This window comes from Miniopterus natalensis, chromosome 2 (genome assembly GCF_054644295.1).
Source record: "Miniopterus natalensis isolate mMinNat1 chromosome 2, mMinNat1.hap1, whole genome shotgun sequence".
NCBI lineage: Eukaryota > Metazoa > Chordata > Mammalia > Chiroptera > Miniopteridae > Miniopterus > Miniopterus natalensis.
In genome coordinates this window covers 35,422,476-35,483,423 of record NC_142082.1, presented here as the reverse complement: position 1 = coordinate 35,483,423, position 60,948 = coordinate 35,422,476, and the positions used below count along the sequence as shown (strand labels likewise).

Here is a 60,948-nt window from a genome sequence, read left to right as displayed (position 1 = left end):
TGTCCTCCTCTGCAAAGCGTCAACACTGGCTTCTACTCGCCTCCTCCCGTTTTTCTGTCTCTTTTCACTCACTCTTAAAGAGGTCTGGTTTGTTCTGTGCAAACAATCTGTCCGACTCAGGAATGCGCCACTGCCTCCGTTGCTGGGAAGCGTCCGTGCTGCCAGCTCGGAGCAGCTGTCTGTGGGAGCGAGGATTTAAGGCTCGTTCTTCCCCCTTTTCTTTCCTTCTCCTGCTCCCAGCCAGCTGTTCCCCGGAACTTCTTTCCGCCACCAACTCCGCCTCTATGAGCAAGTACTCCCTGGAGCACCAACTCCGTAACAGGGGTTGCCACGCTGCAGGCAGCGCGGTGAGGGAATTTCAAGATGTTTAAGGAAAGTTGAGACAAAGCAACAAGCCGGGCGCGCCAGGCAAGCGGGCCTGCTCCACCGCGCTCCAAGGGCGCTCTAGATCGGAACTTGGAATGGGAACCTGAGCGCTGGGACCTCTCTCCCAGCGGCTACCCAGCCGGCCAGCTGAAAACCTGGAAAGTGGATTTCCTCCACGCTCCCTCCCGGAAACTCGTCGGGGCGCTAGGCGGCTGCTCTCACTGAGCATGTGCAGGCGGCGTTGCGCATGCTCTGTCGAGGTCCGGTTCGGTTTCTGTTGCGGGATCGGCGGTGCCTCTCATCGCAACCGGAACAGTCCGTCGCGGGGCCGGCCTCCCTCTACTTGGGCCGCCTTGTCGTGGTCTCCGAGGCTCCCGGCCCCTCATTCCCCTTTCACCCCTTCGGCTCGTCTGTCCTTCTCCCGAAACAGCCATCATGAGCGCGAGGATGTCGGCGTCCCCTCCACTTGGGTGGCCGCGGTGGCTGCTGTTGCTACTTCTGCTGGGGGCGGCCCAGGGCCCGCGTCCGGGCGCCGCTTTCTACTTGCCCGGCCTGGCACCGGTCAACTTCTGCGAAGAAGACAAAAAGAGCGACGAGTGCAAGGTCGGTGAGACCTGGTGGACCTCCGGGTGCACTTTCGGAAGGGGACGCCTCCCTTTGCCCTGGAAGATGGGGTCCGAGGGGAAGGGGGCGTAGCAGTGGGTGGGGTCAGGTGTCTCCCGTAGCTCCGGGGCTGGCCCCGCTCTGGGTCCGAGGCTCTGGAATGGCCCTTGTGCGGGGTTAGGTTCTGGAGGACTCCGGGCCTCAGGCTCGTCTCCCGCCTGGCGGGCCAGGTTGCACCAGCAACTGTGTTCGGTTTTCCTGGAACAGGGACTGTGTGTACGGCGCTGTCCTGGAGTCGGATGCGTGCGACACGCCAGCGAGCGTCCCGTGAGTGAAAGTCATCGCTCACAGCGCTGTCACGCAGTCCGAGCAAGTGGACGACCAGGTCTTCCAGTAACTTTTTATTTCATTGCTTCCTGTTTCATTATAGGGCTTTGGTCATTGAACTTCACCTTTAACAGTTAGTTCGTTTGTGGGATATAACACCCTGAACCGCGTAAACTGCATTCATCAAGAGTTGCTGTGATGGTTGAATCAGTTAATTTCTATCTTTTAAGTGTAAAAAGAAAATTTTAATATACAAAAATATGTAAGGTCCTGCGATTTAGTTTTGCCGAGATTGTTTTAAACACTTAAAAGGAGCAGACGTCAGGAGAAACTGGCGTTTTCTTCTTCCAGCAAGTCTTGAAAACGTTAATCTCTTTTAAGGCGTTCACACTCAAGGTTTTCGGTTTAACTGCTAGCAAAAGAGACATAAGTAAAAGTAAACTCCTTTTAGATTATTTGACAAAGGCCATAATGATATACACAATTATTCTAAGTTGGTAAAACAACGTTTTGGGCTTGAGGATCTCTTTGAAACCATTAATAATTTTGACAATTCAAATCGTTTAGCAAGCTTTCACAGTCTGTAAATAGGTTTGTTTATTAAGTTTGATTTTATTTTTTTAAAAGCTGGTGTTTATTACTGCCAGCTTTACTGTAGCTGTTAATACTGAGCTTATTTTAGGGCATTAAAGAAACTATTAAATTTTTCATAGCATTTTACAGTTTCTGTTTAAAACTTGGATCTCTGAAAATGTCTCAGGATCTTTAAGGTTTACTCAAGTCAATAGTTAGCCCTTGAAACTAGCTCTCATACTTTGTAGCGTAAGAAGCGTTCTGACTGAAAGGATGTAGTGCTTCCAAGTGGAAGGGAAAGCTAGTCTCACAAGCAGACTGGCTTTTCCACTAAATATTTTAGTAACCAGCCTTTAGAACCTAGTATGTGGTAAATTTAAATTTAACAGCAATCGTGTACTGTATTCCTAGTGCCTCAGAGACAAAAAATGTATCTGTCTTCTAGGAACCTCAAAGTAAAGGGCATAAGTATTTCAACAGATTATAGAAATCTGATATGCTATTGAAGATATATGTCCAAGGTGCCCTACAACAGAAATGAGGAAACATCTGTGGATTGGAGTCTTCAGGGAAAGCTACAGAGAGGAAGTGACATTTGAGATGGACTTCAGAAAATGATTATGAGTGAAATTTACAGCTGGTCTGCCAGTTAGATGATTTTTGTTTTCTCAACAGGTCCTCTTTAAGTAGCTACTTCTTAGTTGACTTTTGGCTAATTTCAGAGAGTCCTTTTGGATTTTTAATTTTCAAAGGTATAGGGATAAAACAGGCAAGGCACATTTTACTGAAATGTTTGGGCTTCATCTTTGTTGCCAGCTGCTTTCAGATCTTGGTCAATGGAAACAACTCTTTGATGAGAAGAGAGATATACTTTTAGCAGTTTTTGTTTTTCCTACTATTTGACTAACTCTTATAGGGAGTTTGAAGTGAACCTTAATATTTCTTCTCTTAAACAGTTTAACATTTCATTAATTTATTCCTCATCCATTTCATATTTGTTAAGAACAGTCTTGTGTACACTATTCAGAAAAGCTGAAGGGACTTATTTTAAAAATTAGAAACGGGGCCCAGCTGGCAGGGCTCGGTGGTTCAGCATCAACCTAGGATCCAGGAGATCAAGGTTGGATTCCTGGTCAGGGCACATGCCCAGGTTGCAGGCTCCATCCCCAGCAGGGGGCGTGCAGGAGGCAGTGGATCAGTTACCCTCTCATCATTGATGTTTCTATTTCGCTCCCTCTCCCATCCTCTCTTTAAAATCAATAAAATAAAATAAAAATTTTTTAAATGTTGAAAAAGTCTATTTAAAAAAATTAGAAATGGGAGTAATTGTTTCCAGAAGATGCTGTTAGAGTAGGGAATCAGGAGTTGCATGAACTGGGCAGGTTATTGATAATTTGCATCAGTTTTTCCTGTAACAGGGATAATCATATTTCCTTATTATATATTTCCCTTGAAAGGTATTATACATTTCTTAGACGCTAGGTACAATATTTATCATAATTGTGATATAAAACATAAGTGTATAGATGAAACAGATATGGATATCTTCAACATAAATATAATTTATGTAGTCTTTTTTGGAAAAAATTAATTTTAGAGAAGAGAGACATCGATTTGTTGTTCCACTTATTTATGCATTCATTGGTTGATTTTGTATGTGCCATGACTGGGGCTCAAACCCTCAACATTGGTGTATTGGGACGATGCTCTAACCACCTAAGCTACTGGGCCAGGGCCTATGTAGCATAGTCTCTATATGTACTGTAAAGTTCATGTCCTGCATTTAGCTCACACTATACACACACACACACACAGAAAGAGAGAGAGAGAGACAATCAAAAGGATTTGGTCATTTTCACCTCTCAAACTATTTTATGTTCAGTTTAGAGGCAGAGAACCAGAAGTTCAGTGAACATGAAATTCTATTTATATTGCTCTGACTTCTGATTTATAATCTTTTTTTATTTTTTATATGTCTTTATTGATTTCAGAGAGAAGAAGGGAGAGGGAGAGAGAGAGAAAACATCGATGATGAGAGACTCATTGATCGGCTGCCTCCTGCATGCTCCCTGCTGGGGATCAAGCCCACAACCTTGGCACGTGCCCTTACCTGGAATCAAACCTCAGTCTCCTGGATCATAGGTTGATGCTCAACTGCTGAGCCACGCCATCTTGGCCGGTTTATAATCTTTATTAGCATTCATAAATGGGTTACTTTTTTTCTTTTAGCTTGCCATCATTACATGCACGTACATATGAATAGTGCACATTGTTATTGGTTTTATTGACTATATAGTATTTCATTCTATTATGTACTATGGTTTGCTTAACCATTTCTTGCTCGCAGAGCATTTAGATTGGTCCCAATTTTTCTCTATTATAAACAGCTTTGCTAGAATGTATTTAGTAGGAATTACTTGCATATTCCCAAATATAAAATTACTAGGTTAAAAGCAAGAAACACTTTTATAGCTCTATTAATGTTACAAGGGTTCTTTTAAGAAAGATAGGTTTGACTTACAGTGCCATTAGCTAAATGATTTCGTGTCTCCACAGTATTTTAAAATTTTTATATATCAACTAAATAGCTTTGTGATGGTACCTAAAACACTTTTAATTGAATTTATTGGGGTGATATTGATTAATTATATATGTTTCAGGTGTACATTTATATAATACATCAACTATATATTATATTGTGTTTACCACTCCAAGTTAAGTCTCCTTCCATTACCACTTATCTTCTCAAACCCTCTTCTACCTCCTCCTACCCCCTTTTCCTCAGGTAATCACCATGCTATTGTCTGTGTCTATGAGTTGTTTGGGTTTTTTGGTGTGTGTTTGTTTGTTTGTTTTTGCTTAATCCTTTCACTTTTTTTTCACCCAGCCTCCAACTCCCCTCTCCTCTGACAGCTTTTAGTCTGTTCTCTATTTATGAGTCTGTTTCTGATTTGTTAGTTTATTTTGTTTATGAGATTCCACATGTGAGTGAAATCATATGGTAGTACTTGTCTTTCTCTGACTGACATTTCACTTAGCATTACTTTCATTGCTATTGAGGTTTCTCTGTCTTATGTTTTTTATTTGCCTTATTTTGTCAGTTTTTGAAACCAGAGTAATAAAGTTTTGAACTATGGTATTTCTTTCCTCTAGAATCCATTTTACTTTATTAAATCAGGGAACAATAAGTTGACTGCAGTAAGTAGAATAAAGCTCTGATCAGAAGTGAACAAATCTTCACAGGATAAAATGTGCAGTTCTAATCGACTTGTAAAAGTTTTGGCTATTTCAGTTAGCTGCCACATGCTGTTCAGCTTTAGAGTGAGTCTTCAATGTGCTCAGTGGTATTCTGATAGCTGAAGATTAGTGAGCAATTCATTGTTGCTGCTTTTAACTTTCAAGTAATTATTGATTTGTCAACATGAATTCAGACCTAACAACTAAACTCACCAAACATCTGTCACTCTTTCACTATTTGATGTACAGTCATGTTCTTAGAGGAAAGATTAAGCTGTTTTTTCCTGACCAGTAAGAAAAAATGACCAAATATACTCACTAGTAGCTTTTTAAAGGGGGTATGTTTAGCCCTGGCCAGGTGGCTCAGTTGATTGGAGTGTCGTCCCATACACCGAAAGGCGGTTAGTTTGTTCAATTCCTGGTCAGGGCACATATCTAGGTTGCAAGTTTGATCCTGGTCAGGGTGCAGTACCAGGGGAAACCCAATCTATGTTTCTCTCTCTCTCCCTCCCTCTCTCCCTCTCCCCCTCTCTCCCTCTCTCTCTCCCTCCCTCTCTCTCTCTCCCTCTCCCTCCCTCTCTCTCTCCCTCTCCCTCCCTCTCTCTCTCTCTCTCTCTCTCTCCCTCTCCCTCTCCCTCCCTCCCCTTTTCTCTCTATGAGTACCGTGCCCTAACTGATTGTGCCACTGGAGCTCCCTTTCCTTTCTCTCTAAAAATCAGTAAAAACATATCCTGATTTGAGGATTAAAAAAAGGTTAAGAGCCCTGGCTGTGGCTCAGTTGGTTGGGCGCCGTCTCCTGCACCTAAAGGTTGCTGATTTTGATTCCTGGTCCAGGCACATGCCAGGGTTGCAGGCTTGATCCCTGGTAGGGGGCATGCAGGAGGCAGCTGATCGATGTTTCTCTTTCTCCCTTCCTCTTTCTCTAGAATCAGTGAAAAACATATTCTCGGGTAAAGGGAGATTAAAATAATAATAACAATGTGTTGCTGTCTTTGGCTCTCCACAAAGGGAAGCTCCTCCAAAGATTTATTCTTGAACACCTGAAACAAAACCATAGACGTGCTCCACATCCCACATCTCAACATAATCACACAGACACAAGTAAGTCTAGAGACTGGTCCGTGTTATCAGCCTTAGAGCCCAGTTCCTATTCTTCTTTGCAATTTTATATCAGTGTCCACTCAGTAAGTGTCGTAGTTAATTGTAGCGACTATGAGTGTGCTCTACAAGGAGATTCTCTGTTGCCGTTAAAATTAAGTATCCATGAAAGACTTTGAAGGAAATTTGTGAAATTTTTTTTCTTTGCTCTTGTTATTCTCAACTGTCAAACCTACTGATTGCCCTTTGCTAATAATAATAATGATTAAGATGACACTTGTATTAACCTGACACACAATTGTAATACAAGTATAAAAACAACACTTGTATTATAATTGTTGTGATTTTTAGATGGGGAAACTGAAGCTGGGTAAGACATAGTAACCCTCTCAAGAATACATAGGTAGGTCACATAACTGCTGGTCAGATAACTCAAAGTTCATGAATACCCATTTGTGTGTTCCACCATTTTTATTGTCTGATTTAAGATTTTTCTTCTTCAGAATTTTTGCCACTGTAAATACTTCAGTATTTAACAGTGGAAATTTTTATAGTTTTTCTTTTTTGTAGCTCTGCCTTGGGATCTCAAACCCTTTTGTCACTAGTCATTTGCTTTGATCCTTGTACGAAGTCAAATTTCTTCACTGAGATTTCTTTCTGTGTTGAAAACTAATTGTAGGTGTGGGGTGGGACAGATGTGATGACAGTGAGGTAAGATTATAAAAGCAGAAACAAAGGAACAAAGAAATAGGGGGGGAAATGCAGTCCTGTGGCATGGCCCCGTGTGCCTTAAGGCAGTAATATAGAGTGTAGTTGTGACCAAAGCTGGGATCAGATGTAAAATGGACAGATTAGGACTAGAAATAAAATTGTACATTTGGAAGGAGATGGACTTAGAACTCTAAATTAAATCAAACTATTTCCATTATAAAGTTTTTATGGCGTAAGTTTTTCTTTAGAATTTATAGTCTTAATTTAGGACTTATCCGTGTCTTCCTCAAAACGTTTAATGTTGTAACAACTTTTCATGCTTGTAATAACTCAGTTTGGGACATTTTGAAAGCAGGATTGTGAAGTAACTAAGTAACCCTTAAGGTTCTTTCAAGTTATGTTAGTAATATTTTGGAGTTGGCCCTCTAGTTAAGGCAGATTTCCAGAAGGAGATGCACTTAACTTTTGGATGAGGAATAAAGAAGTTTAGAGAGGAAAGTGACCTTAAAATTCATCAAATATTGTCCTCTCGTAGCACATTGCTATTTTAGTAATAAAATTAAATCCCATAGAGATGTAGTGTGTGCCCCAAGAATATAAAAATAGCTTTGTCACTTTTACTTTCTCAGATGTATGCCTTGTTTCCCCATCTGGATTATAAATTCTTTGAAAGCAAGTATTGATGTATTTGTATTATATCACTCACAATGTCTGGTACAGGACATGGTATTGAATAAATGTGCTGATTGAATTTCTTCTGGTTTCTCAGGATTTGTTGTTGTTAATATTCTTTAGTTTTCACATACATTGCAAATTCTACAATTTCCCCCTATTTAATACTTTTGAAGTCAACTTTCCTGCTTAAACATTTTTCCACTGTAAAGTGTACTCTTTCACCTTATTTCTTACTGCTTTGATTTGGCTTCTGTTGTTTCATAGTAAGACTAAAAGCCTGCTCTCAACTTTAAAGCCTTTTCTATTTTCAACTCTTTTTTTTTTTTTTTAATATGTCATTATTGATTTCAGAGCGGGGGGGGGGGAGAGAGAGAAACATCAATGATGAGAGACTCATTGATCAGCTGCCTTCTGCATGCCCCCTACTGGGGATCGAGCCCGCAACCCGAGCATGTGCCCTGACTGGGAATCAAACCAGGATCTCCTGGATTATAGGTTGATGCTCAACTGCTGAGCCACACCATCCAGGCTTTCCAACTCTTAATTGTGACAATTTTTCAAAATTCAGGAAAGTTGAAAGAATAGTATGATGATCATCTGTATATTCACCTAGCCCCTAGAATTAACAGTTTATATTTTTCCGTATTTGTGTATGTGTGTTTTTTGTGTGTGTTTTTTAAATCTTCACCCGAGGATATGTTTTCTTTTTTTATTTATTTGTAGAGAGAGAGAGGAAAGAAGAGAGGGAGAGAGAAACGTTGATGTGAGAAACATTGATCTGTTGTCTTTTGTATATGCCCCGATCTGGAATTGAACCCACAACCTTTTGGTGTACAGGATGATGCTCTAACCATCTGAGCCACCGGGCCAGGGCTGAATTTATATTTTTTTAGGGATGAATGTCATGATGTCTGTAGTGTACTTTTGCCCTTCATCGAAACCACATAAACTCATTAGTATCTCATTTCCTTTCTCCTTTCTCAATTTTTAACATTTGCTATATTGCCATATTACGAGGATCCCATCCTTATTACTTTTGAAATTTTCTTGTTTCACTATAAGGATCAATATTTAAAACAGAGTATTGTAAATGTGGCATATTTACAGATGTTGTAAATTGCTCTATTTTATGTTAAAGTTATTATTACTTTTAATTTACATCTCTTAGCATGTTTTAAGTGAGATGATAATTCTTAAATTTTCATATTTAAAAAGGAAGGATGAATGAAACTGCTACAAAAATAGCCCAGCCCTGCCAGGGTGGCTCAGCGGTTGAGCATCGACCTAGGATCCAGGAGATCGGGGTTCGATTCCCGGGCAGGGCACATGCCCAGGTTGTGGGCTGCAGCCGATCAATGACTCTCTCATCATTGATGTTTCTCTCTCTCTCTCTTCCTCTCCTTTCCTCTCTCTGAAATCAATAAAGATATATTTAAAAATAAAATAAAATCTGAACAGATTTAAAAAAAAAAAAAAAATAGCCCAGATGAACTGAATATCCAAGGTGTGTTTTGATTAGTTCACTGAACAACAAAAATAGGTCCATAATTTAGTGGTGATATCTATGATACACTAACTTTCCTATAAGAATAAGTGTGGAAAAGTGTCAAAAGAGACAAGAAGTCAGAAAAGTAGAGGACTGAGAGCAGCAGAAATTAAAAGTGGTAATAGCAACAGTTGAGTTTACTTTCTTTGAGGCAGCAGTCCAGTTTTTGAACTTAATTTCTTTTCTTAACGTAGAGCAAGTAATCCCTAGTTCAGAAGGTTATGAGCATTGTGCTTGATAATTATCTTCCTCTTCCCTAGACTTAGAGCAGAGAAGAGGGTATGAATAGGCATAAACAGTAGATCGGGAAGCAGACTGTCTCAGTGCTCTTCAATGGAAAGAGAAGAGGGAGGGCCTCTCACGGAAACCCTCAGGCTATCCTAATGCTGGTTCAGATTCAGTAGTGTCTATTTTCTCTAAAATAATAGGTAACAGCTATGCTTATTAGTCATTTAACTTTCAGTTGTTGCATACCAACTATGGACCAGCTTCTGTGTTGTTTCTGTTTTATTATTACCTAATTCATTCCTCACATTCAAAATTATTACTTGCTTAAGAGCTCATGTTTATTAAGAGTAGACTTAGGATTTGCAATGAACCTAGCAGTCTGATGCAGTGCTGCCTCCAAACTGAAGTCGTGGTTCCTATTTATGTGCTGTGTGTTATAATTAGTTTTGTTCTTAGGTGAAAGTTTCATGAGAAAAATTGTTTTTTGGATTTTGCTATTTTGGAAAATTTGGGGACAGCCCTTGATGGCTTGTGGACATCCTTATAAATCACAAAGCAAAGCTAAAACATATGCTTGCTGGGCATTAGCACCTTTGTTATTAGGAGTCGAACTCAAAGCTATTCACCAGATCAGGAAAAGTTGACAGATAAGGTCAATTTAATGGGGATTTAATATTACATAAAATGCCAAGAAGATGGCTAAAAACTAATAACGTACAAATAAGAAAATAGGGAGGGAAAGGGTGTATGGGTCTTTGGGCTATAGACTAAAATGGAGTAAGTGTGGTAGTAATCAGTTAAAATGATTCTAAGTTATATAAACAAGAGACTAGCATGGTTTCTGGAAGAGAAATTTTCCTGACTTGTAGAGTTATTCAAAGACTTGCAGTAGACTTATTTGCAGGAGGCCAGTGAGTTTGATTTCTGAAGTTTTGGCAGATTTTTTTTTTTTTCTTAAAGATTAAATTGGAATTTAAAGTGGTGTGGGTTAGCTTATGGGCAGAGTGGGGTAGAGAATAAATCTATGGGGAAAACAGACTTCCAGGACAGGTGCTTGAGGCTAATTTGGATCTTAAATTTAGCAGAGAATGAACTTAAAATGTTTCATAGATTAAGCTCCTGTGTGTAACCCAAAATAAAAGGAATGTATTTCCTGGCGCTCTCTTAAAGTTATATGAAGGAACAAAAATTGATGTTAATTTGGTCATGAATAAGTTAAGAAAGTATATTTGGAGAAAACAACAATTACATTTTTAGATGATGTGCTCTAAGGTATCAGTTATAGAACATAGGAAAGAGATGAAAAATATCATTGAAGAATTATGCTTTTGGCCAGAAAAGCTAATGAAAAGTAACAATGTCATTCTATATGCCTATGTGAAACTTTAATGCCTAGCCCTTGAATTTTGCCTGTAATTCTCAATCACATACTTTTTAAGAAGGGTATGCGGGTAGGGCAAGGTCCCAAGAAAAACAACTGGCATGATCAAGGAGACAGATGATTCAAAAGATTAAGACCTTTCCATTTTGAAAGATTTAGGCTTAGAGATATGAGAGAAGTCAGAAAATGAGAATAGGGTTTTTCTGTGTCTTAGAATCCTGTAGCGTGAAGAAGTACCTTGAAACTTCAGAGAGAACATCATAGGCTAAGCAGAATTCTTGCCTCATCCATTGGGTAGAAATGGAAGAAACTTTTACCCTAAATTTATATGCCCTTGAACAGTGTTCTAAAATTTTTCACATAACATGAGTTCTTTGAACCCAGTGCCCTGTTTTAGGTTCTCTAAGATGTGAATTTAAAGAACATTGAAAAGTACCTAGAAAACCAAGGGCAAGAATGGACTAGGAGTCCAATCCAGCTTGCTGCCTGATTTTGTAGGGTCCTTGAACTAAGAAAATCAAATTTCTGTGCCCATAAATAGAGTTTTATTGGGCTACAGCCATTCTTATTCACTTATGTACCATTTATGGGTGCTTTTGCACTGCAATAGCAGAGACTGTGAGTCCTGCAAAGCCTGAAATATTTACTCCCCAGCCCTTTAAGAAAAAGTTTGCCAATCCCTGGGATAGACTAACATTAGAGTTATTTTTCTAGGTAAAGAAAAGACTGTAGTGACTAAATTGTTAAGTGTATGAAGAGATACTAAGCAGTATTTTATACTTTTCTGTTACTATACTAATACTATATCATTAGCCTCCTGTGACTTTTAAATGTAATTAAAATTAAATTTTAAATTCAATCCTTCAGCCACTTTAACCACATTTTAAGTAACCAATAGCCTTGTGTATCTAGGGGCTATTATATTTGACAGTGCACATATTTCCTTCATTGCTTAAAGTTCTGTTGGACGTTACTACATAATAGTAAACATTTACATAGTACTTTGTGCCAGGGGCTGTTCTTGAATCTTCCCAAAGAACTCTTGAAACAGGGATTAGTATTACCTCCATTCTACAAATGAGAAAACTGAGGCACAGGGAAGTAAACTTGTCCAGATCACACAGCTAGTAAATGGCAGTCAGGATTTGAACCCAGGCAGCCTGGCTCAAAGTCCCTGTTCTTGACTCACTTTGTACTGTACAAAATTGAGAATAAGGAATATGCTTAATAGTAGCACAAGGGGTTTAGCTTATGTGGTGAAAATGTGGTTCGCCAGATTTTGAAACTCAAAACATAGAAAGTTGTGTAGAATTATAATAGCTACATTCTTTTCTATAGAGAAATATAGAGATGTGAACTGGATTAGCTTATTAGAGACCTTTCAGTCATCATTAAAATATATGAAATAGAGCTTTTGGATTCTGATGTATCTTCAAAGCAGTGAAAATTATAATTAGTGAACATTATTTTGTCAGTAAGCTATCAACTGGAATTTTACCTTCACAACAGTTAATATATTTGTGTGTTCAGGCATGTTATAGTGCTTATCTTTTTAGCTAAAATGACCAGATGTAGTCCTGAATATTTTATGCAAAGAGACACATTTTCTTTGTGTGTTTGAGATAGTGTTGCCATTGAGTTATTTCATTTGAGTAGAAGTTTAGGGGTTGCATATGACACTGTGTTCAGTACTGTATATAAAGGCTAATGTTTTGTCTTCCATCTTACAACATGAATATTGAATGAGCATTTTAGTGAATAAGCAGTACAGTTTAGGCATTCCCAATTCTGAATATCATAAAATTTATTTGGTTTTATTTATCTATGAAGTACTTTAGAAGTGTTAACTCATCAATACCCCATATGAGGTAAATACTGTTACCCCTGTTTTGTAGATAAGAGAACTGAAACACCCATGAGGAAACAGATTGTTAAATAACTTGACCAAAGTCACACAAGTAGAATTTGAACCCAGGCAAACTGGCCCAAGTCTGTACACTTCTTTCCTGTTATGTTTTGTGGCTTTTCCCATGGCAGTGTTATTATTTGCTTGTTGTACATCAATATATTTTCTTGCTTTGGGATATTAAGTATAGAGGATGGCTGACAGCACTAGTGAATGAGATGAAAGTGACAAATGTGGCTTTATGCTATTCCAGGGAGCCTCATAATCACGGACTCCAGAGGCAGCCATAGCGGATTAACTCTGTAAAAGTAACTTGTCCCTAGTAAACAGCTCCTATTTAATTTTTTTTGTTTATCACACAAATTACTTACTGGCCTCTTCTACTAAAGAATTCTGTCATGAATAGCAGTGAGCCCCTACTGAGAGAGTGTGCGTGTGTTTTGGGTTCTGTGGAAGAAAGAACCTGAAATACACCTTGGAGAAATTTGGAGAGCTTCAGTAGGAAGATGTAGCTTTAAATTAGCCCATATTTTCTAGGAAGCTTATACTGCTTTTCTTTCCCTCCCCCATTGTTGAACTTGATCTTGTCTTGTAAATTTCTTTGCTGTTATTACCATGTAGTTCAGCATTCTGAAATTGATCAAAGCAGCCCCAAAGTTATGCTATGTAGTCATTGTCCATCTCCTGTTTGTTTAAGAGTACTCAAGTGCATGGGATTCTATTGTTACTCTAGGTGATCTAGAAATTTCTTACCTACTTAGAAGCATGTCTTGATTGCAATGAGAATGTTTTAAAAAATCACTTAAAAAATAAAAATTTTGTGTGTGCTGCAGAATGAAATACTAAGTTTGCAAACCAGGTTTTTAAAAACATCTATATTGATGTGGTGAATGATTTAATTAAAATATCTTATTTAATTTTATAGAAATTTTAGAACTTAAAAAGCATTTAGAAAATATTGGAGACATTTGCATCTCTAAAAATTATTTTGATGTAATTTAAATGTATATAAATCTCACTTAATGAATGGTTTTATAAAATAATTGTTTAAAGTGGGTTGGATATCATAATAATTCACATTTCAAGCATGTCAAATTTTTTTAAAATCCTAAGCATTACTTAAGTTTTGATCTTCAGTTGTTTATATTCTAATTATGTGTTTCCTTGTTTTCAGGCTGAAATAGAGCTATTCGTGAACAGGCTTGACTCAGTGGAATCTGTTCTTCCTTATGAATATACGGCGTAAGTTTTTAGCTTGGTTTTTATATAAAATTTTATGCGATTCATCAGAATTTTGTGCATTTAGAATTTTATTTTCTCCAAAATTATGGATAAATTTACATGCTTTTAAAAATTTACAGGGCCTGAAAACATTTTTAAATGGGTAGTCTTTATTATTAAGATGTAAAATGTGATCTTTTTATGTCCCTTTGCAATACAATAGAAGCACCAACTAAAACAATGGATTTCCTTTTTCATCTGACTGGACCAAAAGCCATTTTGTTTCCTTTAATTTTTTTTTTTTTTTTGAATATATCTTTATTGATTTCAGAGAGAGGAAGGGAGAGGGAGAGAGAGAGAGATAGAAACATCAATGATGAGGGAGTCATTGATCGGCTGCCTAGCCCGCAACCCGGGCATGCGCCCTGGCCGGGAATCGAACCCCGATCGCCTGGATCCTAGGTCGACGCTCAACCGCTGAGCCATGCCCGGCCGGGCACCTTTAAATTTTTTAATAATAACCCTCCCACACACATTTTTTAAAATGTTTTAATTTATTGTTGAAAGTATTACAGATGTCCCCCCGTTTGAACCCCCCACCCCAGGCTTTCACCACACTATTGTCTGTGTCCATGGTTATGCATATATGCATATAAGTTCTTAGGTTAATCTCTCCCCACCCACCCACCCCTGCCTTCCCTCTGAGATTCGTCAGTCTGTTCCATGCTTCTGCGTCTCTAGATCTATTTTGTTCATCTGTTTATTTTGTTTATTAGAATCCACACAGAGTAAGAGCATGGGATACTTGTCTTTCTCTGACTGGCATATTTCACTTAGCATAATACTCGCCAGGTCCCATAATGCTGTCTCAAAGGGTAAGGAATCCTTTTTTATAGCTGCATAGTATTCCATGGGTGTAAATGTTTGAGAAGATGCTTGATATGATTTCAGTCTTCTTGAACTTGTAGAGACTACTTTTTCTGTCCTAACATGTGGTCTGTCTTTGAGAATGTCCCATGTGCACTTGACAAGAATGTATATTATGCAGCTTTGGGGTGAAATGTTCTGTAAATGTCAATTAAATCCATCTGATCTAGTGTGTCATTAAGAATCACTGTTTCCTTATTGATTTTTTTGTCTGGAAGATCTGTCTAGTAAAGTCAGTGGAATGTTAATTCCCCTACTATGACTGTATTCCTGTTGATCTCTCCTTTAAAGTCCTCGAGAAGTTTTTTTTTTCTTCAAGCCTATGTGAGTCTTTTGTTGTGAGGTGGGACTCTTGTAGACAGCATATATTTAGGTCATGTTTTCTTATGCATTCAGCTACCATATGCCTATTGATTGGAGCATTTAATCCATTTACATTTAAGGTTATTGATAGGTACATATCTATTGCCATATTATTTCTTTATGCCTGTGTTTCTCTTTCTCTCTTATTTCAACTTCTTAAGAGAGCAGCCCCTTTAACATTTCTTGCAATGCTGGTTTGGTGGTGATAAACTCCTTTAGCCTTTTTTTGTCTGGGAAGCTCTTTATTTCACCATCTGTTTTCAATGATAGCCTTGCTGGATAAAGTATTGTAGGTTTCAGATCTTTGCTTTTCATTACTTTGAATACTTTATTCCGTTCCCTTCTGGCCTGTAGAGTTTCTGATGAGAAGTCAGCTGACAGCTTTATGGGAGCTCCTTTGTAGGTAACAGATTGCTTTTCTCTTGCTGCCTTTAATATTCTCTCTTTGTCTTGAATTTTTGTCATTCAAGTTAAGATGTGTCTGGGCGTGGGCCTCTTTGGGTTCTTCTTGCTTGGGACTGTCTGTGCCTCCTGAACTTGTGGCTTTTTCCTTCACCAGGTTAGGGAAGTTTTCTGCCATTATTTCTTCAAACAGGTTCTCTAACTTTTGCTTACTTTCTACATCTTCTGGCACTCCTATGATGCAAATATTGTTATGTTTCCTGTTGTTCCATAGCTCCCTTAAACTGTCCTTTTTTAAAATTGTTTTTTCTTTTTGGTTGTCTGAGTTTTTTTTCTACAGTGTATTCTAATTCACTGATCCAATCCTCAGCTTCCTGTAATCTGCTGTTTATTCCTTACAATGTATTTTATATTTCTACTGTGTCATTCTTAATTTCCTTCATAGTTTCCATATCTTTTCTCATGATGTTGAGCATCCTTATGATCAGTATTCTGAACTCTATATCTTATAGATTGCTATCTCTATTTCATTTATCTCTTTTTCTGAAGAATTCTCTTATTCTTTCACTTGAGGCTTGTTTTTTGGTCTCCCCATTTTGCATGCCCTTTTGAATTTGTTTCTAAGTGTTAGGTAGATCTGCTAGGACTCTCCATATTTTGGATGATCTCTGGTGCAGGCCAATGCCAGACACTGTTTGTGGCTTGCCTGTTTGAAGCTTTCCGCAATCCACAGCTTGTGGCTCCCTCTGCTGGGGCTGAATGTGTTTGGAAAGGACCAAGATGTGCACCAGGGTCTGCTTTCCCAAGCTCGGGTCCAGAAGCAAATTAGGCAAAGATAAAGCACCCAGAAGCTGATTGTTATTCACAGTCTCTTAATGAGCCTCAGGCTGTAGAAACTCCACAGGGTGGGGCAAGAAGTTTTCCAACAGGGTTGGGCAGTTATTCCCCCATTACTTAAAAGCTGCCTGGATAGTAAAAGACTACCAGACAAAGATGTCCCTTGCTGTATGGAGGAATGACTAAGCACACGAGTCCAGACGGGTGCCCTCCGAGCTCTATCTTCACAGCCCGCAATCCTGGGTTCATTTCACTCTGTTCTAATCCACTCCTCCTTCTCTCTGCTGGAGCCCGAGGTGAGTGGCTGCACATGAAACTTTGTGCATTGGCCCTTTAAGAGGGTGTCTGCATTTCCAGCCAACACTCCCTGGCAGACAGAAACCTCACTGCTTTTCACAGCTAAATGTTATGTGGGCACGTTTCTCAGTTCTGGTGCTCTGGGCTGGGGAGCCCAGCTTGGGGTTTAGACCCCAGAGTTCTCAGTGCACCCCCCCACAGCTGAGATATCCCTCCAGAACTTCAGCTGCTCCCTGTGGAAGCCCAGCCAGCCCTCTTCCGCCTCTGCACTTTCTGCCCGTCTCTATGCGGTCTCCACTTTATGTCCTTGGTTATAAGGGTTCTCTCCAGCTAGTCTTCAGTTGGTTATTCAGGATGGTTTTTCTATATTTTAGTTGTAATTCCAGTTTGGTCCTGGGAGAGTGTCAGTGTAGCTTTCACTTAATCTGCCTCCATCTTGGAATCCTCCAACCCCCACACATTTTTAAACAAAATCCTTATGTGCCATATAATCAGCCCCCAGAAATAATTACTTTAATTCTGCCCCTCCACCTTTTTTCTCTTCCACATTCTAATTTACATAACCACATTTACACATTTTTAAACAAAATAGATTCATACTATTATACTTGATTTGCACCTTGGTTTTCTTACTGAATCTGTTGTGGGCATCTTTTCATGTTAATACAACAGCTACCTCAGTCTTTTTAGTAGCTGTTTATTATTCCTTTGTAGAAATTGTATATAGTTCATGTATGATTTGTTTAACTAATTCTCTTTTTGACCATTTCGTTATTTCCATTTTATTTATGTTATAAAAATGCTGCATAATATCCTTTATTCATTTGACTATTGTATACCCTATTGGGTATAAAACATAGTTCTTAAATTTTAGTTGGCTTCTAAATTTTTCTAGTATCTAAGAATTTTTGAAAAAAACGTGTGTTTACTCTAAGAAAAGTGCACACTCAAAAAAGTAAGACTATCCTATAAGAATCCATATGCTTAAATATGTATGAGAAGAGAGTACAAAATTCATGAATAGATCAACCATAACATATATTAAACTATTGGAGACTTGAATGCTTTTTCTAGTTTTTGTTTGTTTTATTATATAAACAATCATCTCTCCTTAAATCTTTGTGGCTATTCCTGGGAAAACTCAATGGATCTCTTACATCCAGTAGATGGAGAGTCTTCATTTGAGGCCTACCCAGTCCCAGTTTTTTACCACCTGAGATTCATCTTCCTCTTAGGAATCTAATTAATCTGTAGCTATCATTATGCTGGTCTCAAATTCTCTATATTATTTCAGTGTGAACACAGAACCATCTCTTAATTTTTTAATAGCAAAGCTGAAAGTTGTCTGTAATGTTTAAACAAAATTTTATTAAAATATGGTTAGTAATACAAAGGAATTACAACACAGAGAGACACTTACAGCTTATTCCATTCCCAGAGGATCTGTTTAGCCAAGCTTCTCATGTCTGGGACATGTTGGTCAGTATATCAGCATGAGACAGAAACCTAGGAAAAATTGACACATCTTCCTGAAATGTAAATATTTAGATTAGAAAGTTATAACAAAAGGAGGTAAGTTACATAAAATTCACTTGAAGAATAAGGATGTAAATCATTTTATCATTGGAATAAAAATAAATTATCATGTATCAGTTATAAAAATTCCATAATTTACTTCTCATTATAAGTATTATTTAAAAATCAAAGCATTCTAAGGTATAATTTTCTGATGTTTTGGGGGGGTTTTGTTTGTTTGGAACTTGAGTATGAATATATTTCTTACTCATCTGTTGGAGGTGCTATAATGATCAGTACCTAATCTTTATTGTTTTCTTTTATGTTCAAAAACCTAAATATTCTTTTCCTCAGGTTTGATTTTTGCCAAGCATCTGAAGGAAAACGCCCATCTGAAAATCTTGGTCAGGTATTATTTGGGGAAAGAATTGAACCTTCACCATATAAGGTTTGTATTTAGTGTTAAATGTTATTTAGTTGCAGTTTTTTTCCCTTACAGAAAATTCTGAGATAACTTGGCTGTCATAGCTAAAGAGGAATTCATTTTTCTTTTGCATCACAGAATAGTTTCTCAAAGTCACAGTTTAGAAGGATCCCTCCCCTTCTCACGATACGTCATGGATAAGTTCATTTAACAAACACACATACAACCAGTATTATAAATGATAAGGTGGTAGCCCAAAGGACTGTGCTCAGACCCCTTGCCTCACCCTACAGAGGGACCTGGAACCCAGGCTTCAGTCATGAAAAGTTGCCCAGCTGCTCTACATTTCCTTCCATTCTTTGTGCGTGGTGTCCATAGACTTTCTCTGTTAGCAAATACAACACTACTTTGACTCCTTCATTGGGTTTTTGGGAAGCTAACCTTTCTATTTTTACCACTGAAAGTATATTTGGAACATCTTTTATATATTTTTAGGACATCAGCTAAACCAATCTAAGCACAATAAGATAATCTTTTTAATATATGTACTTCATCATCACCCCAAATTATTCCACCCTTTAAAAAGGAACCTGTAAGGTTTACATAAGGTTAAAAATATTAAATAATTGCACAAATATTGCTGTGCTTAGAGAAGTACAATGCCTCCAGAGTGAAACTCTCCCCTGATAGATGGCAGCAGTGGGCCACATTTGAAACATTCATTTTTCAACACATGCACAGAAACTGGTTTAGGGATTTTAATAAATGATGTACAAAAGGATGGACTACTTAGAAGTAAAACATATGCAGGTGTTTTTTTTTACCTCCTGTAATGAAGTTCAAATTTATTAAAAGGTACACAATTAGGGATTATATATAGTTAGTTTAGTAAATTACAGCCTTTAGAATACCAGGAAATATATATATTTTTAAATTAAGACACAAAAAGGTCTTGATAAAATAAACATACATTATGTAATATTTTGTGAATATCGTTTTTACATACATGAAATAAATCCTAGACTCCAAAATTGGAGGAATTTTTAGTTTTTAAACTTTGGTTTAAAAAGTTACCAATTTTTGTTTCAATGTTATTATTTTATTTCAATTTTATTATTAAATAAGATCCTGAAAATTGACAAATTGTTTCAAATGTGAGTAAAAAAAATCATGTTTACCCTGATTTTAGATATACAAATTTCACTTGTAACATTCACAGTCCATGTTATCCTCTGCTAAATCTCCATTACCTGGCTGTAGGGGGCACTTAACAAATATCCACCAAATGAATATAGGGACATAAACACTTTGTCTGCTTTGTACTAGAAAGCCTTCAAATTCATAATTTCTAAAACATTGTCAGGAGACATTACTGTGGAGAGACTGATCTTCCATTTTGTTCTCCATGTAGGTTTTATTGTTTAGTTGTTTTTTGCCTTCTAGGACTCATTTACATTTAGAAGGTGAGTTGATTGACATGACCAAAAATAAAAGCTCTTACTTATCAAAAGAAAAATTGATGATAAATTTTTATTTATTTTTATTTTTTTAATTAAAAATTTTTTATTGAATTTATTGGAGTGATATTGGTTAGATGGTAAGTTTTTAGAGAAAAGAGTTAGATTGACTTTAAACCTGATTGAGCTACGACAAATTTAAAAATGTTTGTTATAAATATTAATGCACTTAAGTAATTAACGAGACCAATATTTTTACTCTAATTATGATATAGGTGTGACGGAATTGGATATTTTTACTTAATTTGCTTTCCACTTTATTTTAATACAGTTTACATTTAACAAGAAGGAGACTTGTAAACTTGTTTGTACAAAATCATACAATACAGAGAAAGCTGAAGACAAACAAAAGTTAGAATTCTTGAAAAAAAGCATGCTACTGAATTATCAACATCACTGGTAAGACATGGAGATTTTGGATTTTTTACTTTTTCCTTTTCAAGATAAAGCCTTTTTCACTAAATGTATAAATTACTTCATTGACTATAAACTATAGCAAATTAATTGATTTCCTATTTTTATTATTAGTATTAGCATGAAGTAGTGACTTTCTTGCAAGAGGATTGCTGAGGTTGACAGCTTGAAGTATTATCTTGTAATTGTGCTTAGATCACGTTAATATCTGGTACTTGTTTTGGAACATAGAGCACTTTCATTCATATATAGTTAACAAGAACATATTTATGCTTTGGGGAAAGTACCTGAATCAATCTTCTAGAAAAATACTGTTATTTTATACTTGTACACCATGAAAAAGATGGTTAGAAGACAAAATTTAACTTTTGTTTGATGTTTGATAAATAGCATCTTCAAATAAAATACTTCTATTTTGTGTAACCTGTTTTTTATTTTATAAACATGATGCAACATTAACAAGGTTTTTACCAGTTTGTGTTGCAATCGAAAAGCATTTAAAAAGCATTTCTGCTTCCAAAGTAGCATTTACTTATTATACAGTATGCAGACTCTCAAAATCCAACTTTTCAAATATAATCATGGTTATTCTTCTAGGTGTTTTCCAACAAATGTCTGTATTATTATATGTGGGTTCATGGTTTACATGTTTTGCCTCTTCTAAAAAGTATAAGGTGCTGGAGGTGGTGAACTGATGACTATCTTCATGTCCTTCCTCTTGAATGTTTGTCTTATCAGTATCTCAGATTGAACCATTTGCCCACACCCAGGTTGGTTGGGAACCATTGATCTCAGTTTGGACATGACCAGATCCGGTGGCTCAAATAATATGGTGGGAGCCACGTATTCCCTCTTGGCCCCTCAGTTCTTTTCCCTCCTCTTAATACAAAAAAGTCATAGGGAGGGGCAATCTTGGGTCACATGTCTATTCATATACTAGTCTGTGATTAGGGCGATTCACTCTGATTAACCAGACCTGGGTAGTATACACCTAAACCATACAGAAATTAGTTTCTCATAGCAGAGCTCTGTTAGAAGGAAGAAAATTTGTACATTGTGCTAGTGTCAGACTCTTTCTCATGTGACCTTTAGTGCAAACAGGAACTTAAAAGTCTCTTCTGTCTCCTTTTTTTTTTTTTGGCTTCTGGTAAACCAAGAGCTTTTTTCCTCTAAGCTACTGTGAGAATATTACTTAGTAGTTGAATTGATGTAATTTGGGTACGTTGGTTTATTTATAAGTAATTGAAATTTCCCTTAGTGTTTTTTTCTTTACTTCAAATTATTCTTTACAACCTTCAAAATCTGATTTAAGGCTCAGTGCGTACATTTACATATTAGCCCCATTCACCTCTGTTTTCTCTGACAGCTGTTCATTTGTTGATCAAATGAAAAAATGACCCTTAAGGCCGACAGGTGATTTTTAACTGTCTCTTCTATCCTCTGTTCTTAGAATACTGTAGATAGTCTTGCTCCTAGAGGTAATAGAAGTAGCTCTTCAGTAACTTCCTCACAGTAATGTACTTAGAAATATTTTAAACTAACTAATGATCCATTTAACATAGGTACTATTTTGATGTTGGGATGCTTAATAACAAAAAGAATAAATAATTTAAAATAGTTTACAAAGTTAGAAAGCATTTGTTAGCACAGTTTATTAAACAATTTGTGATAGGTATATCAGTTGCAAACCTGGAAAAATGTTGATGAATAATGATTTCATAGTTGAATCTGAAAAGTTTATCATTTCAAGTCTGAATCCATTAACAAAAAAAAATCTAAGCTGCATCTGGTAATTTAGGCGGTGGGCTTTAGGCCTTAAATCAGTTCATTACACACTTGGAAAATGTTGATTCACTTTGATTAATTGTTTGAACTGTAAGTTGAGTATATTTCTGTCCTTGACTTATTTTTGAAAGTTCATACTATGTAACTTGATTTTGAGCATAGGTGACAGAGTTGACACATAAAAAAGCAAGAACCTTTAAAGATCTGAAAGGCCTTAAAAAAGTATAGTGTTCTATTATGGAATTTTATTGTGAATGCAGTATGTCTTATTAACCTTTACACTGAGACATTTTGGGGAGAGCGTAATCATTGTCTAAATTATAAAGCAATAAATACATGCCTGTGAAAAAACATAAGCAGTTTAGAAAAATATTAAATAAAAAGTAAGAGTCTTCTGCCACCCTCAGTTTCTTTAATTATGTTCCCCAGAGGTAGCACTATTATTTCTTATGTATGTTTCTAGGTTTTCTATACATATGAAGGTATATGAAGGGGTGTGTACATTTTAAAAATAACACAACCAAAATATTGTATACATTATTTTGCAACTTGCTAATTTTCACTTAAGAAAATAGGGGCATTTTTCCATGTAAAACACCTCTGTGGATCTACAGCTACCTCATTCTTTTCATAGTATATAGCATTCCATAGCATGAATGAACTATTATTTTTCCCCATAACATTTTTTGTTTGTTTGCTTTTTTAAATATGTTTTTACTGATTTCAGAGAGAGGAAGGGAAAGAGAGAAAGAGAAAGATCGATGGTGAGAGTCATTGATCAGCTGTCTTCTGCATGCCCCCTACTGGGGATTGAGCCCCCAACTCGGGCATGTGCCCAGACTTGGAATTGAACTTTGATCTCCTGGTTCATGGGTTGACGCTGAACCACTGAGCCACGCCAGCTGGGCTCCCCATAACATTTTGAATGATTAAAATGACTGAATATTAGTTAATATACCAACTTACTCTCATTTTAGAGAATAGTCAGTTAATTAACAATAGCTAATTTTCTTGTCTATGTTTTATTCTTATTTGGGACTTTAGAACATAAGTTGAGGAACTTCTTGGCTTATTCTGTCAGTACCTAAGTTAATTCTTAATTCAAGACTGACTAGTGTTTTGATACCAACATCAGACATTTGAACTCCTTTCAACTATACTCTCCATTGTTTGTGATTATACTTCTTGCCTAAATTTCCAAAACTTTATCACATTTTATTTATAAAAGTATAATTCTTTAATTCGTTATTAGAGTACTTAAATTTTCTTAGTATCATAGAACCCTTGGACTGTAGCTTCTTGGACAGAATGGAGTCTTTGAAGATTTTTTGTCTAGTGAATTTCGATCCTGGATCCCACCAAGCTAACAAAGGGGAATGATGTGCTATTTTTAATAATTCAGAATCCTAATGGATAATGTAAATTTACTCATGTAAAAACTACTTAGATGCCAACTTTCTTTATTTTTGTCTGCAAATTTTTTAGTGTATTTTAGCAGTATGGTTATTCTAGTCTTCTCAGAAATTCTGGGAATTTAATTAATATATTAGGAAAATGAATTAATAAATGAAGCTTGATTGATAAAAGTGTTTCGAATGGAACCCATGTAGGGTAGAGGGAAATAATGGAAAGGAGTCTTTAATGGTAAAAAAATTGGGACCAATCGTTCAATCTTTATCCTTTTGAGTTTTCTCTCTATTAGTCTTTTTTGCTATATGAGATTGAAAATATGATATTAATATTTTTTGTTTATAAATTCAAATAACTACTCCCTAACTTAGCAAGCAAGGCAGTAATTGAGAATTATATTCTTTAATTTTTCTTACATTTATTTCCAAGGTTTTGTTGTTGTTTTTTAATGCTTCCTATTACCAGGAAAAGGTTTATTGTGTCATTAGATAAACGATAAATTTAAGATGTTTGCTTTATAAAAAACCTAAATTGCCACTTAATTTCTCATTATGTTACTAGCACTATAATTTTTATGTAGTACATTCTCTGATATGCTAGCTTAAAGATATTTTATTTAGTATGTTGCTAGTATATGTTCATTGATTGAACTTCATCCTCTAAAAAATTAAAGCAATTAACTCATTCTTTTGATCTCCAGAAAATCTGAATTATTTATATTATATAGCATTGCTTTCAAGCTTCTAATATTTTATAGGTGTTGTTTCATGGAAACCACTAGCCTAATGGTTATAATAATAAGCAACTTAATAGTATAGGTGATTCTAAAACTTGGTACATTGGGTACTATTAAATAGCATTTAAACGTGATGAGACATGTTTTATTAGGTCATTAATGTTCACCTTGGGGGATATAAAATCATAATTTTACTTCCCAAGGCATACATTAATTAACAAATAAAACATGCCCTGGAGTGTTGTCTTATGACTGTAATACACCTTGTATATTTTTAGTAATTTTTTTTATTTGTATCCTACAGTGTGCTCTGGGCATAGGGGACCTCATGCCCTGACTTTAATGTAGTTGGTTAGACAGTGCTACAGAACTTTATTCTTTACTTTTATCCTTTTTGTTTAAAAAGTTCTTTTTTCGCTAAAGAACTTGAAAGATCTATTTCTCTAGCTTTATCACAGCATTTCTTTTAGATATAAGTTGGATTTACACAGTTTTAATAGATAATACTATAATTTTCACTTTCCACCTGGCCCTTAAGTTGAATATTTTCCCATATCTTGCAATTAGATTCTTTTCCTTTTTATTGCATTGACTGAATAATAAAAGAAATTCTTCTATACTGTTCTACAAATTTTTCCTACGGAACTAGATATATTGCTTTGAACCCATTTAGAGCTTTTGAGTGTTCTGCTAAAAGTAAATTATACTTAGGTATCTAGATAATGATGTTGTTAAGTTAGCAATTGCAATTCATTAATTAAACTTCCTTTCCTACATACATTTATAGTTTCAGCTATAAAGGTTTTCTTCTTCACTACAGTGTATCAGATATTGGCATAATGCTATTACTTATGAAATACCACATTTTGTTAAAATTCTTTGAAGTTTTGACATCTTAAGGCATTTATAGACATTTAAATTTGATGAAGTAATGACACATGTTTGAGAAGTAATTCTTAGTTATTTTTAGTGATTTCTAACGTGATTTTTATTTCTGTGTGTAGGATTGTGGATAATATGCCTGTAACATGGTGTTATGAAGTTGAAGACAATCAGAAGTTCTGTAATCCTGGATTTCCTATTGGCTGTTACATTACAGATAAAGGCCATGTGAAAGATGCCTGTGTTATTAATGTAAGTTCGTGATAAACTCTCATGCTTCTTTTTTAAGTACGGCTTTTTCGTAGAAGGATTCAGTCTTTACCCAGACAAGAATTGTTATACTCATCAAATGAGAGCAGTTCAGATGCTCTGAAGTACAACTACTTAGATCTTAAACCTAAGTCAAATGAACAGTGTATACAAATTTAACTCTAGAACAAAAATAATTCAGATTTAGTTCAGTATTTACTGAGAGGGTCTGTTATATGCTAAGCACTATACTAAGGGCTAGGACTTTGTATGTTCTGACTCTTAAAAGTTAGATTCATAAATCATATATAAAAAAATATATAGATAATATAGTGCCAAAAAGACCTCATTGTAAATCCATGAACTTTGTATTGCAAATTTAAGTCCATAAAATATTGTATTGTAAAAGTTTGGTTTTATATCTTTTTTTAAAAAGTATCTGTCTTTGAGGTCATGCTTTTATATTTAAAAACAATAATAAAGTGAAGATGTTAATATAGAAAATATTAAAATTATTAGGGATATATATTAAATGAAATTTTGTATAATCAGGTCACCCTGATTTAATCTCTTAATGAATATGACTTTGTAGAAGTTAGCATGGGCTTGATCATGAAATTAGTTATGTCAATTAACACTTTTGTGAGAGTTGAGCAGAGACACTTGAATAATTTAGGTTATTGGTTTAGACCAAAGTTACAAACTTACGTGGAGGAAAAGTGTTAAAATGTATAAGATTTAGCATGCTCATAATGTAATATTTTAACATTTATTTTGTTATATTGTGGTAAAGAGCTAGAAAATATTAAATATATTCTTTTTAACAAGCACTTAATAACTTTTATGTAAGAATTAAAACATTAAAGAAGCGTAATTTGTACCTCCGCCAATTAGTTTTGGCTTATAAAGAGTTTAAGCTTAAAACTGAAATATTTTAATGGGGAAGGATTAAAATCCTGTCCAAGCTTAAATTTTCCTACTTGTTGTGACTCATTTTGAAGTTTTTTATGATTTGACTCTTGTATAGCCAGTTTTCTACCTTTAAGTTCTGTTCCACAGCCAGAATTCCATGAAAGAGACACATTTTACATCTTTAACCATGTTGATATCAAAATACTCTACCATGTTGTTGAAACTGGGTCCATGGGAGCAAGATTAGTGGCTGCTAAACTTGAACCAAAAAGGTAACTATACAAACATAAAAAGTAAATAAATGTAAGTGAAATTTAGACCCAAAGAATAAATATTTGGGGCCTAATTAATTTTTTCCTTAATCAGTATTCTAGTATATAATCTGACATTTCAGGATTGATTTTACTAAAACTCCCTTTGGCATGATTTGTTACTGAGTTCCGGGTTTTTTCCTTTCATGGTCTCTTGGTCAAGTCAGGGTGCCTTTTTGTTTTGCTTTTCAGTCAGGAAATTTTGACAACCTTTTCCGTGTCAGTTTGGAATGGAGAATGTGAGGTGGTTGGACAGAGTTCCCTTTACAATGGAAAAGTGTTGCTTCAAATATTTGCAACTTGACCTCTCATCAGAAGCCCAAATGAGCTGATAAGTGGTGTCATTTTGAAAGTCTCCATGCAATGTTAGTACCAGTATGTGACAAGTCATTAAAAGGGCATCTCTTTAGCTTGTCAACATTTTTAGTGTGAAAGTATCTATCAGTTATTTGTGAGGTCCTTTTTGATTATTTCATTTTTTCTGTGTCCACCCCCCTGGCTCCGCCCATTAGAATTAGTCATTTTCACTGGCAGTAAAGAAATGCACACCATAATAAGGTGGCAGTTAACTCACTGTGTTTGCTTTTTTAAGATTACTTACTGCTTTTCTTTCCTTTTTTTGTTTTGTTTTTTTGTTTGTTAATCCTCTTCTGAGGATATTTTTTCCATCGCTTTTTCAGAGAGAGTGGGAGAGAAGGGAGGGGGGGCAGAGAGAGAGAGAGAGAGAGAAAGAGAGAAAGAAGCATTGATATGAGAGAGACACATCAATTGGTTGCCTCCCTCACTTGCCCCACCAGGGGCGGGGAGGGAACCTGCAACTCAGGTATGTGTCCTTGACTGAGATTTGAACTTGCAACCCTTCAGTTCACTGGCTGATGCTCTAACCACTGAGCAACACCAGCCAGGGCACTTAATGCTTTTCAAGTATGGTGTTTTCAAGTTTGTTTCTAATTTTGAGTAATAATTTGTACACATTCTTATAACTGTGCCCATTATTTATGTGATGTAAATGTTTATACTATTAAATGTGACATAAATAATTTCACATTTGATTATCAGCAGCATTGTGAAATATGTACAAAATCTCTAACTTTACCCCATTTTTTAAAACTGTACTTTATCAGCATCTTGCCAAAATGTTTCTTCCCACAGTTTCAAACATACCCATACAGATAATCCAGACTGCTCTGGAGGCCCCATGGATATAAATAACAAGGCTTCTGGGGAGATCAAAATTGCCTATACTTACTCTATTAGCTTCGAGGTGAGTTTGTTTTTATCTTTAATATAATTCGGGAATTGATTTTAAATTCATACTCCTTAAACTAATTAAAAATGTTAATGATTGAGCTTGTCAAATAGATAAGCTTTTAATGAGCTGATTTTTGGAATAGTTTATATCAATGCACCAGGCAACATAATTATACTCAAAACTAAGTCTTCATTTAAATGAGAAGTATAGCAACTTGGAGAATTGAATCTGATTAATTGTTACGCAATAGAGATACATATAAGGCAAAAGATAGAAAGTAGGCATAGAAGATCCATGTGAAATTGTCAAAGATATATGCTACAAGCATTTGGGAAAACAACACCATTTTAAAAATCTGGGTTTGCGTATAAACTTAAATGGAACATTTCCTGATGGTAGATGATTTATATAGGTTCTTAGGGAATTCGAGGGAGGGTTTTAATTAATGGAGAAGTTTTTTAGGAGGAAAGTAAAAGTTTATTTTATGAGGATCTTAGGCCATATTCCACCTCTATTTTTAATAAACTATTTTGGCAATCCAATATAGTTGTGACATTTACTATCCCCATATAGTGTGTAATTTTGTAAGCCTAGTGCAGTAAACAATATATATTTCTACATATTAAGAGTTCCATGTGGGTGACACCTACCAGATGTTCAGTGTACCTAGGTTATGACTCTGGTCTAGTTAGGTGTCTCAAAGGCATAAGTAGATGGCATTAAAGCGGGTAAGTTATTCCACTCAATTTTCTGAAAAAATTAAATATAGCCCTAAATTTTGACATCTAAAATAAACCCTTGCTATTTAAAATTTAAAGCAAGATTTTGGAAAAGTACAAGTAACTAGGTACCTTTAGGAACTCTTATTATTTTTTATTTACTGTTTACTCTCATCCTGATTTTCCTGAGACTTGAGTAAATTGAAACTCCCTGAATCTCATGATTAACCCAGGTTATGATAATGGGAAATTGCATTTATTGACTGAATGGAAGGTAAAGCTGAGAATGGAAATTTTTGGATTCTTAATATACTTTGTCAGCAAATGCTTATTTAAAGAGTTTTGTTTTTATTACCTGTAGGAAGATAAAAATATCAGGTGGGCATCTAGATGGGACTATATTCTGGAATCTATGCCTCATACCCACATTCAGTGGTTCAGGTAAGACGACAGCTTAATCTGCTTTCTGCTCTGTAGTTATTCTTTACTCTTTGTCCCTTTGAACATCTGTCGTATTCACTCTGATTCTCCTCAGTTACTCAAAAGTCTGACCTTTTGGATCTGAGATGGATTTAATTCTGGGTTTAAGTTACCGATTATGAGTCAGGCCAGGTCACTAGGTATTTCAGAGTCCATTTCTTTATCTAGAAATGTCTGCCTCTCTGGACTGTTCTGAGGATTAAAGGAGATAATGAAACAGAGCATTTGAGCACCTTACCTGGAAGGAAGAATGCTCAGTAAACAAGCAGCTGCTGTTGTTATGACTATTTATTATTATTCCCTCTTAAAAGCGTGACTCAAAACTTCCATCTAGAAAGCTGTTCCTGGTTCATCACTCTCTTTTTCCTACTTCGCCAGCTACCCTTTGACACTCGTTAATTTACTGAGTAAATTTGTGCTTCAGTAAATTTCTTGAGAGACAGATCAGTCCTTTGTTGATTCTTGCAGCTTGTGTTGCACAGATTTGGGCACAGTAGTTATTTAATAATGTTGAACATGAACGAAAATAACTCTAGTTCTCAGCAGAACACAAAACTATATTGTAATTGTATAAAGTTATATATCCTCTAGAAGGATACATAGCAGAACACAGCTCGTTGAATTTGTTAAGTTTTAGGTAAAATTTGTATTTACCTAAAATAAAATAAAATTTTTACCTAAAATTCAACAAATTAAAACAAGAAAAATCTTGTTTTAATATTACTAGTAAATAATTAAAAAAGAGTTTCACTGTTCCAAATATTAAGCTACAGATTAACCCTGACGTGCGTATTTCTACAGCATTATGAATTCCCTGGTCATTGTCCTCTTCTTGTCTGGAATGGTCGCTATGATTATGCTGCGGACACTGCATAAAGATATTGCCAGATACAACCAAATGGATTCTACGGTGAGTGAAATATTTGAACCGTTCTTTGGTCTTCCATGCATTGTCTTTGTACTTTCTTTTCTGTTTATATTCAGTATTATTTTGTATTAGTTTCAGGTGTACAGGATAGTGATTCAACAGTCATGTACTTTGCAAAATGGTTCCCCTAATATGGAGAGGGTTTCAATAATAGCTTTTGACAGAATGTGCTTTTAAAACATTCTTCTCAAAAGTTATCCTGAATTCACATTTTCAAATAAGAAATGATCGTAAAGAATTGGTATTCTCTGGAAAGTCAGTCACCACAGCATTCGGAACTGAACTGTTCGCAGCCTCATCTGTCAGTAGGTGGTGCAGAATGGGTGTAGGTGCACAGCTCTAGCTCTGTCTTCTTTTTCATTTATGTACTGTCAGCTCTGTCAGAGTCTCCATTCCCAGAATACACCCAGTGTGTGAAACAGCAAAGTGGAATGGAATCACTCCCAAGCAAGTTTTACTTTTGTAAAAAATTAATTAAAAATTAATTTTAACCAAATATTTATTATTTCAACCTTTTGATATATTCAGAGTAATATAATGTCCCAACCTCATTTATTCTCAGACATTTTAAGTTGCATAATGTTATAAATTTTATAGCTTTTCATTCGTAGCAGCTCTTTAACAAAATTTCCACAAGAACCACAGAGACTTATCATAAATACAAAAAAACTCAAATTTTTATTATTTTCTCTTCCCCACTCTGTTACACTACCCCCCCACCCCAAAAAAGTGAGCTGAGGCCAGAGTAGGAAGCAACACAAGCATAGGAGGTTGAAGTTCTCCTTTTTGTCGATGCTTGTATCAAGTCTTGAACCATTTAGAACACTAAATCTTAGGTCACTAGTGAGGGAGCTGAACCTCAGTCTCCTCCTACATTAATCCTAGCCTCTCGAAGGGGAGCAAAATGATTCTAGCTTTGTAAGTGCCTTCTGATTCTTGACAGATTCAAGTAGAAATTCTATGAAGGGAAGTTTCCCAAATTTAGCTGCAGGATTACCACAATTTAAGATCAACAAAATATCGTCTGTAAGCAGAAATTCACAAAAATTTACAATAAACAACAGATTTAGACACACACCCCCCCCAAGATTTCAGATATTAGAACTGTTAGTTACAGAGTATAAAATATGTGAAAAAGAAATAGTAGCTAGGAGTTTTCCAGAGCAGATGAAAGATAAAAATCCATAGATAAAGGAAACAATGTATCCCAAGCAGAATAAATAAAAAAAAGAAATCCACACCTACATCAACAAAAATCAGCCACAGGAAAAAAAGACTGAGCGTGTGCAAAGGATAAACAAATTAGCAATAGAAGTTCAAAGAATAATATCTTTAAATTTGTGAGAGAAATTAACTACTTACATAGAATCATGTATCCAGAGAAGTTACTTTTCAAAAATAAAGATGATGTACTTTTTTTCAGATTAATAAAACAGTTGACCACAAACAGACCTCCAATGAAGGAATTTCTATAGAAATACTTTAGCAGAAAATAAAAAACAATCCTAAAGAGAGATTTAGAAGGATTGGTGAACCAAAAAAATTCCAAGAAAACATTTTCTGTATATAATAATAATGAGTCTAGAATGGGAGATTATCAAAAGTATATTTTAGAAAACAGATTGGATACATAGTATTGGATAAAATGAATGGCTATCTGGGAAAACAATAAGGTAGAGAACAACTCTATTTCTTATACTGAAAGAATTAATGATTTAGATGAAAATGTGAAACTATGAAATAGTAGAACACGTGAAGTTAGCTAAAATCTTGGATAAGGATAGAATTTTATAAGTGTGACAGAGCCAGAAGCCATAAAATAAATGATTGCTACATTTAAAAATCTGAATAGTAAAATACCATTAAGTAAAAAGATAAATGTTAAATGGGAAAAAAATTTTTTTTTTAAATATATCTTTATTGGTTTCAGAGAGGAAGGGAAAGGGAGAGGGAGAGAGATAGAAACATCAATGATGAGAGAGTCATTGATCGGCTGCCTCCTACATGCCCCGAGTGGGGATTGAGCCCACAACCCGGGCATGTGCCCTGACCAGGAATCGAACCCCGATCGCCTGGATCCTAGGTCGACGCTCAACCGCTGAGCCATGCCCGGACAGGCTGGGAAAATATTTTAACACCTGCTACAAACACAAATTGTTTAATTCCTCAATAAATCCTAAAATCGTTAAGAAAACAAATCCAGTAAGAAACTGGGCAAGGGACATGAAGAGTCCATTAAAAAGAAATACAAATGGTTCTGAAACAAATAAAAAGATACAACATAGTTATTCATTATAAGAGAAATGCAAATTAAAAGTGCAGTGTAAGATTGTTCCCCTGGTACAGTGGCAGAAATTAAAGTATTTGATACGAGAATGTGTTGAGGGATTGAAGACATGAGCGCTTTGATGCAGTTTGTGAGAATGTAAATTGGTATAACTTATGGAAGGCAGTTTGGCAATATTAGTTTAGTATATAGTTTGACCCAACAATTTCATTCCTAGAAACTAATCTGGATGCAAAGGATTTTACTGTTGTTATTATTTTTTTTATCTTAAAAAGAGGATGTGCTGTTCATAATAGAAGATTTCAATTACGGAATACACACACGGTTGAATGCTCTGTTGCCTCATTCATCAAAAAGAATGAGGCAACTCTGTGTACAAATGTGGAAGCATCTCCATGATGTTATTAGACTAAAAAGATAAGATATGAAATATATCTTATGGTATTCATGCATTTGCTTATTTATTGGTAGAATATTTCCGCCAGGATAATGAGAAACCAGTCACATTTATTTGCTCCAAGAAAGGGGACCTGTCTTGTTAGTGGAAACTTAGTTTTCACTTACATCCTTTGAATGTTTTAGTATACTTGTTCAGTAAAAAAGTAATCAGAAATGGTTCCTTGTCTATCTAATGCATTGCCTCACCTAAAAGAAGGGGTGCATATAATTTCCCCCCCATACTTTTAACACAGACATTCAACAAGATTAGTATACCCATCACCCTGGTCCAACATTTACCAACTCATGTTCAGTTTTGTTTTATCTGTAGAATCCCACCTACTTCCCCCACCTCAATTATTTTGAAGCCAATCTCAAATATAATTTTACTTAATACACTTAGAGCCCTGGTACTTAAATTTTTTTTTAATTAATCCTCACCCGAGGATATTTTGTCCATTGATTTTTAGAGGGAGTGGAAGGGGGGGGAGAGGAGGGAGAGAGAGAGAGAAATATCGATGTGAGAGAGAGATCAATTGGTTGTCTCTCATATACACCCCAGCAGGGGCCAGGGATCCATCCTGCAACCCAGGTACCTGCCCTTGACCCTCCTGTGCATGGATCGACACTCTAACCACTGAGCAACACTAGCTAAGGCAGAGCCTTTGTACTTTTAATACGACGTCAATTTATACATTCCTCATAAGTGATGAGGTAGAGTCTAATTCTCAGTGTATGTTTAGGTGTTTTTGTTCCAGCAAAGTAGGTGTGAGATCTAACTTATTTGGAGATTAATGAATGTAGGTTGAAAAGGGTAGAGTGTGATTGAAAATTAAGACATTCAGCCCAGCTGAGCGTGGCTCAGCGGTTGAGCATTGACCTATGATCCAGGCGATCAGGGTTCAATTCCTGGTCAGGGCACATGCCCGAATTGTGGGCTGCAGCCAATCAATGACCCTCTCATCATTGATGTTTCTCTCTCTCTCCCCCCCTCTCCTTTCCTCTCTGTGAAATCAATAAAAATATATTTAAAAAAAAAAAAAAAGACATTCAGTTGGATCATAAAGCTTAGACTAGAACTAGGTAGCTATCACATGATCTTTGCATTTCTTTTTTAAATTTCTCTATAACTTTAGTATTTATAGACCTTAACACACAGCATTCCTTTACAAACAGTTTAGGAAACTGTAAAGCTCTATGAGTCAAGCTTTATACTTCAAAACTGAAATACTAACATTTGTAAGTTTTTTTTTAATGTTTCTATATCAATGTATTCAACAGTGAATAAACTGCCTAGTTTTCTTGGTGATAGCACATGACAAACAATTTCATTCCCTTTTTAGGAGGATGCCCAGGAAGAGTTTGGCTGGAAACTAGTTCATGGCGATATATTCCGTCCTCCAAGAAAGGGGATGCTGCTGTCAGTCTTTCTAGGATCAGGAGCGCAGATTTTAATTATGACATTTGTGACTCTGTGTAAGTGCTAAGTGCAAATCAAGTAAAAAATACTTTTTTCTAAATAATTGATTGAGAACCAGGTTTTCTGAGTGAGGTAGCTAGGCTAGCTTGTCTCTAAGAGTCCTTTTGGCATTCAGATCTGTTTTGGGTGTACGTGACTTGGCATAGGATTAGCTGTGCCCAAAAGCTGACTCTGCACATCTCTTCAGCTGCACAGAGACCAACCTTTGTCATAGCAGCACTGGAGCTGGAGATGACTAGGTCCTGAAACACCATCTGGGTCTGAGTCTCAGTGGCCTGGGAGCAGGGTCAACGCAGGTTCACTGTCCCACCCCACTGGAAGCAGTATAATTAGATTTCAAGACATTCTTGGCTTCAGTGAGAGAGGCAATAAGAGTGAGTAGGGCAGAAATGTTTTTGAATCCTTTCTCATTTTAGAAGGATTTTAGAAAGCAAAACTGCTTTCTTTCTCTAGCAGTGTTCAGGAAAGATCTTCCTACAGGGATGGGGTGGGTAGGGTTTCCTCCTGCACCACCTGAAAATCTTCAGGAATTTTACTTAAATTGTTGTCAATTAGAACAATTCTTTTTTTTTTTTTTAAATAGACTTCATTTAGAGGTATTTACCAGTTACAGGAGTGGTTCTGATACTACTCTCTGGGGATACATTATTTCCATGGTCTTCCAGTTTTCCTAATTTTAAGAGAAAAAAATGTTTATGAATATAATTTTCTAAATTTGCATTTATTTTTCTTATGTTTCCTTCTTGATGCTTGCTAATGGTAACAAATTACTATTACTGGAACAATTCAGAAACCATTGACCTTTTAATTTTTTAGTGAACATGTGTTCTTATGTTTGATGCATATTAAATATTTAATACTAAAATCATTTTCTGTAAGTAAAATTCCAAATTTTTATAATTTATTCATTCCCTATTTTATTATTTGATTAGATTCTGTCTTGTCTCTTATATTTGCATGTTACAAGGGTTTTTTTTTACCCCAGAGTACCTTTTAAAAGGAACAAAAGTGAGAATATTTGAATATTTTTATTGATGTTAATTTTAAAAGCTTTATTTGAATCTTAAAAGAATTGAAAGTACTCATGAGCATTCAATCACCCTCCTCTGATAACAGGAAAGGTGGGGTCTTACATACCCTGACAAGAAACTTCCAAAGTGGAGCTTGCCTTATATGTGATCTATTAATGCAGTACCTTAAATGTTACTAAGATTCAGTGTGGCTACATGGTAAGATAGTATACTTTGATGAAGTTGTGTTGAGTTTATTATTTCTAAAAGGATCTTTTTTTAAAAAAAAATTATTGATTGATTTTAGATTGAGAAAGAGAGAGACATCAATTTGTTGTTCCGCTTATTTATACATTCTTTGGTTGATTCTTGTATGTACCCTGATGGGATTGAACCTGCAACCTTGGCATATCTGATGATGCTCTAACTAACTGAGCCACCCAGCCAGGGCCAAAAAATGGGGCCTTATATCACTTCACAGCGAAGGAAACGTTAATACAATTTGTAATTTTATATTACTTTTCTTTTAGTTTTTGCTTGCCTGGGATTTTTGTCACCTGCTAACAGAGGAGCACTGATGACTTGCGCTGTGGTCCTATGGGTGCTGTTGGGCACTCCTGCAGGCTATGTTGCTGCCAGATTCTATAAGTGTAAGTAAAAGCCACCCTGACTGGGTGTCAGATCAAGAATCTAATCTGCTATATCATTGTGTCTGAGTCTTGATGTCTGATTGTTGATGCGCTTTAAACAATATGTATTACAGGTATGTAACCTTATTTAAAAGAAGCTTGTGAAGTGGATGACTATCCCTAGATTTATGTTCAAAAATGCTTATACAGTGATAAGCAAACTTAGGTGCTTATCCACCATCCCATCTTTTTTCTTCTTTTAATTTTGCTTTAGCAAGTTCACCTGAACAACTTAGATTTGCTACATTCATGGAAATGTAGACTAATGAAAGTCTACAAATGGGTATCACTGATTTATTCACTAAAACAAGTAATATTTGCCAGGGTCAGTGACTGCCAGAGTTTGCCTGATTTAGGAATCTGAAATCCATTGAGATGGTCCGGTAGGTAATCTGTGAATTAAAGTGCCAGGGAGATGGGACAGAACTAGGATTGATATGAACAAGGCTTGAGCTAAAATAGTAAGGTTTATATAGGAGGCCTTAACATGTGATTGGCTATGCTCAGCCCCGAGTAGAAAGATTAGTTAGACTTTGCCAGGTATAATTTTCTCCTGAGTATGTGAAGTCCTATATGTATGTGTATTTAAGTGTGTTTAATTTCTGTGAATTTTGCCAAGTTTTTTTTCTTTCATTCTTTACTAAAGGACATAGAATTAGGGTGGTCATATGTATTTTAATACGTGTGAGATATAGTTTGACCCCTGCCTGCACATAAGCTGCCCCTTTCTTACTGTTTCAGCTATGCTGACTTTCTTTCAGGCCTTCAACCAGGTAGTGGTCCTTTACACCTGCCTAAGAACCTTTCCCCACATGCTGTTCCTCTGCATGAGGTTCCATTCCATACTCCCTTATCCCAGACAAATCCCTCTTTAACTCCTCTTCATTCTTAAGACCTCCCAGTTACAGATGAGATCGGGCGCGTTCAGGGTGGTATGGCCCTAGACAAGACCTCCCAGTTACAGATTAAGTTGCATATTAATCAGGTAGAACATTCTGAGAGGTGCTATTACATGGCCCCAGTCACAAAATACTTCATTATATAGAATCATTTCTAATGTTTCAAAAAATATTCTTTGAATTTTTATTGGAATTGTATTAAACCCAAAATTAATAATTTCACAATAGTCTCTCTATCAATGGTGCTCTTACTTCAGATCATATATATAATTGTCATATTCTTTTAGGGCAAGTGATATTTGCTTATTAACTATGTTAACACTTTTTTAAACAATCAGACTTGTTCTTAGATCTCAGCCAGTTTCTCCAACTTTTAAACTGGGAGCAGAGGAGTACTGTCATTTGTTACTCTGTACTTGAGTTTTTAAATTTAAGTGGGGGAAAAAATGGAGAGGGAAGGAGCAGAGGAAGTAAAATGTAAGCAAATTTGTTCTGTCAAGTGGTCATAACCCTTCTACTCTTCTTAATCACCTGATCTGGCACATTGATCTTCCATCCTCCACCCTTATCCTACCAGAAACTACAATGCTAGAGGAATCCTTAAGGTTCTGGCTTGCTATGGAAATTTAACTGTGTTGCATGTCAGGTTTTAGGGTTCTTGTTTTTATAACAAATTCTGAGACCTCAAAATAAACAAGAATCTCCAGTGTGCCCTTTCTCTACCCAGTCCCACTACTGAAACTGGCCTAGAAGTTAGGATTTGTTTTGTTTTGAAGTTGAAAAAAGAATAGAAAGGAAAAACTAGTATGGATGACTGGTACTAGACTTATTTTATGCTGAAGCAAAAATTGTTAGAGCAGGACTTACCCAGGGCAGTCCTGTGATATCCATCTCTGATTAGGTTCACTTGGTTAAGGAATAGAATTTCATTTGCTAGTGTCATTTTCTATGAATAGGCACAAAGGACTATTTGACAGTTTGTTTAAAACCAGACTTGGAGTATTGCTTTGAAGAAAAGTCTTTATGTGATGCCATTTTTGTTTTCTTCTACAGCCTTTGGAGGTGAGAAGTGGAAAACAAACGTTTTATTGACATCATTTCTTTGTCCTGGGTAAGTGAATTTTTCCATAATAACTTTCTTAACATAGTCATTGTAGTTCACAAATTTTTAATCCCTTAAGTCTTTAATCTTTCCTATCTCTAAACTATGTACTCAAGAAAATGAATTGAATTTTTTAAAAGGGGTAAAATGAATATTTAATAAACATTTGCAGAATGACTACTACATGTTTTATCTGGAAAAAGCACCTCTAGGTATAGAAATTTTTATGTTCCTTTTTATTTATTTATTTTTTTTTTATTATTATTATTTTTAATATATCTTTATTGATTTCAGAGAGAGGAAAGGAGAGGGAGAGAGAGAGATAGAAACATCAATGATGAGAGAGTCATTGATCAAGCCCACAACCTGGGCATGTGCCCTGACCGGGAATCAAACCCTGATTGCCTGGATCCTAGGTCAACGCTCAACCGCTGAGCCACGCCCGGCCGGGCTTATGTTCCGTTTTAAAAAGTCTGTCTGTCTTAGTCTGTAGAAGTTAGTCTGGTATGTTGTTGTGTATGCTGTGTTTTAAAGCTTTGGACATGATCATAGAAAGAAGTCCTCAGCTGAGATAAGTCAGTCAGGAATACATTTTCAGATATTTATCGAAAGCACTGCTGCTTTTTAGTTTATTCAATTAAGTAGAGTAACATATACCAAAAAAAATTTTTTTTTTTTAAATATATCTTTATTGATTTCAGAGAGAGGAAAGGAGAGGGGGAGAGAGAGACAGAAACATCAATGATGAGAGAGTCATTGATCGAGCCCGCAACCCAGGCATGTGCCCTGACCAGGAATTGAACCCCGATCGCCTGGATCCTAGGTCGATGCACAACCGCTAAGCCACACCCGGTCAGGCATATACCAAAAATTTTTGAAAAATTTTAGAAACCACCACATAAAAAAGACAAAACAACAGTGTCTCCTTGGAGGATAGCTTCTGATATCAAGTGTCTGATGTACATGTAACCCTAGAAATAGAACCCACTTTCTTCCCAACTCCTCAAATCCTGCCCATCTGGTGGGCAAGAACTAGCCTCTGAACAGGCAGCAGGAATAAAGCGTGCCAAAGGTTAAGACTAGAAGCCAGAACTGTTTCATTTGCTAGCCAGAAATGAAAGAGTTACATACAATAACCAGAGAGAGAAAGTGTGTGCGCAATTTGGCAATTTCTATTGAAATTTTAAATTCAGATACTCCATGACTCAGTAATTCTACTTTCTTTGTATATAACACAGAAATTATAATATTACATATGATTGCTACTATTTCATTTTGCTTCTAACTCAAGTTTTACCTAAAAGCCTATTTTGTCTTTCAGGATTGTGTTTGCTGACTTCTTTATAATGAATCTGATTCTTTGGGGAGAAGGATCTTCAGCAGCTATTCCTTTTGGAACACTGGTTGCCATTTTGGCCCTTTGGTTCTGCATATCTGTGCCTCTAACGTTTATTGGTGCATACTTTGGTTTTAAAAAAAATGTAAGTTTATGGATGTTAACTTAATCAAATGAATTTCAACTGTGGAAACTAGCATATGCCACCTTAAAAGACATGTGTAAAAGATATAAACTTGTCCTGTGGGATCTGGATTTCACAGAAAATTGATGACTTTGAGGTTTGATTGCAGTCATTATTTAAAAAAAAAAAAAAGTCGTACATACTTAAGAGTGGTAGAGAGATTACAGATATAAACTTAAAATTCAAAGTTTTAAAGTAAATAGAAACTAATACAGATTAATAGGAAATGAAAAGCTAATTTAAACTAATTAAAACTTTGAATTTTTGACATTAAAATAAATTATTTTACTACTTTTGATTTTAATCTATGTGCGTTTCTTCCTTAGCAATAAGTGTTTCTAATCTGCATTACTTAACTAAGTAAACCGAGTGTATGGATTAGAAAGTGAAGTTGTGAGGCGACTTGGAACACTTTGGAAGAAACTATTATTGCTCCTTAGTCTCTACTGCACCTACTACAAGATTTTCAATTCTTTGGCATTTTGTTTAATTTATGATTTAAAATCTATGTAGCATAAATAGTAAACTGTCACAGTTTGAATTTTATAAAATTACATAGATTAAATAAGTACTTAAAATTCTAAAAATACAAAAATTGAAGAAATATGTATAATGGTTCTATGCACATATACACACATATCTACATGTAAAATAATCTAGTCATGGAAGTATAAACTCAATGAGACTGACAAGGTTTAAATTTTTATGTATCACAAAAACTTTAGAAGTATGTTTTGAGCTTTTTTGCAAGAAAATGAATTTCCACATACATGCCCTTCCCCCCCCCATGTAACTATGTTTAGGTACTTTAGTTTCTAGTTATTTTTATTCTATCATGTAGTATGGTATGAAAGAGAGAACAATTGAGAACATCATCCATACCTTATGGTCATATAGCCATTGATTGTATTCTTCATCCTCTTAAATCTTTGTAAAATTGAGCAATTTTAGCAAAGATGACATTGCCCAGCTCCAAATAAAAATACATTGACTATAATTTCAGAACCAGCTGATTTCTTACAGTGAGTATATATTTAAAAGGAAAAACCTAACTCTCTTTTTTTATTAACTATTATTTTCCAAATACTATGTTATCTCCTGTACATTTCATACTTTCTGTGAAGCCATTAGTCAGTGGCTGGCTGCCGGAAACTGGTGGCTCGTTCCGGTAGACAGACTGCACGTTGTATCTGATAATGTCTGGCTTGCTGCTTATAAATATAGATTTCTGTTTGATAACTTAAATGGACTGTATTGCCGTTAGTGTCAGCATGGAAGCCGAGAAAAATCAGACAATCTAGTACAGAGAATAATTTTTAAAATAGATAAGTAATTATGAATTCTTTTTTTCATTCTTTCTTTACTGAAGGCCATTGAACACCCAGTTCGAACCAATCAGATTCCACGTCAGATTCCTGAGCAGTCCTTCTACACAAAGCCATTGCCTGGTATTATCATGGGAGGGATTTTGCCCTTTGGGTGCATCTTTATACAGCTTTTCTTCATTCTGAATAGTATTTGGTAAGCTAAGGACTAAGTCCTCTTATTCCCATTACCGTTATATGTAGTACTAGCTTTCTGGGTTTGTTTATGTGGATTACTATTTATATCTTAAAAATATAGACCATTCCTCAATAATCAGAAATCTTTAGAGCTCAAAGGATATTTTATTTTTTTCATGTGGGAAAAAAATAATAGTGATAACGGCTTTTTAAAAAATATATGTTTTTATTGATTTTAGAGAGGAAGGGAGAGGGATAGAGAGATAGAAACACTGATGAGAAAGAAACACCAATCGGCTGCCCCCTGCACGCCCTTCCTGGGGATCGAGCCCGCAGCCCAGCATGTGCCCTGACCGGGAATTGAACCACTGACCTAGTAGTTCATGTGTCGACCACTGAGCCATACTAGCCGGATGAAACAGCTATTATTAATTGAGGCTTATTAATTCTTACTCTAACTTAATTCTCAGATCTTTATGAGGTGGTTATTATCCACATTTTACAGAGATGAAAATGAAGCTTTGGAAGCAAAGTAATTTCTGTCACATGGTTACCACGTGACAAAAAAATTAATCCAAGTCTCCAAACCTATGTTCTTAACAAGTAATCTGTACTGCTTCAGAGGAGATGCTCTGAGCTCCTGATAGAGAGGTTTCAAGCAAGCACTGGAAGAAGGGTTGAGCTAGCTAACCTTTTAATGTCCTTTCTTACCCCAAGAGTCTTTCATTCTCTGATTTCTTGTTTGTATGGAAAAACTCATAGTGGTTTTATGTAGAAAAAGAAAAAGAAAAAAAAAGAGAAAAAGGAAAAACAAAACACATATTCCATAGTTTAAGCTATGTGATTCGTTGTAAATCCTTTTGCATGTAAAAATGTAAATTTATAAATAAATCCTCTTAATTTACAGTAAGTACAACTATTCCACTTTTGACTTTTTTAAAAAAACAGGTAACACTCATAGTGTAACTTTGAGCCACTCTCTTAGGTGTGTATGTTGCAGTATATTATGATAGTTATATGATCATATTGACCTATGTTACAGAAAGTATCAAGGTTTAAGGTAGCATAAAATGAGAACTAAATTTGAGCTTTTTAGTAATTAGAACATCTTTCCTTCTGATCGTTACACATTTTCGAAATTCTACTGATTTTATCATATGTGTTAAGACACTATGTATTCTAAATGTGACCATTTCTTAGTTTGGCTTTGCCTTTCCATTAATTTTTTTATCAAATTTGTCAGACTCACCAGTAGAAAAGTAGACTAAGCATATTTGAATAAATAAGAGTTTCAGGTTCTACCTGAGCAGGAAGGCACAGTCCTTGACATTGCCATATCCTTCTTCCCCTGCCCCATCCTCACCCCCTCACTGTCTAAACCTATGAGAATTTGTCTTCTTTGATTAGTTGGGAGAAGGCCCTGGCAGGGTAACTCAGTTGGTTAGAGCATAGTCCCGATATGCCAAGGTTTGCAGGTTCAACCCCCCATCAGAGCACATACAAGAATACATAAATAAGTGAACAACTAATCGATGCTTCTCTCTCTCTAAAATCAAAAATTGTTTTAAAAAAAGGTAACCCTGGCTAGTGTGGCTCAGTTGGTTGAGTGTTGTCCTATGCACCAAAAGGTCGGTGGTTCGGTTCCCAGTAAGGGCACATGCCCAGGTTGCAGTTACACCTCCAGTCGGGGTGCATGTGGGAGGCAGCTGATTGATGTTATGCTCTCACATCGATGCTTCTCTCTCTCTCTCCCCTTCCCCTTTCCTCTCTCTGTAAAATCAATAAAAACCTATTTTTAAAAAATATTTTACCAAATTAAAAAAAGGTATGTCTTAATTAGTTGGGAGAAAGAGCAAACATTTTCAGTTCAAGAAAATGAAAACATTGTGTCATTTACTGTGTCAGAGAGAAAATATAGTTTCATTTTGACATGTTTGATCATAGGTCTCACCAGATGTATTACATGTTTGGCTTCCTGTTTCTGGTGTTCATCATTTTGGTTATTACATGTTCTGAAGCAACTATACTTCTTTGCTATTTCCACTTATGTGCCGAGGTATGTATTAGCAATATTCACCTATATTAATTTGTACACAGTATTTATAATTTTGGCATAAGACTGAAACTACTTGAAGTAATTTTGTAGATACATGTTATTAAGATAGAAATTAACCTGTATTTCGAAGTTAAATGTATCTCTTTTTAGGATTAAATTAAGATTGTGTCCCAGTTCAGTAATAGTGTTTACTTTGAGCTTAACTTTAAAATGTTAATTTCCTAAGAGTAGCAGGTCATGCTAAATTCCTATTTTTCAGCTTTTAAATGTCTGACTCAATTAGTATTCTTTTTGTAACATACTTCTAGACTGAAATTTTAGAGGAGAAAAACTGATTTTAAGTGAAAAAATGTATCAAAATATTAGAATGTAATGAGTGATATTGGTGGCAACATGGCAAAATGATGGTATCCTTATGTAATAGGTTAGAGTTGATGTCTAAAGATTTAGGTTGTGTTAAATCATTCTTTTATAGTTATTTTCTATACAGGAGATAAAATCTAACTTTGTTAAACTTGAGATGCTTTTATAAAAAATAGAGGTTAACAATAGTCATGGGGATGTAAAGTACAGCATAGGGAATATAGTCAATAATATTCTAATAACTGTGTATGGTGTCAGATGGGTATGAGATTTATTCGAATGATCATTTAGTAAGTTATGTAAAGTGAACATTTCATCGGCACTTATACATTTACACTGTTGTGTAACCACCACCTCCATCTAGTTTCAAAATATTTTCATCACCCCCCTAAACAAAATTCCATTAACCGTTAGGCAGTTAATTCCCATTCCCCTCTGCCCCTTAGACCCTGCAACCACCAGTCTGCCTCTGTATCTACAGATTTACCTATTCTGGATATTTCACATAAGACGTGTAATCTTTTGGGTTTGACTTCTTTCACTTAGCAGACTGTTTTCAAGGTTCAGCACATTGTAACATGTATTAGTACTTCATTTCTTTTTATAGCTGAATAATATTTCATTGTATAGATATACCCCAATTTGTACATCTGTTGATGGACATTAGGTTTGTTTCCACCTTCTGGCTATTGTGAATAGTACTGCTATGAAATTTCATGTACAAATATTTGAGTACCTATTTCCAATTTTGAGAGTATATATGTAGAGGTAAAATTGCTGAGTCATGTGGTAATTCTTTAACTTTTTGAGGAACCACCAAACTGTTTTCCACAGTGGCTGCACCATTTTACATTCCTACCAACAGCACACAAGGGTTCCAATTTCTCCACATCCTTGCCAAACACTGTTATTTTTTGTTTTGTTTGTTTTTTTTTAATAATAGCTGTCGAAGTATATGTGAAGTAGTATCTCATTGTGGTTTTTCATTTCCCTGGTGACTGATGATATTCAGCATCTTTTCTTATGTTTGTTGACCATCTCTGTGTCTTATTTGCAGAAATGTCTGTTCCTTTTGTCTGCCCGTTTATAAATTGGGTTGTTTTATAAGTTGGGTTGTTTATCTTTTTGTTGATTTGTAAGAGTTCTTTATATATTCTAAATACTAGACTTTTATCAGATACATGGTTTGCAGATATTTCTCCCATTCTATACAGTTGTCTTTTCACTTTCTTGGTAATATCCTTTACATGAAAGTTTTTAATTTTGATGAAATCTGATTTTATCTATTTTTTCTTTTGTTGCTATATCCAAGAATTTGTTGCTAAATCTAAGGTCATGAAGAGTTACCTTTATGTTTTCTTCTAAGTGTATAATTTTAGCTCATATATTTAGGTTATTGACCCATTTTTAGTTAAATTTTATATATGGTGTTAGGGGTCTGACTTCATTCTTTTGCCTGTGAATAACCTGTTTTCCCAGCACTCTTTGTGGAAGAGACTATTCTTTCCTCATTGAATGATCTTGGCAAGCTTGTTGAAAATCCATTGACCATAGACGTTTGGGTTTATTTCTGAATTCTCAGTTTTATTCCAGTGGTGTATATGCTATCCTTGTGCCAGTACCACACTGTTTTGGTTACGATAGCTTTGTAGTAACTTTTCAAATCAGGAAGATAAGTCCTCCAACTTTGTTATTCTTTTTGAAGATTATTTTGGCTATTCAGGGCCCCTTGCAATTTCATGTGAATTTGAGGATTGGCTTTTCCATTTCTGCAAAAAGAAAGGTTATTGGAATTTTGATAGGGATTACATTGAATCTGTAGATCACATTGGCAAGAATGGCCATCTTAATAATATTAAGTCTCCCAGTCCATAAACATGGGGTGTCTTTCCATTTATTTAAATCTTCCTTAATTTCTTTTAGCGATGTTTTGTAGGTTTTAGTGTACAAGTCTTTCACCTCCTTAGTTAAATTTATTCCTACGTATTTTATTCTTTTGGATGCTGTTGTAAATGTTTTTTATAAATTTTTATTTTTTGGATTGTTCATTGCTGGTGTATAAAAACACATCTGATTTTCATGTTAATTTTATATCCTGTAACACTGCTGAATTTGTTTATTAGCTATGGTAGTTTTTGTGTGTGGATTCTTTTGGATTTTTAAATCTTGATATACTGTTAAAATATATTTGTTTTTCACGTATTCAAAAGGGTAGGAAAGATAGTGAAGTACTTCTTTTACAAGATCTGCTAAGCTATAAGCCGCTTTACGTAAAAGAACTGTTTTAGCCCTGGCTGAGTTGCTCAGTTGGTTGGAACATCATCCTGCACAGCAAAAGGTTTCAGGTTCGATTTCTGGTCAGGACACATACCTAGATTGCAGGGCAACTGATCAGTGTTTCTCACGTCGATGTTTCCTTCACTCTCTCTCTGTCTCTCTCCCTTCCTCTCTTCAGAAAATCAATAAACATATCCTTGTGTGAGTACTGATTAAATAAATAAATAAATAAATAAATAAATAAATAAATAAATAATTGTAAAAACTTACCTTGTTTAAATTATGTTAATAATAACTAAAAATGGATTTCAAACAGGCCTTAATAAACTAAGCTTCTTCCTAATATAGTTGACTAGACTATAATATGAGTAATATTAATTTTGAAGTATGTAAATGTAAGTAAGCTTTGTAAGTAAGTAAACATCTAAGTAAAAAGTGTATTGCTTTTCTTTGGGAAGCATACATTTTAAAATATAGTTTAATGTTTCATTATTCATAAACTGTTTAAGATTTTTCCATATGTTTTTAGCTGATATTGAAGTAACCCCACCAAAGATAAGGAATGCTTCTTAGCCCTGTTAGTGAGGTGGGAAAATGATTGGAACCAATAGCAAAAGTTAGGTTTTGGGAGCTATTTCACTTAGCCGTGTTTGATTTGTAACTTTATTCTTCCACATGTTATCTATTAATTGGCAAGTAATTCTTGTTTGTTAATTTTTTCTTTTCTACCTAGGATTATCATTGGCAGTGGCGTTCGTTCCTGACTAGTGGCTTTACTGCAGTTTATTTCTTAATATATGCAATACACTACTTCTTTTCAAAACTGCAAATCACGGGAACGGCAAGTACAATTCTGTACTTTGGTTATACCATGATAATGGTTTTGATCTTCTTTCTTTTTACAGGTAAGAATTTAAATGATTATTTTTAACTAATACATTTTTAGACCAATTACTCAAATTATTTATAAATATTTCCTTATAAAACCCATGAAGGCTTCTACTCCGCACTCCCTTCTTTAGTCCTCAGTGCAGCTAAGCATGGCCTGGTCTTCCCCCTGTGGGGAATGTCAGTAAGCCATGGGGAGAAAGCAGAACCGACGGGAAGAAGACCCAACAGGGTCATTGTTGTGCTAAAAGTACAGGACCCTGGACCAGTACCTCTCAAGGTTTTCCCATTAACCTCTTAATGATACAATCTTTATTTTCAAAAATAGGGTAAAAATCTCTAGCTACCTAAGTTTAGGAGTAAAATAGAAATTGGGGAAGTGAAGTCAAGATGAGATTGAGAATAAATGATAAGAAGAAAAGATAATCATAGGACATTCCTTATTCTTGAAGTTTTAAACTACAAGTTTATATCTCCACTTTAAAATTCAAGTACCTAATGGGATATGGTGTATATTATATTGGTATTTATATATGTATTTTTTCTCTGTCCATCTGGATAAAAGTTATCTCAGAGCCCCATGGGTACTTGATAAACATGTATGGAATGACTGAACAAGAAAATTGAGGGGATCTTTCTTTGTCACAAAAAATGTACATCTAAAATTTTATCTAAGGTTGTGTTGCATGCTATATAAGGTAATATAGGAGCCCAAAAGAAAAAAACTTTTTAAAAATTAGAAATGGTCTATTTTTTACTCATCTGTTAACATTTAAGAGAACTAAGTAGGTTTTTGAAGTGCCCCTGTTGCTATATCTGTATATGACAAGCTTCAGGCATTTACATCAATTCTGTATTCCAGGTCATTGGTCAGACATAATGGGGTTGGTGTTTGCTAAAGTGGAGTATGCCCATAGTTAGTTCAGGACTCCAAACCCTTATCTAAGTCAGTCTGTTTTATAAAACAAAATAATATTCAGTCACTTAAGGAAAGATACCACTTTTGGTATGGACATTATATCTATTCCATATTAAGAAAAAAAATAAAATACTAAAAGTATTTGTTAAGAACAAAATAAACTTTTTATAGGGTTGTCAGTATGGTGATGAAATGTTTTTTTCTCATCTTAACATACCTTCTTTTGTTATCTTGAAGCTCTTGCTCAGCATAAGGTTGTTTAAATATATTTGTTTTCATCATTGCTTTTCTGAAATTAACCCCAACCTCTTCCTAAGTTAAGCTTAGTAATGACCCTTTGTTTACCCTCCCAAACAGTGACTGTTCATGGTAGGTTCTCGGTGCATGCGTGATGTAAGAATGAGTATAGTAACATGTATAACTTCCCACGGTAATGTCCCACTTGACTTAGAAAATCTCCTTTAACATTTTTTTTTATATTACATTTAAAACAATGGTGAAAACCATTGGGACTTTAAATATAAAACTTACACAAGGAGTATGTATGTCCCTTTCTGTATTCTTTTTGCACTCCTGCCTTTTGACTGTTTCTCAGGGGTAACCCTGGAAAAAATGGTATGCCTCAGGTTTTTAAAGTGTTAGGCAGTTTTATAGTTTAGTATATATACCCTTTTGTAAAACAGAGTCTCTATGGTTAGTAAATCTAAGCATGGTATAGTTTAAAGGAGTACTACACTTGAAGTCAAAAAAAGGGAATTTGAGTTCTGGTCCTACTTACCAGCCACAGGGCCATTAGACAATGCCTCAGAGCCTCATTTTTGTCACCCATCTAGCGTTCAAATTTTTTGGAATCTAGATTGATGAAGATACCTCTAAATCAAGGCATATATTTTTTCATCAGTCATCTCATTTACTCTGCATGACAGTCTATGGAGGCAGTTAGGGCATATAAAATTATCTCTGTTTAATAAGTTAAAGAAGTGGGCTTGTAAATTTCAGTGGACTAGTCCAAAGATGTTATACGCAGCTCGTGACAGAGCTGCTCCATCCTCTGGAACCACGCCACCTCTCATTTTCAGTGGGGATGCATCTTTGTTATTATCTAATTATATCAACTTTTAACACTGTAAAAACTTCTTGAGTTACTTTATTATAGTTCTTTGAAAACCAATAATTCCCAATAACTAAGAAAATATCCCCATTTAATTATTCTATGAATCTGATCTCTATTTAAGTTATTCATATCATACCTTGAATTCATTTTGATAGCATCTTTCCATTTTATGATAAGAAAATATTCTTACATAGGAAAGGAAAGTTGTCATGCTTTTCATCTTTTAATTTTGGTCTTTTGCACATAATCAGAAAAATGTATTATAGAAAGCTTAGGTAACCTTATAGTATAAAAAGTTCCTTCTGTCAATTTCTATAAGAAATTTGATTTGAGGTGGTTGTATATTTTTCGAAACAGCTCATGGATCTATGATATATTCCTGGAAGGTAGTAGTTTAAGTCTGTATTTGTGTGTAAATTATGAAGCTTCCTTTGAAAAAGGATTTATTTTTGTTTTTTTCTTTTATAGGAACAATTGGCTTCTTTGCATGCTTTTGGTTTGTTACCAAAATTTACAGTGTGGTGAAAGTTGACTGAAGAAGTCCAGTGTGTCCAGTTAAAACAGAAATAAATTAAATTCTTCATCAACAAAGATCTGTTTTGTGACTACCTTGAGTTTTATCAGACTTATTGGCCTAGTAATCCTTCAGAAACAACATAATTCTAAATACACCTCTCCCTGTACACTTGTTCCCACAAAATGTGTTTTCAACACTAAAACATTTGTATTGTGATTTGATTAAGTATATATTCAGTTGTTCTCAATGAAGAGCAAATTTAAATATTATGTGCATTTGTAAATACAATAGCTATAAAATTTTCAATACTTCTAATGGCAGTAATAGAGGAGGCTGTATTAACATGGATGAAATGCCATACAGTTCATTGTAAATAGGATTTTCTAGGCTCGGTAGGTGGAAAGAATTATTTTTCTTTGAAGGAAATAATTTTTTATCATGGTAATTTTGAAGGATGATTCGTATGATGTGTTATTTGGGGATGTGGCTTTTAAACAAAATCCTGTACTGGCTGTGATTGTTCATACCTTCTTTCTGTGCTGACTTCATTATTCCCATGGTATTGGCCTTTCCAACTATGTGCCTCTGAGTCTTTCAATTTATAAATTTGTTATCTTAATAAATATTGTAAAAACGTCTTCATTGCATTATTACCTGCTGTATGTTCCAAAGGGAATCTATAAATAATGGCGTTTTTAAATGAGTTATATGATTTTATCAGATTTTACTGATTTTTGTTAGTGTAACACTTTCTGAGTTTTGATCTAAATGAAATTCCAGTGTTCTGGGCTTTGTGACAAATCTAAAATGTTTGCCATTGGGCAGTAATGGAAATTTTAGTCATGCATATCTAGCCAGGTAAATGATGTAAGTCTAATAGTTGATACAGGCCTTACTACATTGTCATTAAGGAGTTTATGTCTTTGACCTGTTTTTTCAAAAGATAGCATTTTTAAATTTTTTTTTTTAATATATCTTTATTGATTTCAGAGAGGAAGGGAGAGGGAGAGAGAGATGGAAACATCAATGATGAGAATCGTCATTGATCGGCTGCCTCCTGCAGGCCCCCGACTAGGAATGATCCCCCAACCTGGGCATGTGCCCTGACCGGGATTTGAACCACAGTGTCCTGAATCCTAGGTCAGTGTTCAGTGGCTGAGCCACGCCTGGCCGGGCAACTGCATTTTTGAGGTTTTTTTTTTTTTTTAATCCTCATCCGAGGATATGCCCATTGATTTTTTTTTTTAGAGAGGAAAGTGGGGGGGGAGAAACTTCGAACATCGATTGGCTGCCTTCCGTATGCACCCTGACTGGGAATCAAACGCAAAACCTAGGTATATGTCCTGACCAGGAATCGAACCAGAAACCTTTCAGTATATAGGATAACACTCCAACCAACTGAGCCACACCAGCCAGGGCTGTATTTTTGATGTTTTAAAAAGTTGGTTTTTATGATAAGCAATGACTAACTAGCAAGTCTTCCTCTTTATGATTACATTGTCTTAATTGGATTCACAAGCAATTTTTCTTAGAGTTAAGCAGTAACTCTCACATACATCTGATTAATTGAAATTCATTTATGTGGAATGAATTTGGAATTTCATTTTCTTACACTTTGAAGTAACAATATTTCACACTTAAGCAATGAAGAGGCATTTGGGGGGAAAAGTATTAAAGGAAAAGACTTAGAAGGAAAGGTGAGGAAGGAGACTGAAAAGGCAAGACCAGTGGTGGGAAAGGGAGTAGAGGAAAAGGCCTCCTCTCCATGACTTTTATCCTGACTTCTTGAGGAGTCAGCTGCCATGGTTTATTTAGGAAGTTCTCTGGAATAAAAGCACACTGGTTATGCACATGGAGGTGGTTGGTAGAATCTCAGGAGCCTTGTCCTTAGTTTGAATATACCCCAGGAAAAGAACAGTTGGGCTGCATTATGATCTGAGCACCGAGACTGGGCTTCTCTGAACGATTGTGGAGAATAATAACCCAGAGGATGAAGGGCTGATTCTGTAGAAGTCCTGCTTCTGATACGACCAGAATTACTCGGAAAACCAGTGAACCTCAGCTTAGAAAGGTTTTTTAAAACCCTTGTGATAAAGATCTCTTCCTTCATACTTTATAACGCAGTTATTTATCTGGTTTCTGTCTGCCTTCCACTAAGATCACGAGCCTGCTGGGGCATGGTCTCTTATCTGTCTTATCTTGGTTACCATGGTGCCATGAACGTGGAAGACAGTCGTTTGTTTTCTGAATTTTTTCCCCTCGCCACTTCAGAATTTACCTAGTTAGGTCATTTTTTCAGTGCCCTAACTTAGCTAATAATCTAAATAATGTCAATATATAAAGTAATCAATGCTATTTAACATTTGCACTTTAAGTTCTGTGATATATAATCAGTACTTTATTTGGAAGGAGTGACTGGGAAGAGTGCTGTTTAGGCAATGCAACAATTTGGGGGAAATAAGTGAATGCAGACCTTTCGGTGCCTATCATACCGTATAAGAGCACATAGCTTGTGCATAGCGCAGCCCAGAAGTTCTGTGGTCATAAATGGGCGTCTGGTTCCTTTGTGCTGACTTGAAAATGCCTGAAGCCTGTGCTATCAATTTCCTCATGCATTCACATATACTAGGTAAGATTATGGAATGCCACAAGTCACAGGACACTTTAAAAATTGTAAAGCTTTACAGGTTTTAAAGATTTTTTAAAATTATTAACAGGCTTTATAAAGGCCTGCTTTTTAATGAACAGAATAAATAATTTCTGTTAACAGAATGAATTCCTTAGCTCCTGCCTATGGATAGCAAGACATACTGGTGTGTCATCAATATATAAATTTATGTCATGAAGTATTTCATATTTGTATTTTTCTCCTACGTCATGCCTACAGTGAGATCTGTATGTAGAAAATAATGCTTTGCTTTCTCAGGGTTTTTACTTGATAGAACCAAACCTGTTTCCTTCTACTGATTTGTTTTCTTCTTCAGTCCTTCAATGTGATTTGAAGTCGCAGCACTAAAAATCATTGTTTCTGCACATTTCCTCTAACTTTTGAAAGTCTGCTGGCTTTCTTCAGCCTGCTCGTTTGAACTTCATATCTTCATTTTTTGCATTTAATTATTTTCTTTACCTTTTATTCTTTGACCTGCTGATATATTTGGCATTCTCATTAATAATGAATTACATATTTTTGTAAGAAGAAAACACAAGCTCCAAAAGGTCCTATCTTTCATTTGGGTATTTTTAGCAAAAAAGCAGTCTGGGCCACATGAATGGTATTGACCATGATAAATGAATAGGTTATTTCTTTGAAAATAGTTAAAAATATAATAGATAAAGTAAAAAATGATAGATTACATTCACTTTTTAAAAGCTAGTTTTAATTGATACCTTGCAATCAATGGCATTGTATACATAGAATTTGAATTTTATTTTCTTCCTAAATTAAATTTTTTTGGTTATTATTAGCAAAGAAAACCACAGGTGGGTCAGAGTGAATAAGGCTGTTCTGGCTAATGCTGCAGTCAGACAAGTTACGTTGCAGTGTGTTGACTGGGACTGTATCATGCAGAGCAGTTAACTAAGGTGGTAGGGCTACAGTTAGCCACACTAGTTTTCTGCTTCAGAGCTGGATGGAAGGAGCTGGGGCCTTGAAACCCATCCCATGATACTGCTGCTGAGCCACAGTCCTCTCAGTGGCCACCACCACCAGGACTCAGAGGACACCTCCCAGACTTCCTGCTCCTCTGTCCCAGATGATGTAACTTCGTAAAACTTTGCCAACCCCTTGGAGAGGGGACATAATTAGAAAATGATGAAGCTGCAGAACTGAGATGGTAGAGTCTTCTTTCAGGACATCAAGAAACCAGATGGTAAGGACTGGAACATGTGAGTGCAGTGGCATTTGTTTTACGTGTGTGAATCAGTTATTACCGGACTTGTCCAAACTAGCTGTCATCAAAAATGACTCTCATTCATCTGACTTTCTCGGGACCCATCACATGAAGCTATCAAATAATTGGGCAGTCAACGTGTGCAGAATGAGGGCCCAGGAGTCTGGTGTCTGACAAACACACCCAGGAGGCCAGTGACAACTAAAGCCAAGCTTCAAGCTGGCTTTTCTAGAGCCACGGGTGACTTTGGACCTTCACCAATGTCGTGATGAATCTTTGGGTTACCCTTAATCATTCTAGAGGGAGTACACCCATCTTTGTAAGCCTTCTGCCGAGAGAGAGAGAGAGAGAGAGAGAGAGAGAGAGAGTGTGTGTGTGTGTCAAACGCAAGTAGAGGTGATGTCAAGGGGACACACGCTTTAGAGTTCAATGGTGTGTGTTTCAGCCCTGCTTTACCACTAATGAGCAGATCCCTCCCAATATAAAGCTTTTGACCAAAGTAATTCCTTTCCATCCTCTCAGCTCATAGTAATTAGCTACATACTGATGTTTGACAGCTCTCCTATTATTGTCTTAAATATTACTCAGATTATTGTTTAACTTTGCAGACTCATCTTCCCAATAGATCACAAACTTCTCAAGAACAGGAACCACTGCTTATACCATTTTTGGTTCATGCCCAGAGCATAACAGTACTTTGCATGTAGTAGACATGTTTGTTGATTGAAACTAGGATTTTAGATGATAAGTGATATTGATTTTAAATACATGAATTGTGTGATATAATGACTTAAAGACACCTTTTCAATATTTTGTTTAGCTCTCAGGTTCCAGAACATGCTATTTTTGATTCAATAAAATTACGCATCTTAATGTGCACCCAGCAACATTGCCTTTTACGCTTGTTCTATGTTCGCTGACAGTTGTTAAACAAATCAGCACTGGCAGAACTTGGCCAGCTCCTCTCTACACTTAGTTTGAACTGTTACCCGTGGAAGCAGCTCAAACATAAAGCTACAAAGAGGCTAATTGAAATCAGAATGCTGGGTCATTTCTCATTCAAACAAAACAGATGGCCCTCCTTGCCACACTTCTGTCAGACCTGGGGGGAGGGATGATTAAATGCATTTTTAACTCCCACACATGCTTGCTGCTCCTTGAAGGAATTATACACAGCTCTTGAAATACCGGGGTGGAGGAGGGTGGGCTTTTTTTAAAAAAAGCAGAGCTTGTTTCCCTTTATTTTGAAGGTTTAAGAACCAGCACTTTAACAGGGATATTCAATATTGATAGTTTCAACTTAGATTTGGAATTTTTATTTTTACTTATTTTAATTCATTTTTTCCTTTGAAATAGGTAATCCATGCATATGGTGAAGAATTCAAAATGTACAAAAGGAAACAGAGAAAAGCAAGTCTCCATTCATCCTTCAGTCACTGAGTTCTCTGCCCTGCAGATAACCACTGTATTATAATGGTTTCCTATGTATCGTTTCAGAAATTCCACCTTCATTTTTAACTTACCTACCTAAGCCCGTTTTGATACCTATTTAACTGACAACATTAAGAGTATTTGGTTTCAAAATTGGCATGAGGGTTTTTAGAAAGCAACGGTGGAGGTTGTGTTTTTATTGTATAGTGTGTTCAGCATATTAGGACAAAGCAACACTTATAAGTGACACCTCATTGATATTTAATATGTAAAGTGGTATAAGCCACCTCTTAAGATCTGTTTGGGAGGGAAATTTGAAGGGAAAACTATTGCTCCAAAGCTCACCTACCCACAGTTAATACACGATGACAGAAACTAGTCAAATCATTACCAGATCCCAGCTAATGGTGAGTCTTCTAACTCCATGTACAGAAATGGGCCCCGCATTACTTACTTTTGAAAAACAACTTAAAAACTACCTGATGCCTGGCTAAAGTGTGCACTTGACAGTTTGCCTCGATGCTTGAACCTCCCAGTTTGCCTCAGGAGCCCAAGATGTGCTCCCTAGGCTTCATCTCCACCTCCTGTTTCTCTACCCCCCACCAGTTTTAGGAAAGCTTAATTTCAGAGGAAGTCCTGATATGCTTTATTTCTACCTCGGGTGTGAATTTTGTTTTTTTTTAATTGCTGTCAGGGTGATTGCATTTTTTAACCATATAAGTAACAGTGGAATGAGCTTTGTATCCTGGGGTGTGGAGAGATGCATGTTAACAAATTGGGGGTACAATTCCTTCTCAGCACCCTTGACATTGCTCCACTGCTGTTACTAACTTATGCCTCTGGAGCAACCCCACTGGGCTGGTTTGAAGGGAACACAGTCTTTGCTTTCCATTGCGGGTCCTCAGGGCTGTGACCAAAAGCCCAGGTGCATGGGTACCTCAGAACACACTCCAGCTCAGACTCAGTTCCAGCAATCCCCAAACACACCCTGCTCTGCCCTGGCACCCAAGATGGTCCCAGGAGGCTGAGTCGTTCCCTCACCAACTTAACCCCACGCTGTTGCCCGTTAAAGGCTCCCCTGAGGAAGGAAGAGCAGCAGGCCTCACGCAGTGCCTAAGAGTTGCCGTCTTCCATTGGAAGATGTGGCCTATTTTCAAAACTGAAAAATCTGTAATTTTTATTCTTTCTGACTTACATTTACATTCAAATATTTAATCTCTAGGTTGCTGTAATTGTATGTGAGTGAACATATGTGAAATTGTTTTGGCAAGTGACAAAAGACTAAAAGGGAATTGGGTAAAGGTGTCATTTTATATTAAGCCACAGTTACCAGTGTTCTAGTTGCATAACTACAGGGTGGGGCAAACACAGGTTTACAGTTGTTTGTATGGAAAATAATACAATAATTAATAAATAATAGCCCGGCCGGGCGTGGCTCAACGGTTGAGCATTGACCTAGGATCCAGGCGATCGGGGTTCGATTCCCAGTCAGGGCACATGCCCGGGTTGCGGGCTGCATCCCCAGTGGGGGGCGTGCAGGAGGCAGCCGATCAATGACTCTCTCATCATTGGTGTTTCTATTTCTCTCTCCCTTTCTCTTCCTCTCTCTGAAATCAATAAAGATTTAATTTAAAAAATATTTTTTTTTAATTTTTAAATAAATAAAATGTGTCCAGGATTGAAATAAAGATATCCACCTAAGGGACCTGTGGAGCCTTCACTCCCTCAGCTCTAACTTACCTCTAACCTAGATGAACAAATAATAGCTGTTTTAAGGAGTGACTCTCCTAACCACCTTTCAAAGTGATTTTGATTGTTTTTAGTTTCTGTTCTATTGAAATGCGGATTCAGACCACGATTGCCTTTATTGTACTGAATGCCTCTGACCTGAGGTGGGTTTTGGCTGAAAGCGCAGGATTCCGAGGGAGGTAGACCCTGACTGACCCCTTAACCTGCTCTGACCGTCCTAGTCAGGGCTGGGTGCTGGACAGTGCGAGGACAGCTTTAATTAAGGGGACGCACCCACACTACATGCAACTTCTGACAATGGGGTATTTATCCCCAGGGGACAGGAATAATTTTTATTTTTTATTTTTATATTTTATTTTTCAAGGGATAGGAAGCAGCAAAATCTGTTATTCTCTGGAAATTGCTATTTGGGCTGACAACATAAACAATTTCTCAATCTGTCTATTACTTTGTGCCAAGCCTCTGAGGTATTTGATTTTTTTAGCCACTCACTCACTCTTGAAAATCTGGTGGCGCTCAGTGTGGTTCCCAGACCAGCAGTGTTAGCATTACCTGAGAACTTATTTAAAACGCAGATTCTTAGGCCCCACCCCAGACCTACTGGATCAGACACTCCGCAGGTGGTGCCAGCTATCTGAGTTTTAACAAGCTAACAGAGGTGATCCTGATGCCCACTGATGTTTGAGAAGCAACGTTTGAATTTATTGCCATCTGTGGCCATGCACCGTCTTACGGCACCCACTTGCCTTTCCAGCTGCTGCTTCACTGGGCCCCATCCTGGCTCATTCCTCCCTTGTTCCCCTGCTTGTATGAGTGGATGCACATTGCATTCAGCAGGCACCCAGGAGAGGGTATCCTATAGTCAGTTTTGTAGATAGATCTAGACGGGTCTGAGGCTCTGATGGGATGTTGGTTAAGTTCCTTCAGTTGTAGCAGCAAAGACCCTTTCAGACTTCTTCAGGTGACAGTAAGAGTGAGCATCTCTTAATGCAATCAGGAAAAAATAGCATAAAGCTATTTGGGGGGGGGGAGACAAAGAGCGAGAGAGAGAGGGGGGGGAGAGAGGGAGGGAGGAGGGAAGAAGGAATGAGAATGAGAGAAGAGGCGAAGAGAAATAAGGACAGGAAATCATCTCAGCATCTAGGCTCCATGGAGTCTTGGAGTGTAGGCTCCACTCGAGCAGCCCAGCCTCGGTGTCCTTTGCTACTGGCTCTGGGAACTCCACTCACATACAGCAGAGCTTTGCTACTTCTGTCACTATTAGAACCAGCAAACTTCTTCTGTCTTTGCTTCTTCTATCACTATTTCTGCTTCTCCTCAATGCCACTGCTTACCCCTAGGTCTGATTGCCACAAGGATATCATATTGGCTTCTCCTGTTTCCTTTCAGTTATGGCTGCCAATGCCAAGTTCCTTTGGCTCACATTGAAAAGAGCCCATAAAGGTCCTACTGGGTCTGCGTTTCCCTGTGTCAGTATGGAGTCCCCCTGTGGGTGGAGCCTTGCCCTGGCCAGTCCCCTGACAGCTCTTGCTGGAGCACCAGTCCCTGGCTGGTTGGCTGTGTGCTGAATACCTGCAGAATTAGGACTCTTGGTTAAGTGCGTCAAAAACCCAACTCAAACTACATACACACACACATATTGACTCATATTGCTCGCAAGTCCAGTGAATGGCTCTGTTTACTCTAGGGGTCCAAATAACATCCTTAGGATTCTCTCTCTTTCTACATCTCTCATCTCTGCTTTTCTGTTACCTGTATCCTCAGGCAATCTCTCTCCCCAAAGCAGCCTAGATGGTAATAGTATTAGGCTCATAGTGTGCTTACTACTTTTGATATCAGAAGAGACCCCTTTCTCACCATTCATATCCGTCCCCCCCAGATGGACTCTTGTTGCCTGATTGGCTCACGCTCCTTGCCTGGTTCAATCATGGTGGCAGAGAACGTGGCCATGTGAATGACAGCGCCACCAACTCCCCGAAGGGCGTCCCCCAAAGGAAAGATGCTGGGCAGACCAAGCACCCACAGAGTCTGCTGCACCCTGCCATATGTTACCACATCCTCCCAACCCTGAGAAGTGTTACAGGAGAGGACACCAAGGCTCAGAGAGTTTAAACAACTTGAAAAACCCCCACAGCCTGCAAGGGGCCAAGCCAGGATTAGCAGCCTGATCTATGTTCAGGCTGGAGCTCCCCCCACTGCGCACACACACTATGCCACAGCACTGCCGTTGGATCATACTGCTGTGGCTTCAAACCCACCATAGCACAAAGGAAGCTCATCGTTTTTCCTAAAGTCAGGTCTAAGGTCCGAAGTCTCCAAAACTTACTGCGATTTCTTCAGTGTCCCCGGTGTGAAAGTTCGCCACCCTCTTCCGTTGACTCGGCCTCTCCTTTCACCCTCATGGCCAATCCTTTGGCTCTTCCCTCTTCTCCCTGTTCCCTTCGTACCTGCGGTCTGCTCACCTGTTCATGGGCTGGTCACCTGACGTCCGGACTACTATACTATCTCTTCCCCACCTTAGTCCACCGTGGACACACCACACATTAAACTCTCAAAAGCACAGGATTCCTTTTTTTAAATTAAATTTATTGGGGTAACATTATATAAATTTCAGGTGTACAACTTTATAATACAACATCTGTATATTCCATTGTGTGCTCACAACCCAAAGTAAAGTCTCCTTTTGCCACCATATATTCATCCCCCCCCACCCCAGGATTTCTTTAAAAACATTTTTTTAAAATGTTTTTATTGATTTCAGAGAGAAGGGAGAGGGAGGGAGAGATAGAAACATCAATGACGAGAGATAATCATCAACCGGCTGCCTCCTGTGCGCCCCCTACTGGGGATGGAGCTCACAACCCGGGTTTGTGCCCTGACCGGGAATTGAACCGTGATCTCCAGGTTTATGGGTCAATGCTCGACCACTGAGTCACACCGGCCGGGCGGGATTTCTTATTATTTAAGTCATGATCCTTTCTGCTTAAAAGTGTGTATCAATTTGTATTACCACAATAATTCAGCGTAGCAGAGCACTTCAAAACTCAGGGGCTTAAAGCATGGCTATTTATTATTGGCCAGTGGTTAGGAGTCTGCTGAGGTTCGGCTGATGTGGGCTAGCTGGAGGCTCTGCAAAGCTAGGGCAGCTTCGTTTCTCACTGCAGGTCTGCAGGGCAACTCTGCTCCATGGGTCTCTCCTCCTCCTCACTGCGCTGGGCTTTGTTTGTCTCATGGTGATGGCAGAAACATGTGAGGCCTCTCAGGGCCTAGAGCTGGAACTGACACACCGTCACCGCTCAAGCTCCAAGTCAAGGGCCAAGGAAATACATTCGCAACACTGAGCCCATGGAAGGGTGAAGATAAAGAGTCAGGGGAAGAACTGGAGTCATCAACAAAATCTACCACTTGTAATCAAGTCTAGTCTCCACTGCCTGGATTCCAGTCTTCCATGGCCTGGTCTTACTCCATTCACCCTACCCAAGCTCCTCACCTTGGTCTGTTCATCGGGGATACAGTTCATGGACCTTGGGAACCTTATAGAAACTGGACAAGATTGGGTAATTTCAGACACTAAACTATAGTTTAACTGCAGGCCACATTTAGTCTGTCTCCTGCTTTCCCACCACACAAAAAAAGAGAAGGAATTTTATGGGTCCAGTTGTTATTGGTAGTTTTTACTAAATAAACAAATGTTAAATAAAATTTCCTCTAGGAAATACACTAAGCCAGAGACCTTCTTATCATTTTTTAAAACAGTTTTTTTGGGGGATAGAAAGGGGTAGGATCTCAAGGAATTATTTTCTCAGTAAACAATGGCAACAGTTTATTTTTCTTGGATGGACTTGAATCCTCTCCCACTTTCTTTTTATGGATTGAGAGGTTGACTACAGAAATAAGAAAGAGAAAGTTCTTTTATTCTTTTTGTGTGCGTGGCTGGAAAATAAAAGCTCTGCATTTTTATCTGTATTCAGTGCACTTCAAAGTTACAAAAATTTAGATAAAGTACATCAGGTTGTTCTAGATTTCAGTCTATTTATAACTTCCTCATATTTCACATTTGTTTGACCTCAGGTTAAAGGAATGCTTTTGAAAAGTATAATGATTTGATCCTAGCGGTGGATGTCGCAGAAATACTTGGGTCAATAAGTTAAATTAAAAGGCTTTAAAAAAGAAGAAGAAACAGCAGCAGCAAAAACTAGATTTTGCAAACTTTAAGCTTAGGATGGTGCGACAATGGGAGAATTTTCCAGCTGCATTCCTACAAAAAGTTTATGTGTGAGAAAGATTTTTCAGAGTTTACCAGAACAAAAATGCTTGAATTAGAAGTAACTAATTTCCTAATACTCTGAACCCATTTTCACAGCGTACACAGGGCCTCTCCTTGGATTTGTCTTCAGTATTTTTACATACGTATTTTGTTTCTTTTCTTGTCCATGAGAGTCTGACTATCTCCAGGTGCATTGTAGTTTTACAATACAGCATGACATAAAATATATGCTTCAGTGATTTACTTGAGAAGGAAAAGTAAGTTGCAAAAGAGTATGTGCATATGATATTATTTTTAGATATATGTGTGTGATATATA

At 36.6% G+C, this 60,948-nt stretch overlaps 1 protein-coding gene across 1 annotated transcript; it reads left to right on the top strand.

The window, feature by feature from the left end:
- The first annotated feature begins 660 nt into the window (after positions 1–660).
- On the top strand, positions 661–49,931 carry TM9SF2 (transmembrane 9 superfamily member 2). The gene is made up of 17 exons (XM_016203837.2): positions 661–969; positions 13,826–13,893; positions 18,568–18,661; positions 20,426–20,553; positions 25,504–25,633; positions 26,690–26,814; positions 28,006–28,117; positions 29,186–29,265; positions 30,106–30,214; positions 34,301–34,433; positions 35,978–36,097; positions 38,089–38,146; positions 39,459–39,618; positions 41,027–41,178; positions 43,104–43,215; positions 46,589–46,760; positions 49,245–49,931. The coding sequence occupies exons 1-17, from the start codon at positions 802–804 to the stop codon at positions 49,310–49,312; spliced, it is 1,989 nt and encodes a 662-aa protein (XP_016059323.1). The 5' UTR covers positions 661–801; the 3' UTR covers positions 49,313–49,931.
- Positions 49,932–60,948: the final 11,017 nt, after the last annotated feature.

Bases quoted from the DNA above. Each gene is read 5' to 3' on its own strand.
- TM9SF2 (XM_016203837.2), top strand. From the start codon at position 802: ATGAGCGCGAGGATGTCGGCGTCCCCTCCACTTGGGTGGCCGCGGTGG. The intron at 30,215-34,300 runs GTGAGTGAAATA...TTCCCTTTTTAG, and splicing joins ACAACCAAATGGATTCTACG to GAGGATGCCCAGGAAGAGTT. The intron at 43,216-46,588 runs GTATGTATTAGC...TTTTCTACCTAG, and splicing joins ATTTCCACTTATGTGCCGAG to GATTATCATTGGCAGTGGCG.